This window comes from Phodopus roborovskii, unplaced genomic scaffold (genome assembly GCF_943737965.1).
Source record: "Phodopus roborovskii unplaced genomic scaffold, PHOROB, whole genome shotgun sequence".
In the NCBI taxonomy this organism is placed as follows: domain Eukaryota; kingdom Metazoa; phylum Chordata; class Mammalia; order Rodentia; family Cricetidae; genus Phodopus; species Phodopus roborovskii.
The window spans coordinates 31,239,940-31,311,367 of record NW_026126517.1 but is presented as its reverse complement, the minus strand read 5'-3'; the positions used below and the strand labels follow the sequence as shown (position 1 = coordinate 31,311,367).

General features: G+C 43.4%; 2 protein-coding genes across 5 annotated transcripts in view; one reads left to right on the top strand and one right to left on the bottom strand.

Annotated features, from left to right (window-relative positions):
* The window catches only part of Dmxl2 (Dmx like 2), a 116,854-nt gene extending 100,649 nt beyond the window's left edge, over positions 1-16,205 (top strand). For 2 of the 4 annotated variants that reach the window (XM_051197486.1, XM_051197485.1), the window contains exons 33-44: positions 392-509; positions 4,159-4,221; positions 4,886-4,972; positions 5,052-5,173; positions 7,609-7,747; positions 8,479-8,539; positions 8,621-8,748; positions 9,271-9,348; positions 11,152-11,243; positions 11,849-11,901; positions 13,580-13,797; positions 14,728-16,205. In XM_051197486.1, the coding sequence (XP_051053443.1) occupies positions 392-509; positions 4,159-4,221; positions 4,886-4,972; positions 5,052-5,173; positions 7,609-7,747; positions 8,479-8,539; positions 8,621-8,748; positions 9,271-9,348; positions 11,152-11,243; positions 11,849-11,901; positions 13,580-13,797; positions 14,728-14,937 (1,369 nt within the window). In that variant the 3' untranslated portion in view covers positions 14,938-16,205. The remainder of the gene's footprint in view (positions 1-391; positions 510-4,158; positions 4,222-4,885; positions 4,973-5,051; positions 5,174-7,608; positions 7,748-8,478; positions 8,540-8,620; positions 8,749-9,270; positions 9,349-11,151; positions 11,244-11,848; positions 11,902-13,579; positions 13,798-14,727) is intronic. The other 2 variants (XM_051197488.1, XM_051197487.1) reach the window with 1 other exon arrangement.
* Positions 16,206-26,482: 10,277 nt separating this feature from the next.
* Gldn (gliomedin) lies at positions 26,483-70,340 on the bottom strand. The gene is made up of 10 exons (XM_051197490.1): positions 69,684-70,340; positions 49,576-49,627; positions 42,945-42,962; positions 42,557-42,664; positions 34,911-35,057; positions 33,848-33,967; positions 32,679-32,762; positions 32,378-32,503; positions 31,274-31,424; positions 26,483-27,263 (listed from the first exon to the last, which is right to left on the bottom strand). The coding sequence occupies exons 1-10, from the start codon at positions 70,044-70,046 to the stop codon at positions 26,783-26,785; spliced, it is 1,650 nt and encodes a 549-aa protein (XP_051053447.1). The 5' UTR covers positions 70,047-70,340; the 3' UTR covers positions 26,483-26,782.
* Between the last annotated feature and the right edge of the window lie 1,088 nt (positions 70,341-71,428).

Here is a 71,428-nt window from a genome sequence, read left to right as displayed (position 1 = left end):
ATGTATAATTTTGAATCATATTAAACATATCTGGCTGCATGCTTCGTTTGGAATGAACCAGCCTTGTTTAGGAGTAGTGTTCACAAGCTGATATCCTCAAGCAGTTCATCAATGTGCTTTTACTATCTGGGAAGCCAAGAGTGTAAGTTAAAAATAAAACAATGAGTCACTTGATATTTATCTCCCCCACCTCACTCAGTGTCATTGGAAAATTGATTATTAGGTCAAGCAATTATTTTCAGGAAAGCTAAAATTAAGAGGGAAATAAATCATAAGGTTTGTTGAGCTTACAGCTGGGTTCTTAGAACACGTGGAATATTTAAGGCAAATATCTACAAAGCTGTGTTTTCTGTGAGCAGATTGGTTTGTCAACCATTTGTCCATTTGATAGATCTCGGGATGCGTCTGCACTTCCAGTCAAGCGACTCTGGCATTTCCTTGTCAAACAGGAAGTTCTTCAGGAGACATTTATTAGATATATTTTCACTAAGAAGAGAAAGCAAAGTGAGGTATTCCAAGACTAATTTTTTTTCTGTTGTAATTTTTCTTTACCCTTTCTCTCTCTGTCTCTCATTTGATTTTTAGTACTTAGCTTACTTTGAAAATCTAGTTTTGTATGGGTTGTTCTCTGTTATTGTTTAAACACCCTGAGGAGTAGCCAAAGCTTTTCAAGCTACACTGAGCTTCTATAAAACTTGATATTTCCATTTCATAGCCACGAAGCAGGGCAAGTTCCATGAGAAATCAGATTCGAGTGGCAATTGGTAATTAAACAAATGCTGTTGGACTGTCACATAGAATAACTTTGCAGTAAATGGTTCCCAGAGCCTTATTTAAGTATTTGTACTCTGTGACATGATCCTTTAAATATGTAATTTAAAGCATAACAGGGCACACATTAAGCATGTTATTTATTTTTAATTTATAACTGAAAAGGTTTGTTTGTTTTCCTTTTTCTTTTTTCCTTTTTTTTTTTAATTGAAGAGGGCTTCTTGTCCCCTGGAACTGGAGTTAAGGTGATTTACAACCTCCTGACATGGGCTCTGGAAAGCAAATGTGGGTCTTCTGCAAGAACAGTATATGCTCTTAACTACTGAGCCATCTCTCCCATATCATGAACAGGTTTTGAAGAAACAGTTTTAAGAAAATTATGAGAGAATGAACTACAGAAATACCAAAAGCAAGATGAAGGATGAATACTCTAAAAAAACAATAAGGCACAGTTGGTCTTGAATGGTGACTCCTAAGCCAGTATCAGTGAGGGAGTGAGGTGACGGCATAGGAGCTCTTCCTTAGAAGACATCTTATTCCGTCTGTCAGTGCCTTCTGAGAGGCAGTGGGCAGACTGCAGAGCTTGCAGAACACATAAAGGGTTGGCAAGCACTGTCTGTGAGGAGAAATGATTGCATTCCATTTAAAAAGTGAAAATGGAGAGGGACAGTCTACATGGGGCAACTTCCCAAGGTCAAGTGTAGAACTGTTGAGGCTTTTTCCATGCCCGGGACAACAGCATCTATCACACTCACTCTTGTTCAGGCATTATCTGTGTACATGGATAGTAGATGTGGCCAGTCCTCAAGAACAGGCCAGTGTTTTACCTGTGGGTTTAAGGATAGAAAGAAGAGCTGTAGGGAGTTCTCAGGTCCTGATGAGCTCTTTTTTTTTTTTTTTTTTTTTTTTTTTTGATAACAAAGACTCTAATGATGTTGAAATTACTGATACAGTATTTGTTAGAGAACTCGCAGAGGTACACTGTATGCCTCTGGCTATAGCATTCTTTTGTTGTTGTTTTTTGTAGTTTTTTTTTTTTTTTTTTTTTTGAGACAGGGTTTCTCAGTGTAGCTTCGTAGACCAGGCTGGCCTCCAACTCTCAGAGTTCTGCCTGCCTCTGGTTCCCAAGTGCTGGGATTAAAGGTGTGTGCCACCAATGCCCGGCTTGGCTATAGCATTCTTACTGGTGATTGATGCTCACTCCATATTCCACAGTGTGGGAACCTAAGAAATGACTATAAAGTGAAAGATGCTTGCTTAGTTACAAGGTTGTTATTCACAAAAGCCAAATCTTTGAAGGACTGTGTTTTCTGAGTGTTTAGCTCTTTAAATTATTAAATGTAACAGTTTATACAAACTGTGTTTTAATTCTTGGTAAGGTTTGTAGCACACAGATACCATTGGATTTATACTGTGGAAAGAAGTTATGCCCAGGTTCCTTGCATCTTACAAAGTATGCCTCTCCCTCTTTAGTCTCTCTTCCATCATGTCCTGCAGGCCCTGTGGTTTTGGGGTCAGCATGCCAAGCTCTGAGTTCCAGCAGACATAGCAAGCTTCCTTCCTAACTTGCCGGACGAGTACACTGTAGGTTTTAGGGAAGAGAGTACATACCATGGAGCTGGGACAAGAGGACTTTCATCAACTTCCTTTTCTACTTTTGTACATAGAATGAAGTGACTCTCTTGTCTAGTGTTGTGTAGTCTCTGAATAACACCAGTCACCTGTGACTGAGCATTGAAATGTGGCCCATATGATTGAATGTCCAATTTTGTTTAATTTTGAGTAGACATATGGTTAGTGGCTACTGTATCAAAAAGTAAAAATCTGTTGGAAATGCATTTTCTTTAAGAAAATAATTTTGGAAAATATTTAAGTCTTTTAAGATTAAAAACTGATCACTAGGTCCAGAAATAAAATCTCCAACAGGTGTACTTTATCTTTGTAAGTTTGGGGGTAGGATTTTGGTAAATGACAAATTTGGTAAAATGATTAGTAAAATCATTTTTTTAAAAAAAAAGCCTTTGAGGGGAAGGAGGGAGAAAGAGAGAGAGACAGAGACCGAGAGAGAGACAGAGACAGAGAGAGAGAGGCACAGAATCAACAGTTAAGAGCGCTTGCTACTCTTTCAGAGGACCTGAGTTCTGTTCCTAGGTCCTATGTCTGACAGCTCACAATGACCTCTGTCTCCAGATCCAGGGAATCTGCCAGCATTTCTGGCCTCTATTGTAACCACGCATGTGGTGTGGGTGAAAAACACATACTTACAAACACATAAATATCAAAGCAGCTAGTTGACTCAGCAAGCCCCCTCTCCTGTGACTTTCACTAAGTTAGCCATTCTGGGAATAGAACCCCTGTGTTTTCCTGGGGGCTTCATTGTCACCCAGGCTTCCTTGCTGTAGCTCCACCCACACCCCATGGCCCTCAGTGGAGGGTCAGAGAATTTGAGTGGACTGTTAGGCTGAAATTGTCACGTCAGGAATACTGGGGAGAGGTTTCAGGCTCTGATCATGTCTTCTGGAGTTCCTGCGGTAGAGGAATAAATAGTTCCAGTTGTACCTCCCTTAGGACTTGTCAACCAGGGCACAAGCAAGTATACTCTCTCTTCCATGCCTCATCCTCTCAAACATTTATTTACAGGGAGAATAATCTTCTGATTATATGATTACTCAGATTTGTTAATAAGTTAAGAATGAAACACTGAAAACTAAAGGTGCTTTTCTGGTAGTGTGAAGCTGTGGATTCAGTCCTCCGAACCTTAAAAATGTAAGAATAAACAGGGGAGGGCAGGAACTAATGGCATAACTGTGAAAATGGCCCAGGCAGTAAATCGCTTGATGTGCAAGTATAAGGATACAGGTCAGATTCCCTAACACCCATGTCAAGTCCAAGTGCAGACTGGGGGGGGGGGGCAGAGACAGCTGGATCCGGGAAGTTTGCTGGCTGGTAATTGATGAGCTCCAGATTCATTGAGAAACCCTGTGTCAAAAAATAAGGTAGGGAGGGACTAAGGAAGACGTTCAGTATTGAATTCTGACTTCCATGTGACCTCATGCACATAAATCAATATATACATGTATATAACACAGAATTAAAAGAAACAGGTTTTAGTTTTTGAGATTATAGTTTGAAATTTTTTTAATTTACATAAGTGGTATACACAAAATAAATTTTTGTTTTGAAATAGTTTTTGTTTTCATGCATATATGATAGAGTAACTTGAGTCATGCTATTTTGCTTTGTTTATCTGATGTTTTCTTTTATGCAGTTTTTAAAGTCAGTTTCATCATCTTTGTATGATATCCATTCTAGCTTGAAATTTTTCATTCTCGTTATGATTTATTTTATGCATGTGTTTTATGTTTGTGACGGTGTGGTGTTATGTAGTCTGTAGAAGAACATGTGGAGCATGTCAGACACAACTCCGTAGCAGAAGATTGCCATGTCAAGGTAGTCTACCATGCGCTTCTCTGTAGCTCACTTTTCAAAGTTCTTGGAGCTAACCCCTCATCTCATGCTAACCAACTGCCAGCTGAGAAAGAGAAAGAGTGGAGGGAGGGTGGGGGACACCCTGGGTCAGCTCAGCTCTGCTCTGCTCAGCTACAGATCCTTCTTCTCGTCTCCACTTCTGTCACAGCTTTGGGAATGGTTTTCAATACAACTGGTCTTCCTTCTGTTGCTTCTCTGACTCTCCATATGCTTCCCCTTCTCCTGACAAGTTTTCTTTCTTTTCCCCTCATCTTCCTAGCTTCTCTGTTCCATTTCCTAACCCTTCATATGGCTCTCTTGACTTTCTGTGACTTTGTCCTTCACCTAGCCCCCCCTCTCTCTGTCTCTCTCTCATTACAGAATATTTGTACATTTTTGGAAGATCTAAAATAAAATATAAATTTTGAAAATTTTTGGCCATCTTTTATAATCATTGCTTGTACATTCATATTGGGATTCTTCATAATTGGGGTATTTGATTACAGAGCTTCAGAGCATGGGAGCAGATTTCCAAACTAATTCCTAACACACTAATGATCCCCTACTCACTCTTCATGCTTTAATCCTGTGTTTGTTTCTGTGGAGAGTCACACAGCAACAGCTAACCCTAAGCAATGTTTTATAGGTCGAAGCTGATCTGGGCTATCCAGGAGGGAAGGCAAAGGTCATTCATAAGGAATCTGACATGATCATGGCATTTTCTATAAATAAGGTAAACACTGTGGTCATTATAAACGGTGTATTGATTTTTGGAGAAATTGTCTAAATCATTGTGTGCTTTTGCTTTATAGGCAAATTCTAATGAAATTGTTTTGGCTTCAACACATGATGTCCAAGAACTTGATGTCACTTCTCTGCTGGCCTGTCAGTCATATATATGGATTGGAGAAGAATATGATAGAGAATCTAAAAGGTGTGTCTTGTGGCTGATTATAAATAGCATTGTATTCAGACAGTGCCTGTCAAATTGTTGGTATGAGAAAGATGTACCTCTCTTCAGTTGACAATAAAATGTCTTTGCTTATATTAAAATTTATAAATTACTCATAATTTTCCCATTAAACTTTTCATAGTATTTAAATAAGAATAATCTGATATGAAGAACTATGGGGCAAACTGCCACTTTGACATTTAACCCCAAGGAAATGTCAGGAGTTACATAGTAGTCAGTAAATTTAACCCATTTGTATAATGAAAGTAGAAAAATAGTATGCAAAAATTTATAGACTCATTGATGAGTTGGTCTACAGTGTTGCTTATCACTTGGTAAAGTATTTTTACAGATAATAATGTCAACAACTAGTTGTCATCTGGGGAGTTTTGAAATACTTTATAAATTTAGGCTTTTCTTAAATTTGTCTTTTGTGTTGCTTTTCTCCAGTCAGGAATTTTATGTCCTAGGTACCCTTGGGGCTACTTTCTTTCTATGTTCATCCTTTTGTTAGTCTATAACTGGGTTTTAATCACAGATTATAGTGGATAGAACCATATAGTGTATAACACCATCATCAACTTATATTCACATTTTTATATGATGAAATTAATATTTTAAGATTTTTTTTTTTATTTGTTTTTGTCTTTTTGAGACAGGGTCTCAGTTGCTGTGGCTATCCTGCAGCCCACTATGTAGCTGAGCATGATCTTGAACTCCTGGTTTCTACCATTTACCTTCTAAGTACTGGGACCATAGGCCTTAAGAAAAGCTTTAAAATCATATCTCTTACTTCCTTAAAAATATTATTTGGGTAGCTAGGGCTGTTACACAGAGAAACCTTGTCTCCAAACAAAAGAAACAAAAAGAACAGAATACATACATACATATATTTGGGGGGGGGGGATTAGGGCTATAGCTCAGAGTCCCTGGTTAGCATTCAAGAGTCCCAGACTCAGTTGCATCTGGGGCGGGGGGGCAGGGGTTGTTGGCTCATACCTGTAATTCTGGCACTCAGGAAAGCCAAATACAAGATCTCAAGTTGAAGGCCAGGCTAGCTCCATAGCAAGACATTGTCTAAAAACAAGCAAATAAACCAGAGAGAGCTCTGTTAAAAGTGTTTGCTACATAATCATGAGGACCTGAATCTGGATCCCCAGGACCCATCTAAAGCCTGAGTAGCAAGTATCTATAACACCAGCACAGGCAAACAGTTAGAGGTAGGGTCCAGGGCTTGCTGGCCTTCCAGCCTAGTAGAAATTGGGAGTTCCAGTTGAGTGGGAGACCCTGCCTCAAAAGAACACGGTAGAGAGCCATTGAGGAAGGCACCTGACTTCAACCTTTGACTTCCATAGGTCCATGCAGCTATAAATAAACCAAACATACACAAAAATAAAACCATGCAAATAAATAAAGTAAAATGAAATAATTTGATATGTGGGCTGCCTGTATGGAAGAGATCACTTAGTATTTATATTTAATAAAAATAAAATCTGGGCTAGATACTTTTTAGAAGTTTTTTTTTGTTGTTGTTGTTATAATAGACATTTAAAGTGAGGCATCTACAGAGCAAATAACTCTTAAATTGTGATTCATATTGAAACAACTTCTTAAAATATGGTGAGACCAGGCACATGCACAGATCTCAACTACAAGATCACTTCTTCGCCCATTCTTCTTTTTCCTTTCCCAAATAACCTCTTTTAGATAGGGTTCAAGGTAAAATTTGTCCTCCTCATATTTTGTCCACTGCTCCTTAGGCAAGATCTGATTCCTCATGCTCAGGTCCAGGGCTCTCTTAATTCGAAACATTCTGTCATTATAAAGATTCTCGGGAAGCCTTCTTATGGCTTCTTTGACATCTTCAGTCTCATATATTATATCATCTCTCATTAAACCCAGCTTGTTGAATCCTGCAGCATTATAAAACCATTTTCAAAACCCTTCCAGCCACTTGCTTGACGCTGCAACAGCAGGCCTGCCCGCCATTCTAACCCCTAGAAGTGTTTATTGTCACATATTAATTATACATATGGGTTTCATTATGGTGTTCTCATACATATACATAATATATTTTGATCAAATTACTGTTAGCTTCCTTGTCCCAACTGATGCCTCTTACTTTCTAGGCTAGCCCCCTTCTCTTTCTGTGTCTTTTGTGTGTGTTTATGACCCGATAAGTCACTAGTGTTGTTTACAAGAGAACTGGCACTGTACCAGTGCTGTGCACTGGAGAAAATGTCTCCCTATCCCACTAGCCATCGGCTACACATAACTCCTCACAGATGGTTAAAATACTTACAAACAAAATAAAAACAAAAAACAAAAGAATCTTTCATAGTTGAATAAAGTCTCTGTAGTTGGATTTCTGTTGAGAAAAGGATACTTTTAGAGTAATATGCTACTGTTTTTCACAGTTCAGATGATATTGATTATCGTGGTTCCACTACAACCCTGTACCAGCCAGGTGCAGCCTCCCATTCTACAAGCCAGGTGCATCCGCCTCCATCTCTGCCATGGCTAGGCAGTGGGCAGACCAGCACTGGTGCTACTGTGGTAAGTCTTACTTCTAGGCTCATGTGGTTTCTGGGTATGGGCTCCTCAAGAAGTATGTTGATGTTACTTGACATAGAAATCATCCTAAAGATGAGGATAACTTTGATTTACTTTGAGTTTTCCCAGTGCATGATTTTTTACACATCAACCACAGGTCAGAATAGATGCTATTATTCTCCAGGATCATTTTATAGATGAACAAACTGAGACACAGAATGGTAAAGCAAAGTCATACCTATTTATGTTTGAAAATTGCCTCAGATTACCAAAGGTTAATTCTTCTTGGTCACTAGTTGAAGGATCCCTCCCTATTCTTTCATGTCCTGCTCTCAAGAGTCTGGATAGTAGCTGGGTGCAGAAGTTCATGCTTGCAATCCTTACATGCAGGAGGCTGGGGCAGGTAGATTGCAAATTCGAGGCTAGTCTGGGCCAAATAGCCATAACCTATCTTTAAAAAAAAGGAGAAGGCAACCTGATTGTTCTGAGGAAGGGAGTAGTTGGAAGAGAGTCCCTTTGTCACTAGATGAAGCAGTCTGTAATGTCTTCACAGGGCAGAGATGTACCAGTAAGTGATTGCTTCTGTTTGCACAAATGTATGTTAAATGGTCCAGCAGGGTTTCTCTCAGTTAAAGTTTCTTAGAAGGATGAATGGCATGAGAATTGCTCTGATGCCTGTCCTTCCTCGTCCCTTCTGGCTGTACAGGGTAAATCCCTTTTTCCTCCTTTTAAAGCTCATGAAAAGGAACCTCCATAATGTGAAGAGAATGACTTCACACCCTGTCCATCAATACTGTAAGTATCTTATTTGTCATCTAAGGATTTCAAGAACTATTGAAACTCTTCAGTTTTTAACTCCCCACCTTCTGTGTTTAGATCTCACAGGTGCCCAGGATGGCAGCGTACGTATGTTTGAATGGACACGACCTCAGCAACTTGTCTGTTACCGGCAAGCTGGCAATGCAAGAGTTACTAGATTGTATTTTAACTCACAAGGCAACAAGGTTTGTTCCTGGGGATTAGTGCTAAATGCATCCAAAGATACCTGTGAATACTGAGGTTAAAATATTATTGGTTAAAACTGTATTAAAACATTTGATGACTCTAGGATTAAACTGAGCAATCAGTTTATTAGATTCTGTTTATATAGCCTTTTTCTTATAATAGAAACACAAATCTGCCAGTCAGTCATTTCAGCATTATATGAAAGAAAACTACTTCCCCAAATGCCCTTGGCATCACCCAGTTTTCTGGAGTCTTGGTGACACCAATTTCTTCCTCCCTCTGTTGCAGAGGCTTAGGGGAAGGCAGTTGGTGTGTGTGTGTGTGTGTGTGTGTGTGTGTGTGTGTGTGTGTGTGTGTAGTACACTTAGAAGGTGACAGGGAACTTTGTGGGAAGCTCAGTGGACACAGCTGTAGGAGGAGGTTTGTGGAGTGGGGTCTGAGCAAGTGTCCTGTCTATAGATAATCTTACCTTTGGCAGGGATTCTGAGAATCTGTGTTTGATGTTCATGCCATTCTTACAGTGTGGTGTTGCAGATGGAGAGGGTTTTCTGAGTATCTGGCAAGTTAACCAAACTGCGTCGAACCCTAAACCTTACATGGTAAGTGGCCCTCACCATCCCAGAGTGCATGCAGAAAGCATAGTGTTGATGAAGTGTCTCTTTTAACAGTGATCTCAGCAGAGTTTCTGTTGGAAAATGACAATTCTGTGCAGCATCTTGCATTAATTTAAACAAAAATTACCAAAAAAATTTTGCTTTTTACTTTAAAGGGCAACCATGGATTTTCTCAGAATACCTTTTTAATGGTACTTTTGTCTTTATTGGAAACAATTCATTTTATTTGTAGAATTTTATTAAGTACATAATTAAGATTCATAGAGGTTCTGAGCACTGATTTCCTTCAGAACTTTTCCTTCTTACCAGACCTTACTCTATTGCTAAAAGTTTATTTCATACACTTATCCATAGTGTGTTAAATACTTGACAAAAGTTTGGTGTGGCCTAGGAGGGGGAGGCGACGCTGTCCCGTGTGGGACTATGTATTTGTTTTCTTCTTATATGTGTTTTGCCTGCATGTGTGTATGTGTACCTACAGAGATCAGATCCCTTGGAACTGAAGTTAGAGATGATTGTGAGCCACCACATGGATGCTGAGAAGAGCAGTGTGTGCTCTTAACCTCTGAGCTCTCTCCAGCTCTGGGCGGGACTTTCTACATCAGATAAATAAATGGAGAATCAGAAAGCTTGGAGTCTTCTGGGTCCAGACAGATTACCCAGATGCTTTTAAATTGAACTTTATAGAGTATATAGATTTTTTAAAAACTCTATTTTTTAAACAATCTTTTCATACAATGTATTTTGACCATGTTTTCCCCCTTCCTGACTCCTTCATTATATGTAAAAGACAAGAATATCCCTGTTGTACTCATGTACTGTAGACTGCCACAATGTTTTCTGAGAAATGCAAGTAATCTTGAGTATATGTTTTGCCTTCAGTCTGACCAGGTCATGCAGAATCCTGCCCCGTTTATTTTTAAATACCCTGGCATCCTCTTATTTGGGCACTCACGTTGAAATTTCTGTTCTCATCGCCAAGAAAGGAATCCTTGGCTTCATAAATGGTTTCCCACATTGCTAGGACTTCTTAGGAGCCTATGAGCGCAGTTTTAGGCTTGCAAGGCTTTGTGCAGGACTGCTTTAAAAAGTGTGTTTGTGATTGGCAAAGCTTGGGTGGACACAGGGAGCACAAAGGCGGCAAAGGTGGATGCTTCTATTTAGACTACAAAGTTAACTTGACTGAGTCTTTTACACCACAGCCTAAGGTAGATGGGCAAGTTAGAGTCCACCTCCTCAGGTTATTGTTGATTATGACTATACTATTATTTTAAGTTTATCAAATTATTCAAGGTTGTCAGCACTAAAATGGTTGGCACTTTTAATCTAATCAAGTGACTTTAGTAAGCTAATGTATTTAGTTTGAGGTGGGTTAATTTTTTGTTTGGAGTGGGGGTCTTACTACAACCCAGGTTGACCTTCGAATCTTAGGGTTAAATGGTCTTTCTGCTCCAGCCCTCCCAGTATCTGATGACCATCATTGTGTCCATTAGTTCATATACTGTAGTGCCTGTTCATTTTTATAATTCAAAAAATATAATTTGTTTTTTGAGACAGGGTCTTTCTATGTAGCTGTTGGCTGGCTTGGAACTTGCTCTGATGACAGCCTGGCCTCAGACTCTGCCTCTGTCTCTTAAATTCTGAGATTAAAGGTGTCCAGAAGCTACCATGCCTGATTACAGAATATAACCTTTAATTCAGTGTACCTACCAACTACTTCTAATTTTTGTTTTCTTTCAGTTGCTACTGGATTTTTGGATAACTTTGGTTATATCTTGTTCTCTACAGAGTTGGCAGTGCCACAGTAAGGCCACAAGTGACTTTGCATTTATCACCTCCTCAAGTCTAGTTGCAACATCTGGACAATCCAATGACAATAGGTAGGTTGACAGAAACTAAGAAAATTTTAGGCACAAAGCTATCTTCCCTAGAAAGTATGGATTTCTTTCAGTAGGGTTTTTTTTTTTAATCTAAGGATTTTTATTTTAATATTTTACAATCCTTAATATGGCTTTCCTTACCAGAAAGAAAGAAAAATTTTTCCTAATGCAGTCTGTAGTAACTGTTACCACTTTTATGCTGGCATGGTTTAGTATTTAAAAAGCTGTCATTATAAAGTTCTTTAGCACTACCAAGTGTCTGGCATGCTGTAGTCATTCTTCCCAGTCTTCCCCTCACGCTGTTTTTGTTAGCTGCAGGCTGTGACCAGTGCCCATTTGCTTGAAGTAATCACTTCCCTTCTGCAGGGAGCCATTTCCCAGTTTCTGCAGAAGGGCAATAGAAAGAAAGGGGCTGGGCTGCAATGACAGGGACTTAGGAAACAGCCTTATAGTAGGTTTGGAAAGGATGAGCTCTTAGAAGAAATAAATCACCCCCATACTAGTTGAAATCTCAAATAAGTACAAATATTTTTCTTGACAGAATTTGTCCTTATCGATGGTTTTAGAATGATTGTTTCTGATGTACTTTGTTATTTCTTTAAAAGAAATGTATGCCTCTGGGACACATTAATATCACCTGGAAACAGCCTCATTCACGGTGAGTTAAGGTGTGATTTTTGACATATTCTGAAGGAATGCTGTCCAGGTTTGAGTTTTACTTCCTGACCCCAGTGTTTGCTCATAGGTTGATGAGAGAGAAGGGGTTTATTTTGGCTAACAGGTTCAGCCCCTGGTTGGTTGTCCTTTGAGTCTGTGGCAGAGAAGTACTTCATGGAGGGAACATGAGGAGGAGGAAGCTGCTCTCCTCATGACTGCCAAGAAGCAGAGGGGAGAATTGGGAACCCTTCAAGGAAATAACTCCCCAGACCTATCTTCCTTCCATGCAGCCCCAATCTCTTAAAAGCTCTGCTACCATCTGGTTAGTGGTGCCATGAGCCAGAAGCATTTGGAGACACTAATCTGAACTGTAGCAGAAGGACAGGCAGCTCCTTAGCGTGTGACTGGTGTGTTCAGGTGTGTGAGGTTGTGTTGGGTGAGGGTAGCATCGGGTGGGGTAAGTGCTGCTGGGTAGTGATGAGGAGAGTGAGAGCCCTGAGAAGCTTGTTCTGCACTGCTGCTTCTGCATACTATTAGAAACACTTTGAGTTAACCTGCATGTAAGGCGTGTAAAGGAGGGTTAGTGTACCATTCACATATATGGTGCTTCTCCGTGTTGTGTATGAGCCATAGAATTTATGACTTAGGTTTAAGTGTGTATTTTTTGTTCATGATCCATATTGGTATAATGGGTAGAAACTGTTTTCTAGCATTACTCAGCAATTACACGATTTCAGAAATTCCATGACTTAAAAGATGGATGCTCTTTAGTTTTTCTCGTTCTTTTGTGGCTGTGCAGAATATCTGACAGAAACAACTAAAGGGAGAAGTTTGTTGTGGTTAAGGGTTCCAGAGGCTTGTCTTCATGGTCTGCTGGCTCCATGTTTCGTGGGCACAGCAGAGAACATGTGATGAGGCAGACCTCACACACCTCAAGGTAGACCGGGAGCGGAGCAAAAGGAAAGGCTGTAGGAAAATATGGTCCAAAGGAACATGCCTCCAGTGGTCTATTCCCATAGCCAGGCCCACCTTCCACAGTTTCCCAGAAATGCCATCAAATATGAATATTTCCTTGTATAATCAAGAGCTGAAGCCAGCACCCTCATGGTCTCTTAGTGATTGGATTCCTGTCCCTGGTAGCTGGGGACAAATCTTCAACATGTGAACCTATTGGGAGACACTTTCTAAACAAATAGTACTTGGAATGGAAAAAGTGCATTAATAGCTCCAGTATTTTATTTTTTTATTATAAGTCATCTTATTTTGTATATCAATGCCAGTTCCCTCTCCCCCATGCCCTTTACCAACCCCCCATCTCACTCCCCCATCCACTCCCCAGGAAGGGTGAGGCCTTCCATGAGGGATCATCAAAATCTGTCAAGTTACTGGGGTGGGGCCTAGGTCTTCCCCCTTGTATCTAGGCTGAAAGTGTAACCCTCCATGGGGAATGGGCTTTCAAAGTCCGTTCCTGCACTAGGGATACATCCTGTTTTATTGTCAGAGGCCCCGTAGACTGCTTAGTCCTCCTTGCTGATACCCACGTTCATGGGTTCTGGTTTGGTCCTATGTTGGTTCCTCAGCTGTCAGACTGGGGTCCATGTAACTCCTGTATTTTAAATGTGAGTTTAAACATCAGAACCAAATGTTTTGGGAAAGTCTTGGTGTTTTTCTCTGTTCAGGTTTCACATGTCATGACCATGGTGCCACAGTTCTTCAGTATGCCCCCAAACAACAGCTCCTAATCTCTGGAGGCAGAAAAGGGTACATCTGCATTTTTGACATAAGACAGAGACAGCTAATGCACACCTTCCAGGCACATGACTCGGCTATTAAGGCTTTGGCTCTGGACCCCTATGAGGAATACTTTACTACAGGCTCTGCTGAAGGCAATATAAAAGTAAGTAAGCACATTTCTGTTGTCAAGACTGTTAGGAAAGAGAAAACACAGCCCTTGTACTCTTTAGTGGAGGCCTTGAAGTAAAGCCTTATGGGGTACTGGATGTCCTTGACATGCCACCCCCAGCTAGCCCTTACGTCTGTATGAATCTTTCTAAACTATTCTACTTTGGAAATCCAGTTAATAATCAAATTCACTGGACTCTCAAGTTATTATTACTGTGAATCTAGAAGAGACTTGGATGTAACTCAATGGTAGAATATTTGCTTATATGTACAAGGTCCTGGGTTCCATTCCTAGTATCACAAAATATTAACAAAAAGGGTCTTTGTTTTGAATAAACTGTCTGAGAGTTTGTTTTGTTTTGTTTTGTAATGATGAAGATTTGAGCCCAGAACCTCATAATGCTAGGCAAGCACTAACTAACAAGGTATGCCACCAGCCCCAACTGTGTGGGTTTGATTTACATGTGGATACATTTGACAAAATTAGTTTGGTACCTTGGAATTTTCTTTCTTTTTCCTGCCTCTGTCCTCAGTACTTTTACAGCTGAAGGAATGTTTCTAGGTGGGTGAGGAAGTACCAGATATTTTTTATGCTGCATTAGACCTAGCTTCACATGGAAACATTTTATTGGATTAAATATTGGATGAATTAGTGATGCATATATATGTATATATGCATGTGTGTGTGTGAAATATAAAACTATAACAGAATGTGAAGGAAAGAAATTTAGAAGAAGAAGCAGTAAGTCTAAGGATAGGCTGTGACTTATGTGAGTGATAATATCGCTGCCTTTTACGAAAGCAGCAGTCATCAGAATATTGGACTTTGGTGTAGGTAGTTAGACAAGGAACAAAAGAGAGGGCCACTTTTACTTTGGGTCTCTTATTATAATTATTGACCATATTTATTTTCTTTTTAAACTAGGTATGGAGATTGACAGGCCATGGTCTGATTCATTCATTTAAGAATGAACATGCTAAACAGTCCATATTCCGGAACATTGGAGCTGGAGTCATGCAGATTGACATCAGCCAGGACAATCGACTGTTCTCTTGTGGTGCAGATGGCACACTGAAAACCAGGGTTCTGCCCAGTGCTTTTAACATCCCTAATAGAATTCTTGACATTCTGTAGTTTGAAAGATTGAGGGTTTACTTTATATACCTCTCAGCTAAAAGATGTAATTCAAGAATTAGGCAATTCTGCTTTCCAAAACACTGTTAATAATGCCTTGAAAACAACACAGAGGATCTCTGTGGAATTTGAATCTGATGCAAGCTGGGCTTTACTCTACCTGAGTGTTGCCTCCCCAGGTTGGAAGAGTGCATGTACCTTGTCATAACACTGACATATTAAAAAAAAAAAAAATCAATCTTGTATGAAGGGAAGCTATTCTTTACATCATGTATCAAATCTGATTCAGAAACACTTGAGGTGAGCTAGCAGTAAGTTAAAATAATGAGCAGGGCCTTTATACCAAATCGAGGAAGAAAACATTGCTGATTCAGGTTTTTCTTCCTGTTCTCATCATGGATGAAGCATGCCGCTGTCTCCTTTGTTGAATGAAGGGTAGTCATGAGGTGTTAGATGCTCTAGACCACCAGAAACACTTCTTTATTGTGGAGCAGTGTCCAGCCATTCTCATTCTTCCCTGCTGAATATTTTCCTGTTAGTGTTTATACCAAGCTAGTACTGTACTTGCAAATGAGTGCAAATTTAAATGCAATGTTTTCCTCACGATTTGCACTTTGACATTTTTTGGACTGCTAGTTTTTCTATTAAAATATTTGCCTTTACGTCAGGAATGTAATATGTTAGACATGCGTATTTGTAGTAAAGCGAAACATACCTTCTTAGTCCAGTTTAGTACCTTTTCTTTTCATGTATCTAAGGTTAATAAGGCACATTTAAGGCTATGTTGAAACTACACCAATAGACCATTCATATCAATTAAATGAATGTTAGGCTTTTTGTGGCCAGTTGATGAGGTTGGTGATATTATTTATTGCCACAGCCTATTGTATAAACTATGCAGAGTTAAATATTATTCGCTTGTAAAATATTAGCCGATGTCATATTTTGATGTATTTCCTTCATTATGACCAAAAGTATATTGTAATATTGAAACCAGTGTCTGTGTGTGTTTTAAGTGTTTACCAGCAAATTGTCTCATCATGTAATGAGAATGTTTAATGCCCATGTGGTAAATAGTAATACATAATGGTATAAAGCACCTTTCTCTGATGGCAATGTGGTACTCATGCTGTGAAATACATGTGTAAAAGAAAATGTTATCTGTTAGAGTTTTATTTTAGTTTGGCCTATTTAAGTAGACTGGTCTGGCATTCTTTGACACTGTTTTTAAGAGTTAATTTTAATAAAATTATTAACTGTTAGAGAAATTTTAAGCCCTTAAGCTGTTTATTCACTCAAACATTATCTATGGAATGTCATGCATACAAGAATCAATTATAGTGAGGTGGGGATTAAGAGTTGACCATGTGTTTACTTTACTGAACCTTGTCTGGAGAGATTCGGTTCATTGAAGGGCGTGTAACTGGTGGTAATGCCAATGAAGGAGCTGTGCAGGGAATTGTGCTTTTGTATTTGGAAGGAAGAGAATGTTGAACACACAGAAACAGACCTGACAAAAATACAGGGGTAAGCATTCATCTACCACCATGTGCCACACTAGAGTACTGCAGCCCGTGAATGCTGCATTGTCTTTGTGCATAGCATAATAAAATAATACAAGTGTTCAACAAGACTCTGACAGGTAATAGGTTTGAACTTGTGCTTTATAATAACCTGCCATTTGTCACACTATTTAAAATTAGCAAAATAGACTTAAAAACAGTTTAATGTTTATGGATTTTGCTTCTTTCTTTTGATTAGGTTGATTGATGAAAAGGGAACCTTACAACATTCTAAAAGGTTCCTACACAACAATAAAAATGCTAAACAGGGTAATAGAAGCAATATTTTGAATTAAAAAGAGAGGTTAAGCCAAAGCAATTTTACAAAGGAAAACAAAACAATTAAGTACAAATCACAAGAACACACACCAGCAAAATAGTTCCAAAATGACTGTAATATATACAAAACTTTCAACAATAACTCCAAATATTAAATCAACTCTTTAATAATAAAAACACAGGCTAGCTGGGCATGGTGGCATACTCCCTTAATCCCAACACTTAGACATAGAGGCAAATGTGCCTTTATGAGTTCAAGACAAGCCTGGTCTGCATAGCAAGTTCCAGGCCAGTTGGAGCTACATAGTGAGACCCACCCCCTCCAAAAAAAGTTGGATAGATTAAGAAAAATCAGAAAAACAAAAATTCCATCTGTCTGTTGTCTACAAGAAATTCACTTTAGCATTAAAGATAGACACGTGCCACCTTATAGGGAAAGAAAGGAAAAGTTACTTTTATTTCAAGCAAATGGGATCAAGAAGCAAGCCAGAATAGCCATACTAGTATCTGACAAAATAGACTCCAAGGGCACTTTATTCTAATCAAGTGATCAGTTAATTGAAAGACATTACAACACTAAGCATGTGTGCACCAAACTAGGGTATACCTAACCTAATTTCATAACATACTAATGGAGTTAAAGGCATAGATTAACATAAACCCAGCAATAGTATATTCTTTCAACACACTACACTTTTCAATAGATAGTTTATCTTGATTAAAAAAAAAAAGAAGAAGAAGAAAAAGAAAGGAAAAGGAAAAAAAAAAGAAGAAACTGTAGTGACATCTTACATCAAATATACCTAATACATCTACAGAATGTTCCACCCAGACACTAATAAATACATATTTAGCAGTGCATAGAAAGTAGAAACTTCTCTAAAATAGACCACATGTCAGGACACAAACCTTAATAAATACAATAAAATTGAAATTCCTAGCCAACCATTATGTAATATAATTTAAAATCAACAGCAAACAAAACTAATAAGGATATTGAATAACTCTTATTATTGAATGGGTCCAAGAAGTCAATAAAGAAAGTTATCCTGAGTCAAATGAAAATAAAAACACAATACAAGAAACTCGTGGGACACACTTCTAAGAGGAAGTTTATAGCTAACTCTAAGTACCTAACATTAAACAAAATAAAAGTACAAATAAATGACTTAATGATGCAACTTGAGAATTTGAAAAAACAAACAAGAACCAAGCCCAAACCCAATAGATGGCAACAAATTCTAATAAAGTACAAATTAATAATATTTACACAAACGTTTCAAAGAACCAGTAAGTCTCAGAACTGGTTCTTTGAAATGAAAAACAAGATAAAGAGACCTTTAGTTCAACTAACTAAAAAAAAAAAAAAAAAAAAAAAAAAAAAAATACACACAAGTTAACAGAGTCAGAAATGATCAGGGAAACATTACAGCATACTCCAGAGAAACACAGACTGTTAGAAGGAAAAACCTAAAACACCCACTGTACTTTATTAAATTGGAAAACCTGAAATAAGTGGATGAGTTTCTTGGTTCATCTAAACTACTAAAGTTAAACTAAGATTAACAACCTAACAGACCCAAAAGAGAAGAGATTGATGCAGTAACAAAAAGCCTCTTGTCTAAAGAAACTCAGGTCCAGAATTCTACCAGACTTTCAAAGAACTACATTCTTAAATTATTCAAAAAATATAAATGGAAGGACCACTCCCAAATTTGTTGTCAGTTTTATTCTAATACTCAAACCAGGTAAAGACATAGGAGGGGGAAAATAGTAAACAGCATGTAGGCACATATCAAGATCACCACAATCAAGTTGGCTTTACCCCTGAAGTACAGGGTTGCTTCAACATAGGTAAGTCAATAAATACACTTTTTGAAGATGATATATGGTATTATATATAAATGATCCCACAAAGTCCCACCAAAAAACTAGAAACAAAACAGTTTCAGCAAAATGGCAGGGTACAAGTTCAACTTAAAAAGCCTTTCTATCACCAACAACAAGTACATTCAGAAAGATCACAGACACATTCCCATTTACAACAGCATCAAGACAGTAAAATACATTGAAGTGAGCCTAACTAAGGAGACAAAAGACCTCTACAATAAAAATTTTAAATCGTTTAAAGGAAAAGATTGAGAAATTAGACATCTAGAGTAGAAATGATATTGTGAAAATGACCATCCACCTAAAGCAATTTACAGATTCAATTCAATCTCAATCAAAATGTGTACAACATTCTTCATAGAAATAGAAAAAAGATCCTACATTTTATATGGAACCATAAAAGATCCTGCACAGCCAAAGCAATCTTGAACAAAATAAATAATGGAGGATTTGCCATTCCAGATCTCAAGATCCATTGATAGAGCTATAGTAACAAAAACAATATAGTACTGGAACAAAACAGACATGTAGACCAATGGAATGAAAAGAAGGCCCAAGCATGCATGAGTTCAACCATCTGATATTTGACAGACAAACAAAAAACCTGCACAAGAGAAAAAACAGCATCTTAAATAAATGGTGCTGGGAAAGCTGGATGTCCAGATGCAGGGGGAGTGTTATAATTGTATTTTAATTAAAATGTATTTTAAAAATGTAGAAACAAAATGGAGAGAGAGAAACAGAGGGAGACAGGAAATGTTAAAGACTTGAGTTTCCCAAAGAAGGCACACTCACACCATAAGGACATTTGCTCAACTATATTCACAGCAACATTATTCGTAATAGCAATAACCAAATATTGTAAACACCCTAGATGCTCCTCAACCAAAGAATGGAAAAAGAAAATGTGGTACATTTACACAATGGAAAACAATGATATCCTAAAATTTGCAGGCAAATGGGCAGAACTAGAAAAAACATCCTGAGTGAGGTAACCCAGACCCAGAATGACAAATATAGTGTGTATTCACTTATAAGTGGATACCAGACATAAAGCAAAAGATACCCAGCCTACAATCCACAACCCCACTGGCAGTGGGTCAAAGACCTATCACTAATGTACAAACTGATTTAGTGGAGCCCATTCTATATGGAGAGATACTTTGCCCAGCTGAGACACAGGGTGTGGGGGGATGGAGAGGTGCCTTGGTCCTGCAAATTGAATTCAATAATATATTAAAGCAGGCTTTTGTTAGATGTCTGACATTTGGCTTTGGGTAATTTCGATATTCAAATCAAGTTCTAGACTTGAGCTTTTTTCTTAACCCTTTAGGGAGATTCTTGGCATTCTGGAGATGGGCAGAGCTGCTTGGCTTGTCACCTTAGCTTTCTGTTGGCTGTTAACTATGCTCAGCCTTTAAAGGATGTTTGGAGGGTCAGTCAATCACAGCAGCTCCCACCTGATTTCATTGTCCTCAATCCCTGTTTCTCTCTGATTCTGCAACTACAGTTTAACAGCAGCCAGAGCTTCCTGTTCCATTGGCACACCATTCCAACTTAGCAGCAATGGGGCCACGTATTGTTCCAATGGCAGCCTGGGGCTCTCCACCAAGAACAGTGGCTTCTTTCTGGGACCCCATGCAATAAGATTTGTGGGCTTTAACAGATGTAAACACAGGGTTCACAGTTAAATTTTACTTTTAAATCAATGCTATTATTTAAATAACTTTTTTTTTTTTTTGAGACAGAGTGTCTCTATTAGCTCTATTAGTCCTGGCTGACCTGGAGCTCACTATGTAGAGCAGGCTGTCCTGAAACTCACAGATATCCACGTACTTCTGCCTTTGTCTTCTCAGTACTGGGATTAAAGGCATGAATCATGCCTAGCTTAAAATTAGCAAAGTTTTAGTACAAGTAAATCCAGTGAAATTTTTGAGTGTATTTTTACTAATTTGTTTTTCCTTGATCTGAAAATAAATTTTTACTTTGGTAGTCTGTATTATGTGCAGCAACTCTCCATGGATCTGAGATCCCAGAGAAGGTATCTGAAGTAGAGGTCAGCCCTCCAGAAATCATTAGGGAGCCTCTGGGATCACAGCAGAAGGGACAAGGGGATGTCAGTGATGCAGACTTAGTGACAAAGCTCATGTATAGAACTTCGGCACTGGATGGCCTTTTAGAGCCATTCCAATGAGGGCCCAGATGCCTGTAATGATCGGTCAGTGGGGGGGTGGGAGGGAAGGCATGTCTTCGGTGTAAGGGGCTCTGTGCAGCATGGGCATTTCCTGCAGGTGCTTACATGAAGGCTGGAAGTTGACAGCAATTCTAGCACTTGAAGTAGAAGGTGTTTGCTGAAGCATAATCTAAGAAATGGTTTTGTCTGCCACACTGTTAAGATTTGAACATTTTATATAAAAGCAATGTAAGTGCTTCCACCTGAGGCTGATGCCTAGAAGAGGTGTAAATAAAGGTGATGACTACCAAGTGGGTTACTTTGAAAGGGAAGAAGGTATTCCATGGGAGTGATGGTCCATCTGCCTCAGAAGTGGTTATTGGCATTGCCAAATCACGGGAAAATGTCTTTGGTGAGGGCTGTTCTCTGCCTGGGAAGGAAGGAGACTCTCTACATACGGTTTCAAGAGGAGCATCTCCTAGCTTGGCACTCAAGAGACTAGGAGGGAGGACTGCCATGAATTCCAGGCCAGCCTGGGCTATATGGTGAATTCGAGGCTAGCCTACAGTGTTATCCAGAAAGGAATGACTTTCACATACATGTCCAAGTCAGTTGTGTCCACTTTCTAATGACAAGAACCAGATGTCCTTTGTCAATGATAGAATGAGGTAGAGAATGTAATAAAGTCAGGGAAACATCTACTCTAGCACCTGGGCTACTACTCTTGGGTGTTAGCCATCTTCTGGTGTGCTACTTTGCTGGATATTAAAATGACAGTGTTGGATACATGTCTCGTAATGGCCCTATCCTGTAACTGGGGACATGGTTCCTTGTAAACAAGCTTAGCATGCTGACATAACCAGACTGCTAGTCACAGGTCTCAAACTTGTAGGTAGCTAAACCACTTACGAGCTGAAATTTGAGTGAGGGCTGGAGAGACCACTCATCAGTGAAGAGCCTGCTTTGCTCTGATAGAGGACTGGAACTCTAGCTCCAGGGAGATGTGAGACTTGGAGAACTCAGCAGGCACCTATGTGGGCGTGTGCGCGCATGTATACACACACACACACACACACACACACACACACACACTTACTTTTTAAAAAGAAACTGAATTGAAACAACTTCACTTGTCAAGGTTGACCATTAACAGTTTATTAGGAGGGAAAAGAAGCTGGGAGATTAATTTCATCCATATTTTGTTATTTTTAATTAATGATTGTTGTCTCGTGTGCATTGGTGTTTTGCCTGCATATACATCTGAACAAGGGTGCCAGACCCCCTGAAACTGGAGTTATAGACAGTTCTGAGCTTCCATGTGAGCGAGTGCTGGGAATTGAACCCCAGATCCTCTGGAAGAGCAGCAGCTAGTACTCCTAATCATTGAACCGTCTCTCCAGCCCTCATCCTTATTTAAAACCCACCACTAGCAGCTACAAGATATTTGCAAAGTCTGAATGGCCTACTTACAGGGGCAAGGATCTTATTTTCTTTTTACTTCTGTTTTGTACTTGTTCAGTTATGAAGGTCAAAAGCAGTGCACACTGAGCTACCAGGGGCAGAACCGGGAAGCTCCATAGGCATCAGGTTCTTGAACTGCTTTTCCACTAGCTGAGGCAGTCTTAGTGTAAATTCACTGCATACTAAGGGACGGTTTTTTGGTGGATTGACAATGTTACCTGCCTAATCAAACCAGCCAGTACATAGAAGTTAGTGATATTGTGCCCCTGTCTTAGGAACAGAAAAATTCTAATTTCTCAAGAATTGTAGTTCTTAGAGCATTCCACACATAAAGGTATATAACTGTCTATTGCTGCAATGAAATGCACCATGACCAAAAAGCAAGTTGTCGAGGAAAGGGTTTATTTGGCTTACACTTCCACATCATTGTTCATCATTGGAGGAACCCAAACAGGGCAGGATCATGGAGGCAGGAGCTGATGCAGAGGCCATGGAGGGGTGCTGCTTACTGGCTTGCTCCCATGACTAGGTCCAGCAGCCCAGGGGTGTTTCCACCCACCATGGGTCAGGCCTTCCTCCATCAATCACTAGAAAAAAAACATGCCTTGCATGCTTACCTATAGCCAGATCTGTGGAAGCATTTTCTTAATTGAAGTTCTTTCCTCTTAAATGACTCAAGCTTGTGGCAAGTTGACATAAAACTAGCCAGCACATTAGGTTATACTATTATTCTAAAGAATTGAGACTTGTTCAAATTCATACAAGCCTAGCTTTTGAAAGCAGGCATTTTTATTCTTGACCCCAGAAGATAGATTCCCAGTTCCCTTGCCCTGCTGATGTCATCAAATATCTACTCAATTTACATCTGTGTGTAGCCAATTCTATGGTGTCTAATCATGGTTGTCAGCTTGACACATATAGGAAGAGGGAACCCAAATGAAGAAGTACCTCCATCATATTAGCCTACAGTCACATCTGTGAGGAATTGCTTGGATTGATGACTTACAAGGTCAGCCCACTGTGGTCTGTGCACACTTGGCATGTGGTCCTGAGTTGTGGGAGAAAGATGCCTAAGTGCAAGAATTGAACAGTATTCCTCCATGTTCCCCTTTCTTAGCTTTTGCCTTGGCTTCCCTATACGATAGACTATAGTGTAAGCTGAAATAAACCTCTACCCCTCCAAGTCACTCTTGGTCACGGTGTGTCTCACAGAGAACAAACATACTGAAACAAGTTTGGTTCCTAGTTGTCCATTTTCCATGTCTTCCTATAGTAGGAACAATCTGTGATAGTGATAATTTTATTTTACTAACTACAGTTGTTATTAGCTGGCCATTTGAAATCTGTGGTTACAGATGGGAACTATGTGAGGGACAAGGCCACACGGCGCTGAGGAAAACTGAACTCTGCCCCTCACTTCCCGCTCCATACCGCACAGGCAAAGCTCACATAGACTTTGTATGGCTGGAAGACGATGGCCAACTTTCCAAGAATTGGGCTTTCTCATTGGACATTTCGCCATTTGAGTCTGAGAGTAAAAAGACTTTGAAGGAACCCGAGGCCGGAACTGATCTGAAATGTTCAGCCTGGAATGCTTCCCCATTCTGTCACCTCTGCCTCATGATGCACCCAGACCAGAGCCACCTGTGCAGCATTAGTGGGGCTCTCTAGCAGTTAAAAGAAAATGCTGTGGTATAGAGAGTCTGGCCTCGCTTCGAAGCTGGAGGTATGGTTTCTAGTAGGATGGTATCTACTTTAGATTTGAGAAGAATTCAAGAATTATTTGATTTCAAACAGAGATATGCAAAATGCTTTAGAACTACTCTGGCTATCAGTGATGGTGGAATTGATTAAAATAATATCTTGACTTAAAAACACAAGACTGTGCCTCCTATTTTCACAGTGAGCCTGAAACACCTGTGCGTGTGTGTTCTGTGTGATATAAAGTACTGTTTGCAAGAAAAAAATAAAATATTAATTCTTCAGCTTCTGTAAAGACAAACTGTCATTAAATGGCAGTCATCATTACTTGTTCTAACCCTATCATACCATAACAAAAAGAAAAAGAAAACAGTGATGAAAAGAATCAAACAAGAATCTCAGTGTGAGCTTCTCTATTAGTGAGTATATGACTCCTTACCCACAATTAAAGAGAGACAAAGAGACTCTTGTCTGGGGCCCAGCACTCAGGAGGCTGACACAGGAAGATCACTTGACCTCAGGAGTTTGAGATCAGCCCTGGCAAACACAGACCCTGTTAAAAAACAAACAAACAAACAAAAAACAGACTATGGTAGTTGGTAGTTCAGATACCAAAACCATGTGAGCTAATTCAATAACTGTTTCGCTTGTGATATATGTACAGTTAGCACTGTATCTATTCTCAGCCATACTACTGATAGTAAGGGAATTATGTTTATATCCAGGTCTGCTGTACTCAAAAACAGTACCACATATTTGACTGCTTTAAAGGAACAATAGCATTCATTAGACACGCTGATTAAACAGAGCTCCTTGCAACAACCTAATCTGAGAGAATATCTTTAAAAGCTGTGATGACAGGCAGAGCCAACCAAATGGAAAATCTTCCGGACCATTACCTTGAGAACTCAACAAGGAGCTAAATGTGCACACCCAGAGTCTTAAAGCGCTTCTGTTGAAACATAAAACCAGGCAATGCACGGGACCACTGAGAATGGGTTTGGGCCCAGAGCACACACACTGGAACAGATCTTTCCTGGATAGTTTCTGTAGTTTCTCTTCCTGTCTTCAGGGCATGGTAAAATTCCCAGCTCCCTCTTGACCTCCATGGTCCTGCCTGGAATTCAGTTTGAGGCTGAAGGAGTTGGCAGAAAACATGCCCGTTTAAGGTGCGTAGGAGCCTATTCAACTAGATCGTTTTCTAACATCCAAGAGGAACACAACAAACCTGGAGAACCATTTGGGAGCGAATACTTCCCTGACTGGAGGTTCCCTTACTTCACTTGCTGCTGTTCTTAGCTTTTCCCTCTGCCAAAGCTCAAGCCACATAAAATGCCACTTCTCAGTTTGAACAGGACCTGGGGCACTAGCCCTTCCAGGAGCTTGGCTCACTTCGTGTCCTAGAATAAGGTCAGCATTTTTCTTTCTTTCTGTAAAGGATTGGTGTTGGGAAATTTAAGTACTTGTCCCTTGCAGCTCTCTTCCTCCCCATGCAGCTGTACTCCTGTGCTCTCAAGGTGGATCAAACAAGGTTGTTCTCATCAGTTTCCGGTGTGCAGCGCCCATGCCTTGACCCCAGGTGTGAGTGATGCATGATTTTCTCCTATGCTTAGCCCATCCCCCTTGGGTATATAAGCCCACTACTCTCTGTAATAAATGGCAGCAGCTTCCTCTTCACTTCTCGGTAGTTAGTTAAGTGTTCCAATCCTGACACCCTCTGCCAAGCTCCGTATTCTGGCCGCCCGGGTATAGCAGATTGAGTGGTAATGTGGGATTTTCAGAACTGCTGTGGTTCACTGCTGTTGTGGTCTGCAGGATGATTCTTAGGCACAGGAATGTGACGCCCCTTACAGCAACGGGAGACAGGCTGGCTTTGGCCTTTGAGCCAGTTGTCTTCCCTTGTTCTAACTGCAAATGGAGTAACTGCAAATGGTGCCTCTCTTCCAAGAAAACCATCATGTTTCCATGACTCTAACCAGATGATTGCCCACTGAGTGTTTAATACTCTGACAGCAATCCCGTAGCCTCAGCAGAAGTGGCCATGAGCTGAGGAATCTGTGTTCATGCTTCCCAGCAACAGACAGACATGATCAGAGACCGACAGACACCTGGAAGGGCTTGATGCAGTGTCATTTAGAGACTTGTAGCTATTCATGGGTTTGTTTGTTGTTTTGCTTTTTACATATTTTGGATTTGTACTGAGGAGCTGAAAACAGTGACCATTCTGTGGTGGCAGGTGCACATTCAGAGAAGAATAACAAATTATGGAAAACACGGTACCTCAGATGCCTTAAGAGCCAATGTGCCTACTCTAGATACCAAATGTAAGTCATTACAGATGTGTTCATCCCTCAAGCTGCAGAGAACTTGTTTACATGAGAAGAAGAAGGAGAAGGAGGTGGAGAAGGAGGAGGCGAAGAAGAAGACGAGGGGGAGGAAGGAAAGCAATCTAATATATAACCAGCAAAGAATCACAGAGTTTCATTCAAATAGAGGACATTGTTATCAACATGCTCAGATGTTTCATATTACCAATGGGGAAACTAAGGAAGAGTGCCAACTTGCTGAGTTTGAGGAGGAATCATGAGACCTCAGCCATTTCCATTTCCAATTTGTAGCCATCTGAGCAACCTGGTTTGAAGAGGACTCACTGATTGCACAAGTGCCTGTGGCACAGGGTTGTGATCCAAGGACCTGGATATTGTTTACAGACAAGCTTTCTGCTGGGCTGGAACAGCCCAAGAAACATGTGGAGTGTAAGGAAGAAACAGGGGGCAGCCTAGCGCTGGCTTGATGCTGCTGCTGCAAACAACACAGGATAAAGCATCAAGTGGCCATCTTCCCATGAATATAAATGCTGATCCCTCATGTTGTATGATAACATGGCAAGAACAGAGGGGGACATTCTGAGATCAAAGTTCACATCAATCTGTTTCCCTCCTAACAGATCAAAGGCAAATGTGACCCTCGTATCTTTGGTGTCTGTGACGTAGAGGATCCCTTGAGCAATGAAGGCGTTGCCAGCCTTGGATTTAGGGTATGTGGTATTGATGTGTTTCAACACAGAGAATGTCCTCTCATCCAGCTGTGCTACCAGGATGCTTGAGCCATCCACACTTGACCCGTAGATAACCCAGACGCCCTTCTCGTCCACAGCTATGTTGAAGTAAGTCTTGGAGTTTGCAAAGAGGTATTTTCGATCAAAATACAAAGCATTCTCAAGCTTCAGGGTTTGGGGTGTCTCTTTGCCAAATTCAAATCTGAAACGTGTTTTTTAAAAAAAACGAGTTAGATGGGGTAGCTGTGTTGTGAGCACGGTCGTTTGTTAGGCTCCTATAAAACTGAGCAGCAAAAATGCTTTGACTCCAAAATTGAAGTTCAAGGACAAGTTACTGGGGAAAAGGATTTCTATTTTTGTTTCCACAGAAAATGAAAAGCTGTGGATTCCTTCCAGACTAATGTGGTTTGATCAAGCCAGACAGCCTGAAACAGAGTACCAGGTGATCCTACATTCAAAACAGCTGGACAAAGCAGCCTTACAGACTACAGCCAAGATTTTTGCATCTTCTTCGAATCCCCCATGACAGTGCCCCTTACCAGCAGGAAGTAGTTTGGAAAGAACGACGCCCAAATTCCCAAATATTGTCTATGTTTGTTTTCATTTAAATGGACTTGGTTATATAAAATAAATTAAAAAAAACTGAGCGAACAGGACTGGTGGGGTTTGTTGTTTGTTTGTTTTCCTGTTGCTGAGAAGCTCCAGGCAACTTCTCTTGTACTTGCCCTTCAATGGTGTTCTGGGCAGCAAGGATATGAAGGCCAGTCATGAGCCTGTGCTATCAGAAGCAAAGGAGACAGTAGTGTGGTTATGGACAATCCTCAGATTAGCAATGTAGCTGAGGATGGCCTTGAACACCTAATCCTCCTGCCTCCACCCAAGTGCTAGCAGCACCAAAAAGCCTAGGTTTTATAGTGCTGGAGATCAAACTCAGAGCTTCAGACACTCTCTCAACCGAGATACATATCTAGCCTCTAAATTGGGCTTTAAAACTCCCAAAAGATATATATATATATATATATATATATATATATATATATATATATATACACACACACACACACACACACACACACACACACACACAGATATATATATATATCTGTGTGTGTGTGTGTGTGTATACATATACATACATACATATAAATTTTGAATTAAGAGAAAAGTCACCAGCTGACAAAAGATGTAGCAAAGGCTATGAAGACAACCACTGCATGAAATTCCATGTCCCTTAGCATCTGGGGTCTGATTTCGCAGGCTCCAAGCCACAATAGTATCAAAAAAGTGAATTATGATTCAAGCACTACCTAATCAGGGTGGGAGTGGTGGGGGTAAGTTTACCTAGGCTATTAGGCTAAAAGAAAACACCAGAGGGCACCATTGAGCAGCAGACTGCAGAAAGCAAGGCTTATGTGACTGTGATAGGCATTTTGAAAGCAGGGCAAACAGAAACAGACTAGAAAACCTGAATTAGGCTGGAAAGCAGCCTGAAAAGAGCCAGTACATGGGAAGGACTCCAGTACCAGCTGGAATACTCTACTGCTCTCTAGCCCCATGGGGGTGGGCGAGGTGTCTCCCCCACAGAAACAGCCCCCTTTGACTCAGTCCTGCCCCTCAAAGGCTTGCAGCTTGATGCAGATCTAGCCTAGGCTTGCAGTGGGTTCCCTACCCAGTCAGCTCACCCAAGGCTGGTGGTGCTACAGGACTATAATGTCAAGTACCTGGGAGGATTGTTAAGTGAAATGCTCCAATGTGACCATTTTTGTCCTGGTTTCAGCTAAATCCATCTTGCATTTCAAGTCACTGCTCCCCAGCCCCTGTCGGGTACATCCTGCTGAGCAGGACATTCTTGTATGCCTTGGGAGGCCCTTTGTTTTACAACATAAACCCACTGAACTGAAACCTTTGAAAAGTTGACCCTCTGCCCACCTCTGGTATGATGTAATTGTGTGTGTGTGTGTTTTTTTTTTTTTTTTTAATAAACCCTATCCTGCCTTGCTCAGGGAGGAGAGTTCTTTGTGTTAGGTGTCACTTCTTGGTCACAAGCCTAAATAAAGAATTCTTATTTGGCCTTATACTTGTTACTTTCTCTAGGGTCTATAACAGCTAAGTTCAAGGTCTTCCTGGCCCACACAGAGAATTTAAGAGCAGCCTAGGCAACTTGGCCAGTCTGTTGTAGATGACCGCTGTGCTCTGAGCTTAGCAGCTGTCTTCTGCATAACCTTGAACCCTTCGACTGGGCTTGTTGACTTTGGACACATTCCTTCCTTGTGGTGACACTTTGTTTATGATCTAACAAGTAAAACTTGTTTGGAGATCAGAGTGCAAAGCTAGCCACACTAGTTAGCCATAGAGGCCAGGCAGTGGTGGCTCATACCTTTAATCCCCAGCTCTTGTGAGACCGAGGCAGATGGATCTCTGTGAGTTCAAGGCCACCCTGGGCTACACGAGATTGAATCTGTCTAAATGAGAAACAGAGCTCACACAAAGGTGATCTCAGCACTTGGGATCCCACGCCTTTAATCCCAGCCCTAGAGAGAAATATAAAGTGGGAGGAGACAGGAGCTCAGTGCAGTCTGAGGAGCAGTGTGGTCTGGAGATGCAGTCTGAGCCCTTTGGTCTGAGCGTTGGTAGAGGTGAGAACTCTCTAGTGGCTGCTTTGCTTTTCTGATCTTCAGGTTTAACCCCAATATCTGTCTCTGGGTTCTTATTAAGAACAATTAGAATTCATGCTATACTTCCTAGGTCATGGGGGATCAGAAGGGTTGCAGAATCCTTGCCTGAGACTGTGGCTATTTGTCTGCAGTTCTGCCCTAGCTGCATGTGCCCTTATGGTCTAAGGAAGTCCGCTGCCTTGGGGCAGGGGTTCTATCTGTGAAGGGTGATGGTCTGACTGTTTGGGGAGTCACTTGAGCTTAAAAGGCATGCCCAATAAGTTCACTGGTTCCCCAAGTTGAGCTTTAGTGGGACCCCCCTTCTGCACACTAGTGCTCTGTAAGGAGGGGGTAGGTTATTTACATTTCCCTAAGGAAAAATCTTTCTCACAATATAAAAAGCAGAAAGGAGAGAGGGGCTCTAGAGTCCGTGGGTTTAACCCATGCTTCTAAAATAAAAACTCCAGATCCAATTTTAGGTGTGTTCTACTAACACCCCATTTTTAAAGAGTCCATTTCTCATTCCTCGGCCTCTACACCAGAACTCCCCCACTCCAACAACTGTGGGCCCAGTAGCCCTGGTAGCCTGATAGCCGAGAGCTAGGGTTAAACAGACACCAGGCACCCATGGGTCTGGTAAGGAATCTGAGCAGGTGAACTCTTTCCTCTTCTACTAGTACCAGAGAGTTTGTTCCAAATGGGTAACCAAGATGACCGGAGAAGAGATGGTAGGAGAGGGAGGCAAGGAGGAACATTTGCTGTCTTGGCTATCCTCCACACCAAACTGGTTGGGCCTGCTTGTAAAAGGTCATTATAGCTGGGTGTGATGACTTCCAACTTTCTGTCATAGATGGAAGGACTAGGGAGGGTCATGGGTCCCTCACCTGAATATCCAATCACTCCTCCCAACCAGTTGTATGCAATTCTGCCCTAATTGCATGTGGTCTTGGGGCCTTGGGGAGGGGCTAGAGGAAGGACTAGGGGAGGGGGCAGCCATCATCCATGCTAGGTGTAGACTTTCTAGTGTGGCTGCTTTAAGGTTACCCATGTTGCTGAGGATAAGCAACTCACCCATTGTTCTGTAAGTAAGCATAATAACTCATTGGCTCCCCAGACTGAACTAGGGCAGAATCACACTTCTGTTTGCCATTGGAACTTCAGAGGAGGGATAGATGTTGTTTATGTCCCTCCCAGGGAAAGAATTTTAACAACATAACTTGTCTCAAGAGAAAGTGAGCCCTCTGATGTCAGAGAATGGCCCCTTGTGCTAGAAGGGCTCCAACTCTGCTCGCTTCCTATCTCAAAGGATGTGAGATGCCACACTCCGTGTCTCCTTCTCCCCACTTCTCATCTTCTCATAGGTCCCCATCAGCAACAGATGCAGACCCCAGGCTCCTTCACCGTATTCTGCCATTTCTTTAGGGAACGAACCCTGATTGGCCTACTTAGATACATAAAGATCTAACACATCTAAACAACTGCAGAAGGCAACACACAATGGGTGCCGTAGGAGACCCTTAAGGAGTCACTGCAAGGCATGGAGGACCAGGGGGCTCACCTCACTATAGTGTTGGAGCCCCCCTTGTGGTAGTAGAGAGAGTTGTTGTAAACTGCATGCCCACAGCCATGGAAGTAATATGGGAGGCGGATGAGGGTGAAGCTGCTATTGAGAAGAGCTGGCAGGTCTTTGAACTCCTTCACCATGATTCCTGCAGGAGGGAAGGAAGCGGGGGAAGCTGTTACCTTTACCCAGCAGCAACCACAGTCCTACCGTCCCGTGAAAAGCCAGGCTACTGAGAGAACTTGTGTCCTGTCCCACCTGCCACACTCTATGTATGTATAAAAACCAGGCAGCGCAAACCTACCCCGGGAACACACACCTGTACAGCTACTGCTTGTGGCTTCCCACCCTTTGCTGTCCACTAAGATCACTGCTGCTTCTATTAGCATTTCTCTTTTCCTTTGAGGCCCAAACCCTCAGCTTGGGAGATGAAGGCTATTATTGCACTGTTGAGTTAGTGGTGATAAAATCAAGAAGCAGCTCTTAGCTTTTTGTCAGCCAGTATATCCCGTCAGATCCTTCTGGAACAAGGCCACTGTTAATACCACTGGACACTTCAACCACAGCATTTGAGAACAGTACAACTGGGCCTAAGTTCAGACATGGGGGAGACTGTGAGATGGTTCTTTGCCTTCCCTCTTAGGCTCTGTCCAACAAATATGTGAGAAACGTGGCCAGAAGTACTCTCATAGGATGGCATCAAACTCAGAGAGCAATTAGTGCACACAGAATTTGTCAGGCCATATCACCATGAAGACACCGCATCTCAGAGGCAGATGATTAGTACTTTGTGTGGCATAATTTGTCTCTTATATCACTTCCACGTTGTGGTTTGGTTGATAAAACCTGTCATACTATTGGTTTCCTTCCAGCTATCATGTTAAAACTCGATAGTTTACACTATAGCAGTCGTGTCCCTAGGACCGAGCTACAAAGCTGGCAATCAGCACATCCCAAATAGGAAAGTGTTCTTCCTATTTAGTTGTGCTTTCTAAAATAGAGTCTTATATCAATGCTAGTGGGGACCTTGGAACACAGGTATGGGATAAACCTGAAGGTAGGTGTTACAGCACCAGTTGGACCATCTCTGGAGGGAAGTACCTGAAAAATGTTCTGTCACCCAGATGCGCTCATCACTCTTGTTAGCAGACTCTCTTATCCAAGTCCCAAAAGTCTCTCTAACTTTTAGTATACGGGCTGGGTTTCCAATGGAAGCGATCATGGATTCTGTTAGAAGAAGAGGAAGTTACTTACCTAACAATTATGACAGTCAAGGCATCCAGTTATGAATTTCCAAGCAATTCTTGTGTGTGGTGCTGAGGCTTGAATCTAGGTCCTGCCGAGACTGGTGAAGCACACTAGCATGAAGGCACACCCAGCCTAGGGTACCCAGGGTTTGTACCTGTTTGTGGAGAATGGCGTCCATTTACTTTCTCATCCTCTTTCCCCACCAAGGTGTCGTCATTTGGTGCGACACACGCCTCACCTAAAATGGCAACAGTCGAAACAGAAGCTGTCGTCACAATGGGGTTATATTAAAGGTTAATATCTATGACCTCCACTTCCTCACAAAGTCCCAAATATATCTATTATAACATTTCCACCATGCTCCTTGCTTGCTTGATTTTTTAGCAATCCCAAGACGTAAGCTTCCCAGCAGATCCCCTCCGGTATCTGGGTTCATTCCCTGAAAACATCTAGAAAGAACACTATTTCAAACAATGCAATTGTTTGGAAAAAGTCAAAGAGAATCCAGGTCAGGGTCCTCCTGCATATCTGTTGCTGAAATGACAGCTCAAATTATCCCTCCTGGTTTAAGATAGGTAAGTCATTGTGGGTAATCATTCAAGTTTGAAATCTGCTGTAGAAATATTTTCCATTATTGTGATCCTTTGCTTCTAGGGAACTTTTGAACTGAACTGGGCTGGGTAGTTCCTTAGGTGTCTATTTCCCATCTGTAAGCCAGACATAAGGATGCCAGCCTTCTAGGAGAGTCATGGGGATCAGAAGAACTAAGGACAGCACCGTGGCTGGCGATATGATCTCCCACTCACTAAGTGGTGGAGAACTGCAGGTATAGCTAAGACGTGGTGGGCGTGGGGCTCTGGGTTCAGCTTCCCCCAGCACACACACTACTGACAGTGATGGAAATGCTCTAATTACTCCCTGCAGGGAATTAAGCAATTGGACTACTCCACTGTCTTCCAGCATTTCACTCTCTCAGGAGCTTGCCACTGTTAACAGCCTAGCCCTCATGATGCTGCGCTCAGATGACCTAGTGACACCGTGTTCTTCAGTTGTAACTGTAATTAAAAACAAACCAAATAAAACACTGCTCCAGGGATGGGGAGAGGTTTATACGGCCAAGAAGAAAGAATGGCATGGAGGTAAGTGCTGGGAGGGCAGGGAGGGGAGGGGCGGTAGGTCCAGGGCTGGCCTGTCATAGTCCTCATGCCCCTGTTGCAGGGAGGACTCCCATTAGGACAAATTCTCCCTCTTTCAAAGCCTGGCAGTCTGGAAGAGATATCATTAGGGTAAGGAGTGGGTTTCTTGGGGCCAGGGCTCAGTGACCTGGACACTGGTTGTTGAACATGTTTGGCTGCCGTGGGCCTTTGGATCTTCTGGTTCCAGGAGGGCCCGGAGGCCCGGGGGGTCCAGGGGGACCAGGCGGGCCTTGGTCACCTTTGGCACCTAGAGAGAAGGAAGGGGAGAAACTGATATAAAAAAGAGTGACAGTTTCCCATTAGGGAAAGATAAGCTCTGGAGTACCACTGCGTGCATCCCTTCCTAGAAATGGAGCTACCATAGTAGGTCCTGACGACCCATTCTATGCAGGGTCTGTGCCAAGAGTCTTAGCAATCTTCCTTCATTCTTCCAAGTCCCTCAGTGGGGTGGGAATGGGATCTTCCCAGGAGAGTTCTGCTAGGGAGTGGTGGTGTAGGTGACAAGTGACAGAGCAGGATCCCAGCTCCAGTGTCTCTTAGCAGAGCCTGGCCTCGGTTACTGTGGTGCCAGGAGACCCCAGTTCTGATTCTTTAGAACCCTGAAGGTTCTTTTCCTCTCCCTCCTCTTCCTCTACTTCCTCACCTTCCTCCTCCCCCTTGCCCTACTTCACCCCCTTACCCTGCCCCTCCCATTCTCCTTCTTGAGCCAGCTAGAGGGAGCACTTCTGAGTGTAGCGGAACAGCCATGAGCCTAGTTCAACTCTGCCTCCACTCACCTTGTCTTACCAAGCAGTCACACTTGAAGCAACCATGCTGCCTCAGCCTCCCCACGATTGGGATTTCAGGCAGAAGCTACCACACCCTGCCAACCAGGGTAATAGTTAAATTCCTTATGCTGGATACCGGACTCACACTTGTCCACATGGGCAAGCGTACCCCGCTATAGTCCCAACACTCAGGAGGTGGGGGCAGGAGGACAAGGCAAGGTCAGTCTCTGCTACACAGCGGGGTTCCAGGCTAGCCTGGGATACAGAAGACCTTGCCTCAAACAAACCAGGGAAGAAAGCATCCCAGAACATGCTCCGGAGAAGAGGGCCAGAAAGATCAAAGCCATCAGAACAGCCCCTGGATTGGACGAGGCAGGTAGGTCTTTATGCCCTGGTGTCGAGACCCTGCGGCAGGCAGCCTACCTGTGAGAAGCACGTCGTTGGACACATCTCCCTTGTCTCCCTTTTCACCTTTCTGCCCTGGTGGGCCCTCATTTCCAGGAGAGCCCAGTTCACCAGCATCTCCCTTCTCTCCCCTTTCCCCTGGACTTCCTGTGGCTCCAGGTAACCCTGTGGCGGGGGTGGGGGGAGGATGACATATTAACTTGTGCACACAATTCTGGTTCACTCTTTGTAATGACTGTGCATTTGTAGAGCAGTTTTGTAAAACAAAAGAAACCCTTCGCCACCCTTCCAGAGATGCTACTCTATGTAGCCCTGGCTATCCTGGAGCTTGCTCTATAACTCAGCACGTGAACTCATAGAGATCTTCCTGCCTCTGCCTTCCAAGTGCCAGAGTCAAACATGGGCACTACCATGCCTGGCCACAGTTGGCTCATGTCAAGGCTTTTCAATGACAGAGGTTTTCCCCTCAGATTGCATCACGGGGGCTGGGCTTTAGGTCAGTGGTAGAGTACTTTCCTAGCAACGGGGCCCTGGATTCAGTCTCCAGAAACATGAAATCAAAATGCAGTGAAGAAAAAACCACTGGCTACATTCCAACTAATCATGACAAACACCTAGAGCTGGGCTTGGTGGCACACAGAGATGGGAGCTTTAAGATCATCATTGGTTACACAGAGAATCTAAGGCAAGCCTGGGCTACCTGCAACCCTGTCTCAGAAAACAGCAACAACTATTTAAATGAAAAGTGTGAACTCCAGCTATCACTGAGAAGACACAATAGAGAAGGAGGTAAAGAGGGGCAGGTGTCCCTCGCCGGCATGCACGTGCTGTGTCGTGGACTCTACACCTACAGTCAGAAGCAGTACAGTGATGCTGTTGTTGAGCAGGGAGCCATGGTTCCGATGTCAGTCTTCACAGTGGTACTGAGAGCTCAAGGCTCCCGGTCATTCCTGCTCAGGAACACTAGGACTTCCGGCTGAAAAGTCGCAAAAGCCCTTATCTGGGCCCTCTGTGTGAGAAGGCAACCCTTTGTCAGTTTTTTAAATCAGCAGTTTGGCATGTCATCTGAAGGAGACAGAGGACTGGGTGGTTGCCATAGAGTTCCGCCTGCACAATGTGCCAAGTGCTAATGACACCTCCTAAAGATGTTGCACAGCCTACATTCAGCAGCACTCAGGGAAATGGTATGTGCTGCTCACAGCACAGCTTTCTAGCCTTTTATTCTAACTCAAGCGCATGTTTGCGCTGCCATCTCATTTCCCTTCCTTTGTCTTACCTCTTCCTCATATTTCTTTTAATCCCTTCTCAAAAAGGCCATATGGGAAATGGGGAAATGTTCATTTTGTAACATAGCTCTGACGGAGGCAGTATTTAGAGCTATCAGAGTCTTTGTTGAGGGTGTATTTTGCCTGAGAGCTGGGGTGTGTATGACCATTTTTTTTCAGCTTTTGGTACAAGACAATGGGGAATGTTTGTTTGCATGCCGTCTGTCTTTGCTGTGTGTGTGTCTGCCTGCCTGTGTGTCTGTGTGTACACTTGAAGGCCAGATGTTGATATCAGATTTCTTCTATCACTCTTTACCATATTGTTTTTAGTAATAATAATAATAAAATCCCTGGGTATGATGGCACATAACTTCCTTTAATCCTAACACTTAGAAAGCAGAAGCTGGCAACTCTCTGTGAGTTTGAAGCCAGCCTAGTCTACATAGTGAGTTCCAGGCCAACCAGGGCTATGTCTCAAAAACCAAAAAGAAAACAAAAGATTGATTGGGGGTGGGGTAGGTGTGCACGTGCGGATGTCAGAGGACAACCTGCATCAGTCAGTTCTTTCTGTCAACCATGTGGGGCCTGGAAATTGAACTCTGGTCATCAGACTTGTACAGAAAGCTAAAACACATCATTGGCCTCATCATACATTTTGAGATAGGGTATCTTTTCTGAACCTGGAGTTTGATGCTATATTTGGATTATCTCTGGCAGGAGGATCCTCTGGCCTGCCCCTGCCACTCTCTGGCTGGGATTATAGAAATACACCATCACACCTGCTTTTGTTTTTTAACTATCACATGAGACAAAGCATCCTCTGCTCATAATTCACCTTGGCCACCCAGTGGCACCACCCAACTGCCATTCACTATATGCACACCATCTTCTACCTTGATGCAGGTTAGGTCAGAGCTGCCAGCCCTGCACAGTGACACTGTAACATGGTATGACCTGCATCATTTGTCCCACAACTTCTCACTGGCTTTATCCCTACCTAACTCCTGAGGGAGAAATGGCTCTCCCATTGGCTTCTGGAGTCACCCACTCGAAACAGATAGTTCCAGAAAGCCTGTGAGAGCTCCAGGCTGGGGCCGGTTTCACTGTCTTCACATCAGGGGGCTCTGAGGGAGGACAATTTATTTTGGGTAATGCCACCTGTCACTAACCAAAGCAAGGGAGAGGGGCCAGAGGGTGTCATGCAAAACCCAGTCTCAAGCTATGCATTAGAAGGAAGGCATTATTTTTGGTTTTCTTAAAATGATGATCTGAGTTTTAGAGAAGACATTACAATATTAACTCTTAGGCGAGAAAACTATGAGGCAGATGGTTTTGAGGCCCAGAGATGTGAGAGTACCTAGAAGATGCTGGTACATAACTGACGGTATCAAGTTGCTTATTCTTAATTCCAAAGCCATGCGAGAAATTCCCACTCAGCTTCCTCACACAGAGGAAAATAAATTAAGGGCAGAAAGACAACACAACACGCTCTCACTTGTATATGGAGGTGGGGCTGATCCCAAAGGAGTAGGAAGTAGTGTTTGCCAAAACCTGGACAGGGTTGGGGGCACTGGAAAGGGAGTTTGATTTGTGGAGATGGGAATTGACAGAGGATCGATTACACTATAGGAACAAAATAGAGTAACAATAGTTGATGAATTGGAGTGAATTCTTAAAATAGCTCACAAGATGACTTCCCAATATGAAGAAATTATGTAGTCTTTTTGAAACAGAGTCACATGTAATTAAGGCTGTCCTGGAACTCACTGTGTGGTTGAGAGTGGCTGTGAAATCCCAATTCTACTTTCAGGAAGGTGTGTGTGTGTGTGTGTGTGTGTGTGTGAAAGTTGCCCTGATCTGACCATTACATCTTGTTCCAATGTACTGAAACACCACAGTATACCCCATAATATAATTGCAATTATATGTCAATTAAAACATATTAATAGCTTATATGGATTTAATATAAATATTTCATTAAAATGTTATAAAATATGCATTTCAAATAATTTATAAACTACATGTTTTGAAGCTGGATGTGACAGAGTGATGGGAGGATTTCTTTTTTAGCCTTTTGGAAATGTAGCTCAATTGGTAGTGTTTGTTTAGCTTGTGCAAGGCCTTGGGCTCAACCTCCAGCGATATATTAAACATGCCGGGTAGTACATCTCTATAATTCCATTTCCTAGGATGGAGACAGGGGATCAGGAATTCAAGGTCATCCTCAGCTACATAAGGAAGTTGAGACCAGGCTGAGCTAAAGACCTTGCCTTAATGAAATGGAAAAAAGAAATGATGCTGGCTAATGCTGATACAGAATTTATTATGTGCCCAGCCTTAACATTTCATATACACTAACTCATTTTCCCTAAAGCACTGTGAGGTTAAGACGACCAGTATCCCCATTTTAGAAATAGGAATAGTGATCCTGTAACCAGCTCAAGGGCTCACACATGGCCAGTGACGAGCCAGGGCCCACATGGAGCCTCTGGACTCCAAGTCCAGTTCTGTTCTCCGTTTCTGAAGCTGGAGGCTGGGCAGGAAGTTGATTCTCTTGGAGACACAGGTTAAAGTCTTAAGTTCTGCTTCATTGTGTCAATCTTCTCTGCAGCTGCTATGGTTTAGATACAAAGTGTCCCTGAAGGCTTGCTCCATCCACCCCACCCCCACCACAGAGAAGATTGGACCATGAGGGCACCGCTGTCGCCAAAGGTTTAGCACACTGATATATTCAGCACAGAATGGCATTACTGGGGTGCTGGTGGGTAGGAGCTTGGCTGGAGAAAATGACCACTAAGGTCATACCTTTGAAGGGCATTTTGTCCCTCACTGCTTCCTGCACTGACCTCTACTTCCTGGCAGCCACAGGGTAAGGAGATTTCAATTGCCATGCCCTTCTGCCTGTAAGGGGCTCCCTTACACAGGTCCAGAAACAGCCAGCTGCCATGCGTGGAAAACTCTACATTGCAAGCGGAAAGGAACCTTTTCTCCTTCACACTGTTTGTGTTAGGTCTTCTGTCGTAGGGGTCAAGACCAGATGAGTACAAGAGCATGTGTCAGCTCCTGCTCACCCGAGTCCTGCTTCAAAGGCCTTTAGCTCCTAGGTTCATTCCTATCTAGACTGGGTCCCCACCAATCACCAGTACTCAAGGATGGGCTCAGAACCTGCAAACCCAGGGCTTCTAATCTTTCTCCACAATTCCTTCATTGAAACCTGCCCTTTTCTTTCCTTCCTTTCTTCCTTCCTTCCTTTCTTCCTTCCTTCCTTCCTTCCTTCCTTCCTTCCTTCCTTCCTTCCTTTCTTTTTTATTTTTTTGAGGCAGCCTGTCCTGGAACTAGCTCTCACTCCTCCACTGCTGGCCTCAAACTCACAAAGGTCTGCCTGCCTCTGCCTCCCAAGTGCTGGGATTAAAGGCGAAACCTGCCCTTTCCTTAATTCCAAGGTCTCTTGCTTAGTTCTCCCACAGAGCCATCTTCTACACAGGGCCCTAACATGTGCTAAGCTCCTCCCCTGCTTCACATCTTCCCAGTGTTCTTTCTGGATCCCTTTGCTGACCCCTTTCTAGGGGGTCACTAGATGTTGCTGTCTCTCAGAGTTTCACTCCAGACTCCCGTCCTGTCCTGCTCCCTCCCTAAGAGATCATCCCTATACTTGCTCACAATGTCTCGGAGTTCCCTTGGCCTGGACACCAGCATCTCCAAGTCCCCTGAATACCTCAAGGCACCTCAGCTTAGTACATCCCTTGACGTCTTCCCTAAGGCTGAGTTAGACCAGGCTGCCCACCTCAGAGCCCGCAGTCCATCAAGGTGTGGCCAGGCAGGGCAGTCTTTGTACCCCCCTTGACCCTCAGTCTCTCTTTCCACGCCCTATCAGTACCGCTAAAATCCCCTCAAACATCATTCCATTCTGTCAGTTTTTCTTCACCCTTCTCCATCCCCGACTCAGCTCCCTCCCGCTCATAAGTTGGTGCCACAGTGTTCTCCAGGTAGCGGCAAACATGGGATTTGGAAGGTAGATCTGACCCAAGAACCCTCAAGGGCTTCTCACTGCTCCCCGGACACAGAAGGATCCCCATGTGGCCCTGCATTTCTCTTCTCCTAAGCTCTCTTCTGGCTCAGGAATGGTTGAAGACTGAAGGCCTTAGGATCTCCTTCTGGGTGACCTGGACAATGTCTCCCTTGCTCTCAAACCCAGGCTGGCTCAGAACTGAGCAACGGCCCAGCGATCTCTTTTCGAGGGGCCTGATTCTTCAGGTAACCTCAGTCTGTCTCTATCCAGAACATTCCAAGATTGGCTGTATTGCTTCCCATCTCTCCCCATCATAATGCCAGCTTCATGAACGTGCTTGTGGCTCATGGAACAATTTCCTCCAGTTTGACATAGTTTTGCATGATGATCAACTTGACATAAGGGAATTAAAGGCTTTCAAGCCAGGCTTAGAATCAAGGTCCTCCACCCACCCACACTTAAAGAGAGGGTTTCTGGAGTTCCTATTATCTGCTCCAAGACTAGACAGCATCAGAAAAGACATAGGTGCCCTCCTCCACCTGTCTGGGGGCTGGTGTGGGTTATCTGTCTCAGAAATGACTAAGGACTATATCCACTTTCCTTACAAGATCATGACTGCCCCTGGAGCTCATTCAGACTCCAGATAGGATCATTATTAATGTAAGTTAATTTCTGTCTCAGATCCACTCATCCCTTCCCTGTAGGAAAAGGGGGCCATACAGTTTTCTGAATGGGGCTGATCCGTGACTCCCTGCATGTAAGTAACATTAATGCCCTTTCTTCTGTTTGGTGTCCTGGTCAATACTGTTTCAGTGACTGTTCAGAGATAGGAAGGGCTCCCTTTGTCTCTCCAAAGGCTAATCAGGTTAACCACTTCTGAACCAGTGTCCAGATTGGAGCCTGCCACCTAAGCATGTTTCTCATAAGTGAATGAAATGTTCTGTCCTTCTTGTGGTTTCTTGAGGACATGGCTGCTTAATTACACGTCCTCAAGTCCAGGGCTCTGTCCCAAGTCTTTTAGAAAGTGCTTCCTTTCTGTCTGCCCCATATCCACTTCCAACATGGTCCTCCTCACCCCAAGCCTGCTCCTGGAATATTAATTTTCTAGCCTTGATCATAAGTTTGAAGTCTTCCCAGGATACACCAAATGGTTGTATATTTTTGTAGTCATCATTATTCTATGCTGATGAGCATTGGCAGTTATAGTTATTATCCTGCTCTGTAATTCCAGTTGTAATTGCTGGCCTGGTGAGGTCCTAGTTGCCTTGGATGATGTGTGCCCATTGTCATTTTCATGGCTGCCCCTGGACACACAAGCAGGTGGGCTTGCCAAGGGGTAAAGGGTTTCCACAGTTCTCTCCCTCTCCTCTGTTTTCTCTTAGCTAATAGGGGGATAGCAGAGGTGCTAGGAGAGGGGGGACTGTCTGAGGTCCTGGGAGGGGGAGCTGATCTGAAAGAAGCTCCTGCTGCCTTCCTAGCCCAGGACCTGCCCATGGTTGTAGAGCTAAGAGGCTGCACAAAGAGGACCAGGTCCAGTCTCTGGCTAAGATCCACCTCTCTCTGCCTTTTTACTAGTGGCCTTGACTGATGTAAAAAAAAGCCCTCTGGTGTCTATGGGTCCTCACTGTGCCACATGCCCATTTTCTTCAGAGGATTCTTACTTGTCCACCTCCACAGCTCCTATGGGTGGTGTTGATAGTTCTTCAGAGCCTAGCTCACCCTGGCCAGGGTTTCTGTGAGGCCCCACGCCAGTCCCTGCTTCTCCCTAAACACAACAGACACCTTGGTGTCTCTGGGCCTCTACCGTGATCACACACAGCAGCCCAGAGGAACTGCCCCAGACAATGGAATCCCTTTGCAAGCTTCCTTAAGAGAGGACCCTGAGTCACACGCCAGCCTTGGGAGGCCCGAGTGTTGTCTCTCTACTAAAGCAATGGCAGCTGCTCTTCTAGTGAGGGAAATCCTCTCTGCAAAGGCCAGCATCGGTTCCTTGAAGTTAGCCAAACACAGCAAGCAGATGGAAAGAAAGTGGCAACAGAAAGCAAAGCAGAGGCTGAGACTTGAATGAATGTGGGTGTGAGTGGGGGAGGGAGGGAGACGGGGGGGGGGGCTGTGTGAGCATAGGAGCAGGAAGAGACACAGCCTGCTCCCATACACCTCCAGCTGCAGAAAGAGAAGTTAGTTCCTAGGGAGCTGTCCTCTCGCTGTGATATAGCCATTTGGTCCAAAAAGAAGATTCTTGGCATCTCAACGCAGCAACTTCCAGGTGGGGGTTACATCAGTGCCTCACACAGCACGAAGTGCCCTGCCTCCTCTGGGTACCATATTTCCCAGTGCTACCCATCTGAATGTAGTCAGGGAGATAAGACATAAAGGAACTGTCCAATTACCCATTTTTCCTCTCTTCCCGTTTGCTCCTTTTTCACCCTTTGGTCCCTGGAGACCAGGCTGTCCATCTGATCCATTGTGTCCTGGTAACCCATGAACTCCTGGTGGTCCTGTGCCAAAGCATAGAGTAGGAACAGTTAAAGACATCTTCACTGCAGGTCATGTGATTTCCTTTAGCCAGTGAGACAGCCAGCATCTTCCTGCCCCTCCCCACCGCCTGATCTCCTAGAACAGGGAGCTCACAAGTTAGGGCCACAGAAAAGGATGAGGCCATGAACAGGATGCTGCCTTACTCCTTCCCTCTACCTCCTCTGTCTGGTCCTTGGGTCCTGGGGCTCCAGCCACCCATAGCTGTCCCTTGAACTAGGAAAATACAAAATAGGTTCTTACCTGGTGGTCCAGGTGGTCCTACAGCAGAAAAAGGAATTTAGACGATAAGTCACATGAGGTAGAAAGAAACCAGAGCCACAAACTCCTGCCCTCCTTAAAATGTCTTAAGTGGCTGCTAAGGAAACAATCCCACATCACTTATTTACAGCTTATTACATTTCTCCCAAAGGGCCTTACAAACAATTCAGCAAAGACTCATTTGCTAATCAAACCATTTTACTTCCATTTCAATAGACCCAGCATAATTTCTGGGTTGGTTTCATTATAGATTCATACATCAATTATCTTAGAGGAGGTTAAACTAATTATTTTGGGACCAATGGAAACACGGTGGCCCTGTGCAGCCCTGGCACATGGAGGTTCTGTCACTTCAGAGCAGACCACTGGCTGTCACTAGAACACTTCCAAGAGCTTCCCCAGCCAACTTGTCTCCTCCAGGCCACTGAGGAGTAACCCAAGCACATGCTGGCTTTATGGACCTGTATTTTGTTGCATGAAATAGCCTGAGAAAGTCTGAGTGCTCAGGTAAGGTGACAAATATCTTCTTTAATGTGAAATGATCCAAGGACCTAAGTGGTTTGGGTGAATCATTTATACACTGAGAAAATGATTTTGCTTCCAGAAATAGGCATGCCTTATTGTCAGCTAGACTGAGCACTTGGTTGAGCCAGGAAGGATGGAACATGAGAGGACTGAGTTCCTTGTGTTTTTCTACATCATACATAATGATTCCCAATCTAAGCTTTTGACTATCCACAAGGCAAGCATTTCTAAACATATATCATGCACATCAAACTCCACTAAGAAATACCAATTCTAGTATCTGCTGTGTTCATAGCCTATATGAGCACATTAGATCCTTTGAAACCACAGGGAAATATGAGGGCTCAGTAAAGAAATAACCCCCAGGTTATTGAAGTCTTGGAAGAGCTCCCAAGAAGGTGATCTTTGGTCTATAGTCCTGAAGGGACAAAGGGACAGAGAAGCCAGACATTTCATGCAGGGGACAGACAGAAGCCAAGGTCCAGAAGTGGGAGCTATCAAGGTTCAGAAAAAGAATAAAAGAACTGGCCATGCTTGTGTGGGTAGAGATGTGCTTGCACAAAGCAGTGGGTGGGCTGGGCAGGAAGCACTTGAAAGCCAAAACAAGATGCAGAGACCATGGGAGGTGGGTTCTTAAGCAGAGGATGTTGCTGGGACATCAGTGTGGGTCTGAGACACTCTTTGCAACTGGAGGATGACTACAGTTAACCTACCTGAGACAGAGACAGAGACTGAGAACACAGAGAAGCAGAGAGGGGCACGGAGAGGGAGAAAACATGGAGAGACCTTTAAGGTGAAAGTTGGGCAAAGTTGTGGATAAATGTGACTGTTGAGTCGCAGAAAAAGCTAGAAATTCAAAAACTATTTAGTGGAATAAGGAGGACTTCATGTCCAATTAGAAGGAGATGGGAGAATTTTACATAAATGGATCCCAGAACATCTAGGGACATAGAATTCTTGGAAGAACACGTGTCCGGGAGTAGCAAATGCAGTGTTTTGATGGGAAACAATACTTTTCACAATAGCCTCAAAAAAAATTTTGAGGGAATAACTCTAGCCAAGCAAGTGAAAGACTTGTATAATAAAAACTTTAAGAGATTAAAGAAGAGATCAGAAGATGGAAATATCTTCCATGTTCATGGATCTGTTAATATAGGGTTAATATAGAGAAAATGGACATCCTACCAAAGGCAATCTACAGATTCTATTAAATTCCCTTCAAATTCCAACACAGTTCTTCACAGAAATAGATGGGACAATTTTCAGCTTCATATGGAAACACACATACAGCCACACATACCACACACACCACACACAGACACACACACACACACACACACACACACACACACAAAACTGGACAGCTAAAGCAATCCTGAACTGTAAAGAACTGCTGGATACATCAGCATTCCTGATTTCAAGTTGTACTGCAATGCTATAGTAATAAAAACAGCATGGTATCAGCATAAAAACCGACACACCAATCAGTGGAATCGAATTGAAGGTCAGATATAAATCTACACACTTATGGACACCTGATGTTTGACACAGAAGCCAGAAATACACACTGAAAAAAAAAAAGACAGCATCTTCAACAAACAGTGCTGGTCAGACCAGATGGCAGCAAGTAGAAGAATGCAAATAGATCCATATTTATCACCCTGCGCAAAACTCATCTCCAAATGGATCAAGGACCTCAACATAAAGCTAGATACAACGAATCTGATTGGGGAATAGTTTTGAACTCACTGGCCCAGGAAAAGACTTTCTGAACAGGAGACCCACCAGTAGCACAGGCACTAAGATCAACAGTTAATAAATGAGACTGTATGAAACTAAAAGCTTCTGTATTGGGAAAGTACGCCATCATTTGGACAAAGGAGAACTAAGAAGATGAAACACGAGTGGCTGAGAAACAAAGAAATGTTCAATATCCTTAGTCACCAGGGAAATGCAAATCAAAACTATGTTGAGATTCCATCTTATACCTGTCAGAGTAGTCAAGATCAATAAAAGAAATGACAATTTGTGCTGTTGAGGATTCAAGGAAAGGAGAACACTTATTCATTGCTGGTGGGCGTGTAAACTTGTACAGCCACTGTGGAAACCAGTGCGGAAACTCTTCAGGAAGATGGGAATAGATCTATCTCAAGATCCAGCTATAGCACTCTGTTACATATACCTGAAAGACTCTACATCCTACTATAGAGACACTTGCTCAACTAGGAGAAAGCCAGATAATGGCCTGTTAGAGGGATACAGCAACAGATGACTCCTGAAGTCAGAGACCTTGGAATGCTCAGGGCTCAGGGAACTGTGTGGACGAGGAGGCATAAAGAAGAGTCAGAGGGGTTGTGTCTTCCAGACACAACAGGGCTGATGCTCATGCATTCACAGAGATCGTGGAAGCATAGGTACCAGGCTCCAATTGACAACGGATTGCAAAAGAAAAATGAGTTTTCTCCAGTGGAGTGTCATTGGGTACACATAAAGGCAGGTCCCATGAAGAAGACACGGAGTTGGAGTCGGATGGATAGGGAGGTCGGGAGGATCTGGAAGGAGGTGAGAGAGGGGAAACCATGATCAGAATATATTGTGGACAGAGGATTTATTTTTGTAGCTCACACCTTTAATCTCTTCACTCGGGAGGCTGAGGCAGGAGGATCTTTGTGAGTTTGAGGCCAGTATGGTCTATAAAATGAATTCCAGAACAGCTAAGGATATAGAGATTTTTTTTTTTTTTTTTTTTTTTAAAGAAGAAAAGCAGTGATTTGCTAAAAAGGCTTGAGTTTCTCAGTATCGTAATTTTACCAGCAGATGGCGCTCACGTGTGCTGGAAAAGGGCCAATAGAGAACAAGGGATAGAAGAAGCAATTGGCTTCTCTACATTATGGAGCCAAGCAGAGGCAAGGGATGAAGGGAGGACACTCAGCGAGCTGCATGCTGACCATGTCAAGTGGGCATCAGCAGCTTCCAGGAGAACCAGGCAACCATATCAGGGTGAGGCCTGGTGCTGTGTGTTTAGGACTGTTAGCTCTTCGTAGTTCTCTAACGGGGCATTTCTAGTCCCATTCCCTGAGCCCCACTGACACCCTGGCTACAGTTCTATCTAAATCCAGAGATTAGCCCACCATGCTTCTTAAAATCAAATATCTGGGTGCCCCTTGGAGAGTCTAATTCGTTCTGGGTTGAGAGTGAGGTCCAGAACCTGCATTTTCACCAAGCACTCCTGGTGAAGAGCATGCAGAGGGTCACAGCTCCCCTAATATGTCATGACAATTATCCAGAAAAAAAATTAGTCACCATCAACACATCCTTTGTCGTCTGTTAACCAAAGCATGACCTAACCTGTACTGGCAATAGATGCCTCTGGCTGTATGATGATTTGGCATGTGTATTATTTCTCAAGTAGTGGGTTTCTACTAGCAGCATTGAAGAATCTTAATGGAGGCAAGAAATACAGCCTCTACAGTTATGGGGAAGTAGTAACTAGGGAGTATAGCTTCCAGACTGGGCACTGGTAAGGCTAATACCGCAGGCTTCTGGATGGCCTGGCTCCATCCACAATGGCCATTTCAAATCAAGGGCAAGAGAACTGTCCTTGAGTGTCTGTAGCTCCGCTCCAGACATCTCCCTGCTCACGTGGCCCAGGGCAATTGGTCATAGCATGATCGCAGAGGAAGTCCCCACCCATTCCTCAAAGCCCGACTTTAAAGAAATAAGGCTTCCATCTCACCTCAGATGGCAAGGCCCAGATCTGCTGTTTAGAGTGAGCTCAGGGGAAACATTGCTCCACAGACCTGAGGAAACCTGGGAGTCTGCATCCCTGACTCTCTCTTCTGTAGCAAGGGCTCCCTGGGGTACAGCCTGTCCACCAGTGGAGTTACTCCCCAACTTCAGTATACTTTTTAAAAGAGTTTTTTAAAAGATGAATCTACTGTAAAATTGGGTCTTTCTTCGGGGCCCAAGCCCAGCTCTGCCTAGATCTTTCTTCTGCCCAGAATTCATGCTACTCTGTGGACAGAGGCTCTCTGCCTACTATCAAAGTTGCCCAACTCAGTCCTGGGTCCAGTTGTTCACCCTTCTGTCCCCACCCCCAATCGAGACTGTGTGGCCTGTCCCAAAACACCCACTTGCTTTAGTAACTTTTTAATACTTAAGTTTTTAATGGAAGAGCTTCTGTGTAAAAAGGAGATCCAGTTTCAAGCTGACACGAAAGAACAAAGTGTTGGCTCTTGAAAGCGTGTTCTGAGGTGAGAAAGAATTACCCACTCAAGCCATTTCCACCGTGCCCGCTCCCTGTCACTCTCCTTTAAGTGGCTTCAATAGCTCAATCCTGCACATTCACCATGAGCCCGGCTCTCGGGTCTCTATAAAAACTGGAGAGAGGCTTTCTCCGTGCCTCTCAACAAGGCTTTTGTGCCTGTCACTCCATCCATCTGAGCATTTCTGTAGCATTGATGGCTGTCACACGTGGGAGCTCTGAAGAGGGCTTTCCACAGATGGAAGGAAGGCATTTACACCACTAGAGTTTCTGGACAAAGGAGTGGGCTTTCCGAAGACATTCCATTCTCTGTGAGGGCGGGGTGCCACTTACACAATTCAATTAGCATTTCCCAAGAAGCTTGTCTTCCTGAGGTCAAAACAAGGGAGCTACAGTAAGCCTTGGAATTGAGGTCCCACCTTTATTTACTCATTCATAGAAGTCATAAGTTCTTCCTTCTGACAAACTAACTCCCAAGTGAGGAGGGAAACTAAGGCAAAGGCTGTAGAGATTGGCTGGGTTCCTGACATGCAGGACCCCCGTACCTCAGATTCCTAGCAGTAAACATCAGCTTATGTCCAAAGCATCGTTTAGAGTCCACAGACGTGTTTGGTCACTCCATTTGTACTGTTTTAATGGAATCACAGTTTCCTTACTCTTTAGGCTGCCACCCTCCTCTGGAGGGGCAGGGAATAGAATATCTGGAGTCAGGCTCTATAGGACAGGTCAGAGTGTCACTTGGCTTAGGGGACAGTGAGGGTGATTACTCTGAACCCGGCTTTTCTTTGCCCTCACTGTCACATGGCCTGCCATTAAGGTCAGAGGCCGGCTCTGTCAGGCTCACATAGAAATCCACACCATTACTGGACGTGTGCACAGCAGTAAGGCCAGTACCCAGGAGCCTGGGAAAGGGCATTCTCACACTTTTGAGGCTAGACTGGTCTACATAGCAAGATCCTATCTTAAAAACAAACAAACTCAGCCAAGTTCCCCCCCACCCACACCCACACACAAAACCCCAAACAAAACACACATCCATCCTTCTATCAGCCATTCCTTGACCCAAGATTTGATAAACCCCCTGGCCAGTCCTATTCCATGTGTCCTGAGAACTGGCAATAAGGTGTATAGCCAGCCTCTAAGCCCACCTAGCACATGGAATGTGGCACAAGAAATGCTTCATAAAAGTGGCTCAGCAGACAGTGTGCCTACTATGTAAGCCCAACGCCCCAAGTTTGATCCTCAGAGCCCACTTAAAGGTGGAAGGGGAGAACCAGCTCTGTGTCCAGTTGTCCTCTGACTGCCACCACACACACACACCATGGCACACCATGACACAAAGATAACGAACAAAAGCAGAAAAACAGTACTCTGTGACTGCTCAGCAAATTCTCCCAGAGCTCCAGAGCTGTCTGTTCAAGCTGCACATCTGATATAGGGAAATTGTTACATCTAATGCAGCATGGTACCTCTCACGGAAGAGAATTCTATCTCGTAGTATGTTCTTTCCCCATCTTTATTTTCCCATTTAAAACTAGCAGGAGTGAAGAAAACATCCTTGGCCCTAGTTTAGGGTCACACACATTTCTAATTACTCAAGTCCTAGTTATTTTCCATTGCCACATTTCTGTGACAATACCAGAGAGTAATAGTCATAATCTTATTACAGTTGGTTTTATTCCCATTAAAAACATCTGCTAAAAGAAAGAAGATGCATTTGTTTTGGTAACAAAGTACCCCTAGGTGTGCCTTCTGCCCCTGCTCTTTGGCTAGCCCCAGGGTTGCCACGTGCATGCAGCTCTTCGGTGAGCACCACAGACTTACCTGTAAGGCAGATGCCCTTGGTGCTATTGCACAGGTCCACCATCACTCGGATCTGAGAAGAGAGAAGGCGATTAATAGCAAACAGTAGGCTTGGGAGATGCCTTTTATTCAGACAAGCAGAAAGCATCTAGAAAAATCCCCCAAGTAACTCCAGGCCTATATGCACATGTCTGAGGAGAACAATTAACTTTGGACTGCTGAGAGCAGGAGAAACAGTCTTCCCCAGGGAAGAGCACACCAACTGCTGGTTAAAGGCCAAGTGCTCAGCCCTGAAAACATACATCCAAGTAACATTATACAGATTGAGCAGGGTGTGTTACGTATTTGAGAATATATATGCAGGGGTTGGCTCGGGGGTTTAAGAGCACTGGCTGCTCTTCCAGAGGACCTGGCCTCAATTCTCAACCCCTATGTGGCAGCTCACAACGAACTATCTATGCCTCCTGCTTCAGGGGATCTGACATCCTCACACAGACATACATGCAGGGGAAACATCAATGTACCAAAAATACAAAATAATAAATTATTAAAAAAAAGAACATATATGCATATACATATGCTAGAAGTGTGTAATGTCAATTGATGAAAAGAAAGGCCATGAATTTCAAAGAGAGCAAGGTGGGGTATATGGGAAGCTTGGAATAAGGAAACAGAAGGAAGAAATTATGTAGTTGTATTATGATGTCAAAAACAAGCAAACAAACAAACAACAAACAAAAGAACTTGAAGAGCAGGCATGGTAGTACAAGCCATCAATCCTAGCTGTCCCAAAGTCTGAGGTAAGAGGGTGATAAATTCATGGCTTTGTTTGGGCTACAGAGTGGGTTCAAGGCCAGTTTGGTCAACATATGGAAACCCTATATCTAAAGTTATAGAGCTGGGGATATAACTCAGTAATAGAATACTTTCCTATCATGCTCGAAACCCTACTGTCAGCCCTTAGTATAGCATCAAACTGCAAAGAAACCTTTAAAAGACTGGTGTCTATTTGCTATGCGTGCTTATCTGGAGAATTCCCTTAGTTTCCTTCAGCTAGTTTTTAGTATGGTAATGAGTAGACTCCAATATCTGAAAGCTTGCTATGCAGGCTTCATGGTCAGGGGCAAGGACTCAGCAACTGAGTTGTAAGCACTGAGGAGGTATTTGACCTTTCAGCAAGCCAGTAACCCACAAAGGACCCACCTTGAGGGTTGAGCTGAGTCCCTGGCACCTGGAAATACTCCTAGTTGGCTGTGTTCCTCAGACCAGTGGACACTGTTGAGTCACTGGACATCTACTGTCATGTGACAATCACTACCACAAGGGATGAGCTGGGTGCCTGCTCCCTCACACTGCTTGTCTCTCATTCTTTGCACTCCCCAGAACCAAGTGTGATGGTCTCAGATCCACAGGTTGATATTATTGAAAGGCAAATGATAAAATGCAGATTACTGGACAGCATCAGAACATGCTTTTGTTTGTATAAAGCAGTGATGCACAGACAAAAGCTTTTGAGTATTTCTCCACTGACGAGTTTAAGATACACTCCTTCTGCTTTTCTAGAATATGTCTGGACACAGAACAACAGCAACAAAATTCACATGAGATGGAGGGTAGAAGAAACTGCATTAAGCTCAACATATCATTTTTTTATTTATTTTTTGGATGATTGCTCTTTCATTTAAATTATGTTTTTGAAAGGATACTGTTTTGCATTGGAGAGAAGGCCCTGGTTAAGAGAATTTGCTGCTCTTGCAAGGACTGGAATTCTGTTCCACACACCTACGTCCAGTGTGGCTTACAACTGCCTGCAGTCCAGCTCCAGGGCATCCAAAAATCTCTTTTTGGCTCTTCAGACATCTGAACTCAGGTACATATATGCATCCAGACACATGTAAAAACTCATAATTAAAAGTTAAGAAAAAAAAAAGAAAGAAAACAATCATGTTAGCCAGATGGTGGTGGTGCAGGCCTTTAATCCCAGCACTCAGGAGGCAGATGTAAGCAGGTCTCTGTGAGTTTGAGGTCAGCCTGGTCTACAGAGTGAGTTCTCTGACAGTCAAGGCTACACAAAGAAACCCTGCCTCAAAACAAAACAAAACAAAACAAAAGGGATCACATTTTGACTTGAAAAGGTGATTTGATTTCTTGTGTTGATGGGTCTGTTCACTAGGGGAACCAGAGGGAAACTCATCCTGAGTATTTTGTGCCAGTAATAGTTGTAGACTGCTGTAGAAAGAGGTTTTCGAGCTACAGAATGCACATTGCACATCTACACAAATGTAGAAAAGCTGAACTATGCAAGAAATACAAGTAGCGGGTCTTCTTTACCTGAAATTCTGCAGCCATAGATTCAACCAACTATAGGCTGAAAAAAATCATGTTGGTACTGAGTACGTGCCAACTTCCTTTGTCATTCTCTGAATATCTCACTATGACTTTGTACAGAGCTTATATTGTGCTGGGTGTTATGAGCAATCTAAAGATGACTTAAAGTAGACAAGAAGATGTGCATATGTTCCATTAAAACACTACACAATTTTATATAAGGGATTCAAGCACCCTAGGAATTTGGTATCTAAGGAGGGTCCTAGAATGAACCCCGTGTGTGTGTGTGTGTGTGTGTGTGTGTGTGTGTGTGTGTGTGTGTGTGTGATGTTCCACCCTAGGTTAAGATCTGGAAACTAACCAATACCTTGTAAATGTCTCAGGTACTTCCTCCACCCAACAATTCTCTGAATGAAAGCATATTGGGCCATGTTGTTTCTAACAGTGCCGCTGTCTACTCAAGGGCACATAGCATGGTGGGGGGTGGTGGGGGTGGGGGTAGGAAAGAGGCTCAACTCCAGGCCCACTGTACTCTATTATGGCTTTAATAATTATCTTAACGTGACCAGACCCCCCCAAAAGAAACAGATTCACTGCATTTTAGTTATTTTCATAAATGAATGTAATCAGCTGCTCCATGACAAAATTTATTGTCTTTAAAAAATATATAATTGCCCATTGAGAGGACCAGAAAAGACTTCACAATGATTCATTTGTTGCCTGGGGGATCACGGCAGCAGCAGTGGTTTGAAACAACAGAGCATCAATAGGGAAAATGAGCCTTTCTTCCTGATACTCATTACTGGTCTGGGACAGGCACAGCTAGAGACTGCGGGGAGGGAGTTTTCATTTCCTGACCTGTTAGCTTCATTTACATGCTGAGTGTCCATTTATGTGTTTTATAGGAAATTATTCCAACCTTCTCAGAAATATTCTCCTAATAAACTGAGGCACACCACACTAGTGCATTGAAGTGAAACATTCTTCATGAAATTGTGTGGTCATAGAGCCCCACCCCATCACAATGATTAAGGATTTGGATGAAGGTTTAAAAATTAAGAATCAAAAGTCATAAAACCAAGGCTCTCATATTGAAGATTCACACTTGAATGGAGGGCTTCTTGGGTTTTGATTTGGGACTTGAGGGAAGAGGTCTTTGAGGCCACTACCCTGGGGATGTTAGGCGGGCTCTGTCTATGGCACATCCCTGTCCCCTGCCCATCTCTGTGCCACACCTCTTTGCTATGTGCAGTCATTGTCTTACCACAGCTGTTGGCCCCATTGAAGACTGTCAGCCTTTTACTAACTCCTAGGTGAAGGGACCCACCTGGCTTTTATTTTAGCTTGGCAGCACTTATCATCAATATGGGACCTGTTACATTAAAAACAGGTGGTTGTGAATATACTTTCTGGAAAAGTGGCTTTGGCAGACCATTAGTACAAAAAGCAAAGTGGCCCAATCCATGCCATATACCAATGGGCCTTTGGCAGACTGTAAGAAAAGTAAAGAGTAGCCCAAACCATACCACACAACAATGGGCCCTATCAGGGTATCTCTGAAATTCTCCCATGCATACCTTCTCCTTGTTCAGTGGAATATTTTTTAAATGCCAACTCAGGGGCTGGAGATGTAGCTCGGTTGGTAAAGTTGCCCACCAGGCAGGAGCCCTGTCTTCCATCCTCAGAACTGTACAAAATCAGAGAGGAGCTCACTTCTAATCCCACCAGCCTGGACTACATCAGATTCTGTTTCAATCCCAAAAATAAAAATGAAAAGCCAATGGACATACTTAGTTCTATGCTTCTTAGACAATGAGCACTCCTTATGACTGTCCTTAATTGTGTAAACTGCTATCATGAGGATGTAAATGACGCCACCAGAAAAGCTCCAGGAATCAGATACTTAACCTGCCATTAATGCAGGTATCTGGGGCTGGAGATAAAAGGCCATGTGAATGCAGTCTTCCTTACTAGAGGTTCAAACCGTAGATGTTGAAAGACTACCTAGATGTCTAAAGTTGTGGTCAGATACTCTGGACTCAGCCAAGAAAGGCAGGCTCTTCCATGTGGCCCTTGTATGAAGAAAATTTGCAATCCCAATGGAAACATGCAGTATGCTTTTGTTTAAAAACAAAACAAAACAAAATCAAAGATGCTCAAGGCCAACCACCTGCAACCACCTCACTGAAACTTAAGTCTTTCTCCCCAAACCAAACCCTAAACATAAATACAAAATACTTTGTCCTTGGCAGCAAGAGGCGATGAAATTAAACAAAGCAGTTGAAAGCAGGTGTAGATAAGCCACCCTAAAGAACTTCTTGCTTTCAGAGAGAATATGTAGCTATGTGTGGTGGTACACACCTGTAATCCCAGCATGTGGGAGGTGGAGGTAAGAGGAGGGAACGTTGAGTTCCAGGACAGCGTAGGGAGGAAAACACACACACACACACACACACACACACACACACACACACGGACACACGGACACACGGACACACACAGACATAGGAACAAGGCAGACAGAGACAGACAAACTGGTGGACATGAAAAAAGACAGGGTACTTTTGTAAAACTGTGATAGAACTTCTATAAAATTGAAACTTTGCAAAATTTTGGTATAAAATCCGTTAGCTTGTGAACTGTTTTTCGTATTCATAATAAACTCTTGAAACTCTAATTTAATCTGATACTGCTGGCCTGAGGCTCAACAGTGCAACTCTGGGGTCTAGGTCCCAGCTGGTGCTCTGTCCTGGTCCTGTAAGAAAACCAATGGGACGTTTGTCAGCTCAAGAGAGCTTATCCTAGTCATCTGCAAGCCTGGATCAGTGGCTCTTGTCATTAGCTCTGCCTGGGGTCCTCCTCCTTCTGAACTAGGGGCATCTCTCTAGATAGCTGTTATCTTCATCACAGTCACTCTGCTCTTCAGCTGGGCTCTCACTGCTGGGGCCCAGGAAGCCACACCCTAAAGCATGGTCTTTTACCAAAGTCCAGTACTTTGTTTCTTTATGAATGGCAGCGTCTGGGTCTAGTACCAAGGCTGGCCTGGAGTTCACAATCTTCCTGTCTCAGTCACCAGGTGCTGTGCAGCCATGCCTGCCTGAGTACTGGGAAGCAGAGAATTTGGAAGCTGTTGGAAGCTGCCTTAGCTGGACAAAGGCTTCTCTAACCATCAGTGACACAAAAAGGGAACTAGTATAGAAAGAAAATAAAGCAGTTGTTTTAATTACATTCCATATATTCAATATCTCAGCAGTAGAACGTTTGCCTGGTGTGTGCCAGACATGGATCAAGCCCACATTCTATGACAATACAATCTTTCCCCACACCTACAAAATCCCAGAGGGTCACTGAGTGTGAGACATCAAGGGGCCTTTAATGGCATGGAAGGAAGAAAAAAAATTCAAGTAGAAATGGCAACATATTCCAAAAATGAATGTAAACTATAAATCATACATTTAACATGATTAATAAATATGAAAGGCAAAAAAAAAACATGAAAAAAGGTAACAGTAAGGTGAGTCATAATAAAATTCCTTAAAACATGCAATGAACTCTTAAAGTGAGGTAGGGGACGTTTTCTGTGGAGGAACACACTGATGGTAACATTATGCTTCCCATAGGAAAATGCAAGTGAGGGCCTGCAGTGGTCACGTCACCAGAGGACTAAGAGGAAGCCCTTCTCCTGTGTTCTGTGTTGGTTTTGGTTCTGTTGTTGTTGCTGCTGCTACTGCTGTACCTGGGATTGAAGCCACCGGAATTGAAGCCACGTGCTTCCCAGGCACTCTGCCACCAAGCTATGTACCCCTTGGGCTTAGGCCGGTGTGCACACACATGCACCCCACACAAATTTCAATCTAGAATTCTTACAAAGCAGTTTTGTAAAATGAAGAAGAAGGAGCTATTGAGAAAAAGAATATAAGACAGAGACATATCTACTTAAAGGAAGAACATTAAAGGGATAAATGGAACTAAAACTAATTTTTCTTTTAAAGAGACAAAAATTAAAAGTAAATGAGTGGACATACAGTGAGTTCAGGGAGCACCTACGGTCCTTTCGTTAACGAATCATAGTACCCTATGATTCGCTCTGGGTTGTCAGGGCTAAAGCAATCCCAGTGCTTGTGTTCTTAGTGGGGATGAAGGTTTGGGTCACACAAAAGCCTGCCTTTTAATGTTCAGACTTCTGTGTGGTGTGTCCTGGGGATTGAACCTGTGGCATATACATGCCTGTCAAATCCACTTCCACTGAGATAATCTTTAGACTTGTAAAGATCTTTCTTGTGGAGAGGACAGAGTTCTCCTGGGGAAGCAAGGCGTTCTCCTCTTCCTGAGGGTTTTCTTGTGCATATTTCTTTTTCTGTCAGGTCACATCCAACCTGCAAGTGGAGCCAGTATCCCCCACTTCTGAACTGGCCACACTTTTGCACATTTTCATTTGTCTTTGATCCCTGCCAACCCCTGACCAGAGCTGAGGACTGACCCCTTTTCCTTCTGTCTAAGTAGTCACAACGTTCAATACACTCTTTTCTCTTACTACTTCTAGAATGCTCTGATTCCACCACTCTGACCACACACGAGTCTTTTCTTACCTAAGTTATGTGGTAACTCACCAGCCTTGCTGTGAGCTCATCCCCACACCTCAGGTCACACCATCTCTCTCCCTGGGAAGCCATTTTCCTTATGACTTCCTCCCAAAAAGGGGCAACATTGATTCCTAATTGCTTAATGTCTCCCTTCTTGACTTCTACAAAGTGGACATTGAAAACTTCCTCTAACCTAGCCACTAACCTTGATTCCTTTTCTCCAGTTTAGGGAGGTCTGGCTGGGTTCTTTCTCTCTTGTACCATTGTCAATCCAGTCCCTAGATGGACACTCAACTTATACTTGGAACCCTTTGCCCTCCTTGCTTGCCCAGGCTCATCAAATTGTCCTTCCATCGTACCTGTGATTTCTTCCAGTATTGAGATTGAACCCAGGGCTCCATGCGTGCACTCGAGCTCTGCTGATTATCCTGCCACCAGCTCTACACCTCTGAGCTTCCTGATGTCCCCAATCCTTGTCATATAACTTTACAAGATTTCCTTTTGAAGGCCTCAATGTCCTCAAAAGGGAGAGGGCATTTTCTTTTTCCTTCCAATGAGTGAGATTCTAGCCTGCACCCATCACCTGAAAACAGCCTGTGCAAGCGTCCTGCAGTCTGGGCTTAGCATTGTACCTTGGGCACAGTTATCCACGACTCCCTCCTAGTTCCCTGCAGTTCTCAGCTAGAGGTGAGGAAGAGCTCCCAAAGCTCTCCAGCAGTTCAGCAAACACAAGAGGAAACTTTCTGAGTGGCAAATGAGGAGATTGCTGTGTTGCATTCCGAACAAACTTCACAAATTGCATTTTGAATGTTCTTTAGCTGTTCTTTTTGTTTTAACTCTGCCTTTCAGTAAAGAAAATTGTGTCCTGAACTTTAGTTACGCTAGAAGCAAATTATGTCTATTTAAGAAGGAGAGCTGTTAAAACTCAAAGATCTACATAAAAGCAACTAATGAGCTTGGAAAAAAAAAAATGATCTTTTTGTGGAAGAATCGGGACCTAAAAGCTTTAGCTTGTCTCACAGGGCCTGACCTTTCATCTGTCGATAAAATGCATATAAATTAGACTTGAATATCCACTAGATTCTTTTGATGGTGGGGGTGGGTACGGGACATGAGAAATGTAGAAGGAAACTATGTCTTAGACTTTAAATTTTTTTTTTTTTTTTTAAACCGCAGAAGTGTGTTCTTTCAATGACTTGTTCTGGCGACTTCTACCTTGGGAACCAACCTTACCCTGGGGTACACAAGACACCCAAGAAAGAAGTTGTTCTCTTTTTCAGAAGTTATGTTTTGCTTTGTCTTCTCTACAGGAAAGCGTGAACTTTTTTCCCTATTTGTTTTTTGGACACCACTAATAGGAATCTGCAGAAGTGCCCTGCCTGTCACTGTGCACAGAAGGCTGGGGAGCAAGGAAGTCCTGCACCTTGATGAAGTCTGTCTTGCTGCCACAAGGAAGTTAATTACCATTTGCTATTTGTTTATTTGCTTATTTTGGGTGGTACTGAGTATAGCCCCAGGGCCTTGTGGCTGCTGGGCAAACACTACCATTTAGTTACAACATCCATCCCCGTTTTGTTGTCACTGACATGAGGAGTTAGGTTATTTTGAAGTCAATGTAAACTTCTAGAGGTCACACAGTTTACGAAAGTAGCAGCTGCTGCAAATGCTGTAGAGTACAGACACCTGGAATGCTAAAGGAATTTGGGAGCAAACAGTAGACCCAGGGCTCGGAGCAAGAGGCTCACAATTACATAACACTGTCTGGATTCCAGTCCCCTGCCTGCCAGTTGTTATGTTGAAGAAATGTGATGGCTTTTGGAAGTGATAGGAGCAGTGCAGGGGACACGGAGGCAATGAGGACACAGAAGCAAAGCTTTCAAGAGTGAGGTTACTGTCCTATAAAAATAAAATGGGTGTTGTGTTTGAGAAAGAAGCTATGTAGTTCTGGCTGTCTTGGAGTTCTCTGTGGGGACCAGGCTGATCTCCAGCTTACTCTCCTGAGTGCTGGAATTGAAGATGTGCACCAGCATATCCAGTAGTGCTGGAAAATGAGGCCTCCGAAAGCTTGCTTTCTTCTCTGTCCTTAGAGGGGGGGTCACTTATGAACTAGAATATGGTCTACCTGACACTGAATGTGCTTTCGTGGGTAACCCAGACCTCTCCACTACTTGGGACTGTGAGAAGTAAATTTCTGTTGCATAAAAGCAACCCAATCTCTGTTATCTTGTTACAAGAGCCTCAACAGACTAAGCTGGTGCCTCTTTTTTGCCTGTCTATGGTCCTAGGAATTGATTTGAACATAGGGATTTTCATAAATTTGGCATGAGCTCTAGCACTGAATTTCATTCCTGGCCCAGGATTTTAAAATGGCAACAATGAGTACTTACTGAAGACTTGACTGTGACAGCAGGTACTGTTCTTGCATTGTCTTTAACATCCCTAGAAACCCCATAAGACAGGCGTTGCAGATGAAAAACTGGGTCTTGGAGAAGTCAGAAATGCCCAATGTCACCCAGTGGTAGCCAAGAATCCCTTTGACTTCCATGTCCATTGTGTTCATTCCTATATAGGGACCACGTAGGAATATAATTTGGGTGGAGACGAATGCTTTATTGCTCAAATTAAGGGCAGGTGTATGGGGGCTGAAGTCATAGCAGAGAGCCTAAGCCAACCACAGAGATCCTAGGACCACGCCACTGGGAGGATCTGTGGGCTAAGAACTTGCCCAGAAAGAGCCCTTTGTCAAGCATCCTCAATCTGTGACCTAGTACACTGTGTGGGTCCAGGTGGGCTCCCCTGTGAGCATTTTCTAGGGTTTATGTGGCTTTGAGTTCCATTCATTTTCAACATGATCAAAGTGATGGTTAAGAAAAGGCAGGGAAATAGCAGGGTAAAGGTAATAGCGGATGATCTGGAAGGCACCATCCTGCTCTGGTTGCAGGGCTCAGCAAACTTGCTCCTACTACCTCTGCTGCTTTGGCTACAAAGAGACTGGACCAACCCAGAAGTAGGCTTTCTTAACTTGGTTTTAATAGGTCTGTGGGAACCGGTCCACATGGCTTCCTGCCATTCATTTGATCAACACCATTTCCTATCACATGGCCCCAGATGTTCAGTCCTGACCCATGCAATTTTCTATAGCTGTCCCACAGATGCTGACAGCTGTCCTCCTGCCACCAAATCCACAGATGCTCAAGTTTCTTGTGGCACAGTATATGCATTTAAGATGTGCATAACCTGCTATATACTTGAAACTATGTCTAGGTGACTCGTGACAAGAAAAAATCTACATACATTTAATATAGAAATTATTTTCAGCCAGGTATGGTGACACATTCGGGAAACACTAGCACTTCAGACGCAGAAGCAGGTGGATCACAAAGTTCAAAGTTAAGCTAGAAACCAGCTTTGCTACAGGAGAAGAAATAATCAGGGCTGGGGAGATGGCTCAGTTGGTGAAGTAATGCTGAGCAAAGTGAGAATCTGAGATTGCATCCTCAGCACCTATAAAAAGCTGGACATAGCGGTGTGCCTATAATTCCAGCATGGTGTGGGGCAGGGGAAGTGGAGGCAGAAGGACCCTTGAGGGCCAGCCAGTTCAGTGAGAACAGCAAGGTTCTGGTTCCTGGAAAGACCCTGGCTTAAAGGGACACGGGGTGGGGAGTGGCAGAGAGGCATACCTGACAGCCACCTCTGGCTTCCACATATGTGCACATGCATTTGCACACACATGTGCATCCAATATGTGCACACTCACATGTAGACACACAATAAGGCAGAGAGCAACTGAGGCAGAGAGAGAGAAAGAGAGAGAGAGAGAGAGAGAGAGAGAGTTCCTTGATTATTTTTAATGTGTGCTGGATTGAATCTGTAGATGTGGAGTTAACGGATATTGAAGAATCAAGTACACTAACATGACGTGTTTTCTTAGAGTGTATGCAAAGTTAGGTGTTCATGAAGAAGGATCTAAACTGGAGTAGAGGAATCAGCTCTCTCCTGACTTCCTCAATATGCCAGCATTACCTGAGACACAGCCAGATTTCTGGGAGTGTTCAAAGTACAAAGACCACCAGACAAAATCCTAGCAGAGACATAATTTCAAGTCCTTACTCCACCGTTAACACCTAGGATGGCTTCTGATAGTGCCTGGAGTGTTCTAGCAACACTGTCCTGGCATCCCAAGGGCAGATGAGCTCACGATGCCACAAGGAAGGGTTCAGAAATCCTCCTCCCACAGCTGCATATGGCTTTCTAGTTGGCCACTCTCTCTTTTTGTGCCCTCCTGTAACAGGCTAATCTCCTATCAGGGTCCATTCCATAAGGCAGGAGCTCCTGAGGAATCTATCTGCTGTCCCCTCCAACTGAACAGAACAGAATTTGAAGAAGGCATACATGTGGGGTTAGTGGGTGTTAGGCTCAGTCTCAACCTTGACTGCTCTTGATTTGGAGAGCCAGTAGCTTGGCTCAGTCTACAGGCTCCCATCCAGAGTGTAGCCACACCCTCACAGTGGTTCTGTTTTCAGGGAATTCAGGGAACAAGGCTGACTTCACAACTTGGGCCCAACAACCCCCACACTTCTCCAGGGATGACAGTATGCATGGGAACAGCAAAGCAATAAAACTACATACAGGAAGTGTTAGGCTCCAGAGGATGCGATACCTTCTGATAACCTCTGTGGGAACCTGCACACACACACACACACACACACACACACACACACACACACACCAATAGATTAAGTACAAACACAATTCAAACCAAATGCCAAAAATTACTTCTACCTCAACTATAACAACAACTATATTAGTGGTTACAAACAAGTGTTCAGAATCAGGCTTTCAAATAACTAGGTTGTGACCAAGCTAAATAAAACAAGTGTGTTCAAAACCACCCAAGACACAACTGTTACATACCCCCCCCCCCCCCCGGCTGTATGTCCTAAGATGGCCTCAAGCAATATGGATGTTGTTTAGTCAAAATTTTTAGTCAAAATTGTGCCAACCAACTAATTTTTTCTTTCTTCTTTTTTCTCATTGATGTCAATATTTAAAAATTGAAATATTTCATATGAAAAGTCAGATGTTTTTACTTCTTCTGGAACAAAAGTTAAGACTAGGCTCTGGTTTCTATGCAGCCATCATCAGTGAGAACACATGTTGCATGCTTCACGCAGGGCATATACTACAGTGTGAATGAGTTTGCCAGAGTCACATATTGGAAATCTAATCTTCAAACTCATATGTTACTTGTACTTTGGGGTGGGGATTTAGGGGGATGATGGGATTAAATGGGTAATGAGGGGAGGTCTTCTGACACTGCATTAGTGTTATTATAAGAGAGACCTGTGCTAACAAATTGCGTCGACCTTGTGGTACTCTGCACTAGTCTGATGCATCAGGACAGCCCTCTGGATCCAGTACCATGTTAAGAACTGTTTAGCTTTCAGAACGATGAGCCTAATAAACTTTTGATATTTACAAACTACCTGATACCGAGGTTTTTTTTTTTTTTTTTTTGTTATTGTAGCAGAAAATGAACTGAGAATCCCTGGTTGTCATAGCTGTTGATATATATGCTGAAGTTCATTAGCCATGTCACCTGTGGAAAATGAGCCTTTTTACTTAAATTAAAAAGAGGATAATTTTGCCAGATGTTGGTGGCCCATGCCTTTAATCCCAGCTTTTGGGAGGCAGAGGCAGAGGCAGGTGGATCTCTGTGAGTTCCAGGCCAGTCTGGTCTACAGAGTGAGCTCCAGGACAGCCATGGCTACACAGAGAAACCATGTCTCATGCTCTATACCAAAAAAGAATAATTTAGTTAAAACCTCAAAATCAACAAGTTAAATAGTAGTGAAAATATTATGTTTACCCATTATAAGTTTTCCTCCCATTTATTTTACTTTCTGAGGTACAGGGTACTACAACACATACTTTTCTCCACCTTGTTTCTTCACTAAGAATGTGTCCTGGGGATTACTTCAAACACACAGAGAATTTCCTAATTCTTGTTCCACTGCTTCCCAGTAGTGTGGAATCAGTTGCTTGGCTTAGGTAAGTTGGATTGTTGATGAGCATGGCCATCACAGACTTTTGTTTCCACAGATTCTGCAATAAGTGACTAAGAACACAACGCTCATGGACATGACAGTCTATTATGCAAGATAAGCTTCCATGAATGAGACTGTAGGGTAAAGAGGGAAATGTATTCCCCATTTTTCTGGATTTGCCAAATTGATTTCTGCAAGGGCTGTATCATTTTGCACTCTAACAGTGGAGTGAGAGCCTGGCTGTTTCCCTTCAGCTTCCCTGGTTCAGTGTAGTGTCACACTTTTATCATCTAGTGATGGCAAATAACACAATTATTTTAGGGTAGTCGCAATTTGCATTTTAAAATAAAAAATATCTAGGGTTGGTTCAGTGATGGCTCAGTGGTTAAGAGCACCTGTTATCCTTGCATAGGACCCAAGTTTGATTTTCAGCACCCACACAGCAACTTACATCATCTGCAACTCCAGTTCTAGGGGATCCAATGCCCTAGGCATATACATGGTGCATAGACATCCATGTGGGTAAAACACTCATTCACACTAAACAGAACAAATAAATCCTTTTTTAAAAAAATAAATGGCTTCTCCTCACATGTTTAAGAGATATTTGTCACGAAAAACTGGAGGTAAATGGTTTATGCAGATAGGAGAAAAAGGAAAAGAGGAGACAAATGGCTGAGGTGCAACCTCATGCAACCCTCATGCAACCACAATACTTTATAAGCTAGTAAAAAAAGAGTTGAAATAGGAGTATCATGCATCAGTGGACAATGCTTTCCCCAAGACATGGATTATTAATGAAAATCTCAGCACTGGTTATGGGATGTTTCTATTTGTTAGTCAAGGAGGCCCCAGAAGCACCCAAAACAACACAGATTATTGCTATTACTCTTAGCTTTCCACCTTAACTAGGTGACAAGGCCCTATTGATGAAGATATCATATGCTTTGGTGGCAGGACATAGAGAAATCAATTTTGGATTAATCTGGCAATTTTCCAATCTGCTGGGTAGCTTTCATAGTGCTGGAAGGTACTGGACACTGGAAGGAAAAAGTCATCAATTAGTTGTCTTACCCAGCACTAGACCCTGCATGCTACAATATCAACCTGCCAGGCAAGATGTGCCCACTGGTACAATAGTGGCATGAATGCCATGGGGATAACCAACACTTCCTGATTGAATTTGAGACCTGCTCCAAAAGAGGGAACTCATGCCTAATATTGGAAGCTTGGCCAAAAGCTCATGACAAAGAAGGTCATTAACATACTATTGTTTTGCAAATGGACATGTTCTCAAAAATGCCTTGTGCTTATATCCCTAGTTTAGTTTTGCTTTTAGTCCTGGTCAGAGAATTTCATTTTTTTTTAAAATAAAAACTTACTGTTATATGTATGGGTACTTTTTTCTGTATCTATGTCTGTGCCCCATGTACATGCAGTGCCCACAGAGTCCAGAAAAGGTCACTGGATCCCCTGGAACTGGAGTTACACAGGGTTGTGAGCTACCTGTAGGTGCTGGAAATAGTCTTCGTCCTCTGGAGGTACAGTCAGTGTCTTTATCTGCTGAGCCATCTCTCTAGCCCCTTTCTTTGTGCAGTGGATGTCAAGAATGAAGAAACTCTTAATTGTCCAAAGTCCTGAGAGCAAGTGATTTGAGTGTTCGGCCCTAAATGGGACATATCTATCAATTTCATCAAGGTTCAGAGAACATGGAAGAAGAGGGGGCAGAAAGAATGTAAGACTTAGAGGATGAGGTCTCCTACCAGATGAATGATGGCCAGACTGAGCTGGGTCATGTGATGAGAAAAGGGGGAGGGGAGATGGGAGAGCCGGGACAGCAGGAGACAAAGAGACCAACAGGGAAGAGGTTAAAAAAAAAAAAAAAGTCTGGATTATATAGGGAAGGGAAGAGCAGCTTGGGTAAGGGCAGCCCAGCCCCTGGGCTAAAGAGTTCAGCGTAGGGGTGGGATATGGGAGCAAGGAGGACCCGGTAATATGTAGATAATAGGTAGGGACTGAGGGATGCTGAGAAACCTGGCAGCCAGTCCCATCTTTGATATGTTAAATGGTCTGTCAATGTTGCCTTCTGGGAAAGGATGTGTCCTTTGTACCCATGAGCTCTCTGCAGCTATGGTGACCTGCACAAGATCAAGCCAACAGGATCAGTCAACATTCTAGCAGGCAGCACTCACGGGACTCAGTGCATTCCAAAAGAAAAGCATGAGAGGACCTGAAGGTGTGGCTGTACCCAAGGGAGAAGATGGGATGGATGTTTAGGTATAAGGGATTCCCACTGGATTCTGGTTTTGTTTATAGTAGGTTGTCAGCAAATTTTCTTGGGTTTTCCAGGTATATTAATATAATCTGCCGGGTGTTGGTAATCCCAACACTCAGGAGGCAGAGGCAGGCAGATCTCTGTGAGTTTGAGGCCTATCTGGTCTACAGAGCTAGCTCCAGGACAGGCTCCAAAACAATACAGAGAAACCCTGTCTCAAAACAAAAAAAAAAAAAAAAAAAAAAAAAAAAAAAAAAAGAAAAAGAAAAAAAAAAGGAATCTATTGATTTATGTTATAATTGCAGATTTAAAAAGTATTGGCTCAGAAGGACTAAGCAGTCTAAGGGACCTCAGACAGTGGAGCCAGGATGTATCCCTTGTGCACAAAAGGACATTGCTAACACATCCCCCATGGAGGGATAACTGCCTTAATCTAGAGACAGGAGAGAAGCCCTAGTCCCTACTTCACATGACCTGTCAGATCTACATGACCCCAACTGGATGGCACTCCCCTACATATGGAATTGGGGTGGGGGGATGGGAGGGGAGGGTGGTTAGGGTACATGTGAGAGGGCAGAGAGGGTAAAAGGGAGGGAAGGAGGGAGGGAAGGAGGGAGAGGGAACTGGGATTGACATGTAAAATAATAAATTAAATAAAAACAAAAAATGTTTTGACTCCAAAATTTAAGTTCAAGGACAAGTTACTGGGGAAAAGGATTTCTACTTTTGTTTCCACAGAAAATGAAAAGATGTGGATTCCTTCTGGACTAATGTGGTTTGATCAAGCCAGACAGCCTGAAACAGAGTACCAGGTGATCCTACATTCAAAACAGCTGGACAAAGCAGCCTTACAGACTACAGCCAGGATTTCTGCATCTTCTTAGAATCCCCCATGACAGCACCGCTTACCAGCAGGAAGTAGTTCGGAAAGAACAACGCCTAAATTCCCAAATATTGTCTATAAATGTTTGTTTTCATTTAAATGGACTTGGTTATATAAAATAAAAAAAATTATTGTCTCAGTGTTTAAGAGCATGAGTTGGGACCCTGACTGGGTTTCACGAGCTTCTGTAACTATCTTTTCAGAGGCTCTGAACCTCTTCTGACCTCCCCGGCATACATACAGGACACATGCAGGTAAAAATGCATAAAATAAGATAAAACTTTAAATTATAGACAATTAAGCATAGAGCTAGGAATGGTAATCCCGGTGTTTAGGAGGCTGAGGCAGGTCAAGCGAGAGCTCAGTGTTAGCCTACAACATGGTAAAATCCACCTAAAATAACAATCTGGCATAGACTTTAAATTGTATCAAATGCCCTTTGTAGTATCTGGAGGTTGTTTAATTCCATTTGTCTTCCTTGAAAAATTATTTGGGTTTACTTTAAAATTGGAAATGTGACTTTCTTGTTAGAGAGGTACCCAGACTTTTGAATGCTTTCTGAGGTGTAGGGGTGTACTTGGTACTCAGAACTAACCATTACTATGGAGACATATTCACCTGCCTTAGTGCGTCAATGGTTTTATACTCTAATTCCCACCTGGATGCTCTAGATTTGGAGCAGAAAAGATAACAGAGCAAAGTTACTAGAGCATCTATAAGGTAAGATATGAAGAAAGAGGAGGCAGGCAAGGGCAAGAAGAGAGGGATGTGGAGAGAGAGAGAAAGAGAGGGGGGAGGTCAGATGGATTCTGCTGGGAAAGGTTGTAGGCAGGAGAGGGGGACAGAAGCAGTGTGCTCTACAGGAAGGGAGGAGGTAGGTCAAAGCTTCCCTCCTCCCCATGTCTTCTAGACCCCTAGTCCCCTTCCCAGCCAGGTTCGGTGCTCCCAGGTTTTGCCCACATCCCACTCAACACTTCCTCCAAAACACTCCCTTGCTTTCAAACTTTTTAATATGCTAGTCTGTGCCAAATGAACTTTACTTCAGTAATAATTGCTGATTTTTTTTTTCCAATGAAGTCATTTAGAGCTACCAACGTGAATGTGCCAGACAGAACTCCCATGCTGACTGATGTAGTTTTTGTTTCAGCCAAAACTGCAGAGTCAAGCCACAAGGAAGCTCATCTTGGGTAAAGTGACCATTCTGGAAGGTTTTTTTGAAGTGCTGACAATAATCTGTTTAGAGCTTGCCTCTTTATTCTTAGATCTCCAAAACAGTCTCAAAGTGAAACCCCAGGGTGGTCCGTGGATCTTACACTCATTCAAGATCTGATGTTATAGAAAAAGGCCCAGGGGTGGGTACGCAGATGTGTCTACATCTGTGATTTATTCTAGATCCTTCTTTCTTAATGCTTCTACTTGAGGTGCCCAATGATAGCCTTTCTTTAATAAATTGGTTTCCTATGTGGTTAATTTTCTGTTCTAAAAAAGTAAAGAATAAAGAAAAGAATTTGTGAGGGTGAAAAGTATATTGCCAAACTAAATAAATAAATAAATAGGCAGTGAAATTGCTCCTTTGCTTAAAGCAAGGCCTGATGAGGACTGAAGGGGCTTAACCCCGCTAGCTGACCATCCTTAGGAATGCATGCCAATCTCTTGTCTGCTGATAAGTGAGCTCTCTGTATTTAGGGTGGGTCCAGCATTCAGGTTTCTTGGAGTGTTCTATGATTGCCTTACTCAGACCTGCAGCACAGGCATCGGTGGGCACTTGTTAGCCATGCAGAATTTCAGGCCTTAGACCATCTGAACGGAACCCTGCATTGTACAAAATTCCCAAGATACTCTGGGCATGGTAGAGTTGCAGTGTTCTTAGAGTTTGACACCTGGACACTTATGTGTGTGGTGAAGGAGAAAAAGAAATAAAAGAGGAAGGCCATGACTGCTCCCATGGGAGAAGGGGGTTTATTGTAGATAAAAGGGAGAGCACAGCCAGAGGCAGGGGCATTTGGGAGGGTCCAGAGGGGCATGACCAGACTGAGCTGTGCCATGTGAGGAACTGGCCCACAGGAAGAGGGGAAAGGAGCTGCTGGCCAAGACGAGTGGTCTTGGCTAAGAGACTGACCAAGTGAGTAAAGGCTAGACCAAAAGAGCCAGGTAACCAAAATGGCTGGATTATATAAGGAAGGGAGAGCTGGGGGAAGGGCAGCCCTCTCCAGGCTGGAGAGTTCAGGGTAGGGCATGTGGCATGCCAGTCAGGAGGGATGCAGGGAGGACCTGGCAGCCACTATAGGCTTTGATATGTTAGTGTGCACTTCAGTTAACCATTTGCTTCAGTGACTCAAAGGCTCACAACGTATGTCTCACACATGAGGTGAGACAGTGGCTGCTGACCTCTAACTGCTCCTAGCTGCAGTTTGGTGGCGCTAATCTGACACACAGTGTGACACAGCTAGCTGGTGGCCACACTGACAGGTGGCCTGCACCTAAGTCTAGCTTTCTGAGTGACATGGAAATGAGCTCATTCTCTTATGTCAGTTACTGAATAGGCTGCAATTTGGATCTAAACCGGCTACCTTAAAAGCAGGATTAAAGATATAAAGTGTCAATGTTCAGATGGATTTCTCTTGGAAGGTTTAAAAAAAAAAACTCTTAAAATGCAGAGTAGAGAGCCAAGCGAATGTTCTAGAATTCCCTAGAGTCCTCTCCATCTTAAAGAGGTTGTATTTTTTTTTTAAATTTTGCTTAGGCAGATTTTTAAATGTTTACATGAGTAAAAAAGTGAAGCCAGAAACGGAAAACTCGACCTTCCTCAAACTATGTATTTGAAGTGCGTAGTATCTAGAGTTTTAAAAGCATTTAAGCTTACAGGTAATGCTCTCTGACAACAGCAAATGTTTAAAGTAGACTTCTCATCAAATACTCGGGATTCCGAAGTACGGCTTACTGGACTTGTAGTGACAATTGGAAAGTTTCTAATTATAAAGTGAAATACGACAGTAGCTGTTGTAGTCGGTGACAAGGGATGGGGAGATGGGGAGGAGAGTGAGAATTCCGTCTCAATGCACCTGCTCGGGAACCCCTGGAGTCAAATCAGCAAAAGCAACACACCTGGAAACTGGATTCCCCCCCCCCATCTTTGCCTCAGAGTGGTGTCTCTTAAATCTCAGGAAGCGAACGAAGATGTGATAGTATGGATAGCTTAGAAAACGCAAAGAGGCCTAGGGTGTTGGGGCTCATGTCTGCAATCCTGGCACCTAGGTGTTGGAAGAGCTGGAGTCCAAGGTCACCCTTGGCTACACAGTCAGTTGAAGGCCATCCTGGGTTACATGGAACTGTTTTAGGAAGGCAGGAAGAAAGGAGGGAGGGAGGGTGATTAAGAACAGAAAAAGTTTAATGATGAAACTTTCCATGGACGCACACATTTGTGCCAGAAGTTCTGGCTTTTCCACACTCCTGAGCTTGTGTGGGAAGCAGCCCACAGGCTCCACGTGAAGACCCTCTGTTTTGTCAGTGCATTATTCGCGTGCTAATAAAAGTTACACCACACTAATTTCTCCCATTTGGAACAGCTTGAGAGCCAGGAAAGACTCTCAGCATCTAGGTGGGCAGTTGGTCGCTATCTCACGGGGATGAGCTCAGGCCAGATTAAAAGTCTAACCACTAGATTGTGACAGGGAAAAGTCGCTTCTTTGTTTTCAGAAACTGCTACAGGGAGCTGCTGCTGTGGGTCAGTTCACACCCAGAAAATTTCTATCAAAAGTTGTGAAAGGCTGCCTATGCCCTTCGTTTACCTGCAGACTCAAAAGATGTCAGAAGTGAATGAAGACTTGCCCTGCCCTATCCCAGAAGATGAAGGGATTTCAAAAGACTCAAGCAGCTTGCCAGGATGACCTCCCTAACCGCATCTACACCTGGGCTTCACTCCAGGACCTTGTCCCTGGCCACGGGATCCTAGTTCCCTTTGCCTCCTGCTGCCCAGACCGATGGAGGCGCCACGGAGACGAGCCCCTGCCTACCGGCACCATGGAGTAGGTCATCATCATCATCATGTCCTGACTCTCGGCGCGGAGGTGTGGCGCAGGCTCTCCGCTGTGGCTGCGCTTGTTGCGTGCTGCGTTCGCAGGGTCCTGGGGTGATTCGGGGACCTGGCCCGGTGCACGGCTCAATTCCGCCAGAAAGGCGCGTAGGGCGCTGTCTTCGCGCTGCTCCTGGCCGCTTTGTGCCTCCAAAGCCCGCAGGGCTGCGCTCAGCTCGCGCCACTGGCACAGCAAGAACACAGTGCCCGCAGCGTTCAGTACCAAAAGCAGCGCTACTGCCCCTAGGGCGCCGCGCAGTCCCCAGCCTGTAGCCCCTTGGCCCTGCTCTGCGGCTCGGGTCATGTCTGCGCGCTCGGGCTGGACAGTGCAGGGCAACACTGGGCCTCCTCCCTCAGTGGCAGATTTTATAGCCTCGCACAAGTCGTGGGCTGTTGGCAGAGCCCTAAGTCAAGCTGCCTTTAAGACCCGTCTGACAAAGCGAGTTGGGGACAGTAGTAGTGGCGCCCCAGTAGCCCAGAGGGACAGGCGGGCAGCAAGGGGGTGAGTAGCCAGTGGAGACAAGTGCGGAGGAGGGGCGACCAAGCAAATAGCAAACAGGCCTCCCCTCTTTTTCTTGCTATCCTGGCCGTGGGCATTGCCAGGAACCAGACAGGCTTAGCCAGGGTCAGACTGAGGAGGAGGGCAGGAATTCTTAAAGCCTGAGAAGTTTCTAGATTCCACCCCCTTCTCTCTCCAGCCCTCTTTGGAGAAAACCATAAGCATGCCTAAATGCACGTGTCACTGTTCTTGGGAGGTCTGCTTCTTGGGCTCTGGCCCAGGCTGCCCATTACCCATCCTTCCTCAAGGCCACCATGTGGCCACGAAAGACCCTAAGAGATTTTTTCCAGAACAGGCACAGTAAGAGATGGAAGATGACTGGCATTAAAAAGTTAAGAAGCAGAAATGCCCAGGTCCTTTTAGGAGGCAGGGATCATACAGCTTTTAGGACTAAGCTAAGAACTCTCCCATGACACCCAAACCTGGGAGGCAGCAGTGATGAGGCAAAAATGGTTTTGGAGACCTGGTTCTAAAGCCAGCAGCCAATGCCAGACATCTGGGATCGATGTGGTTTCTCACCCTCCACCCTTCCACCTCCCCCTTCCCCCCAGTGCTGGAGATCAAAGCCAGGGTTTTGCAATTGCTAGGCAGGAGCCCTGCTTCTGAGCCACATAGGATTATACTATACAGGTCAGGGTGGTTTTGAACCCCTGAGGGACAGTAGGACAGTAGGACCATAGGATGTGGAGCAGGAGGACAGGGGAACAATGGAGCTTTTTAGTGACATCTACAGCCTTTGCAACCCAGTTCTTGCTGGTGGCCTCCCTGCCACAGAAGAGAATATGCAGGTGGGATCAGACTTACTTTCAGGGTGAGCTGTGGCATGGCCTTTGGAAAAGGACAAGACAACTGAAGCTCCATCTTCACCACAACCCCAAGTCCAGCTTTAGATCCCTGGGCTTCAACAAGAACTCCGACCAGCTTGAGTATTAGAAGAGCAGCTACACAAGATGAACTGAGAAAGCAGGAAGGGGCTGGATGTGATTCCTGGGAGGGGATGACAAGAAGGTCATTGACTTGGTCCAATTCCTCCCAACTCGAACATACTATAACCTGTTGGAAGACTTGTTGTGTATCCTTTCTTTTCTAATCCATGCTAGGATTGGGCTACAGAGAGAAAGTGCCTT

What these genes read in the sequence shown, in the direction of transcription:
- Gldn (XM_051197490.1), bottom strand. Translation starts at nt 70,046, where the DNA reads ATGACCCGAGCCGCAGAGCAGGGCCAAGGGGCTACAGGCTGGGGACTG. An exon ending in CGGGAAGAGAGGAAAAATGG is followed by an intron (nt 35,058 to 42,556) that starts GTAATTGGACAG and finishes CCCCCGCCACAG; the next exon opens with GGTTACCTGGAGCCACAGGA. An exon ending in ACGCCATTCTCCACAAACAG is followed by an intron (nt 32,504 to 32,678) that starts GTACAAACCCTG and finishes TTCTTCTAACAG; the next exon opens with AATCCATGATCGCTTCCATT.